Here is a 72,089-nt window from a genome sequence, read left to right on the forward strand (position 1 = left end):
AGGGCTCTATTAAACAATACCTCTCTAGGGATAGAGAACGGGATGACAGTAGAGGCGGGCGTGGATGTGTAGCTCGCCCGGTTGTCAGCTGTATTGTCTGACTCTGTGGCAAGGCAGACGACCCGCATGCTGCTTAATTTGCACAACATTTATGATATACTTACTCTGAATTTCAAATTAGGCGAGATGGGTGGCGTCCTTTCTCGACATTGGTTGCTTGATCAAAGTTGGATGATGGCATTGCTCAATGTCAGGATGTTCTTTGAAGCTTGAGTCATGTACGGAGGATGAGAGCATTGGCTGAGGAATATATATTATATATATATATTATAAGGTATGAACATTTAGTATGAGGAGCACATAGTTATGTTAGGATAAAGAGAGAGAGAGAAATGGCAATTCATATTGTATGTGTTAAACAGTATGCAAGAATGGTGAATCAGGAATCATACATCAAAAATGTACTTAAAATTACTTTAATTGAAAACTTAAAAATTGAAACATATATATGAAGAGTTTGGTTCCAAAACGCAATAAACGCCATTTTTGAAAAAAAAGAGTTACTGCCAAAATCAGCATTATATCAGGTCAGTAGTTAAAAGTAAATTCTTTATTTTAGGCAATATCCAATATGCGCCGTGATATTCTGTCATCTTTTCTCCCTTTTTTCCCAAAATGCGACAAACGCCACTCCCCCTTTTTTACAGAACGCATTAAATCCCACAGCGCACCATTCACGCAATGTAAACAAACATGGCGGCGCGCTGAGTACATGGAGTCCTAGTTTTCCTCATCTACTTTGTACTTTGTGATCAACAAATAAAACAAAATAATACTTTAATTGCATTGATAAACCTGTGATGGTTTTCTGTGATGGGAAAGAAACGTAAGCCATCAACATCTAATAATTTCCCTGAAAGGCACTCGGGAGACGGGTGCTTGTTCTCCCGACAGCATCAAGCTTCTCATGCTAACACATTGACCCCAGAGGATCTTATGAAAAACTTTCCCTAATTTTACTCAAAGTCAACGAAAATCGAGCAGGACCAAAAACATTACAGCTGATCGCTGTGAAAGACGTGAAGCGAAGACGTCAAGTAACCGCACTGCCAGGGTTCTTAATATGACAAAGTAAGTGTTTTGATTAATAACATTAATGTTTATATTTTTAATTAGTGTGTACAACTAGTCAACTAAATGAATATAACATGGCAAAGATGAATGCACATTTATATAGGCTATTGATTCAATAGATTTATAGCATTTTGAATAAAAACTTGTCATGGATTTATTGCATTTTGTGGAAAAAATAATCCGTTTTTATAATAAATCTTTGAAAATCAACTTATGGATTTGAATTTTTTATGTTTTTATAACCTAAAGATGCTGTGTGAAAGTTTGTAACAGAAAATAGTTGTTTTCATCTTGTCACTTTCTTGGTATAGAAAACACGTTTTTACCAAAATTTGTCAAAATAGATTTATTGCGTTTTGGAACCAAACTCTTCATATATATATATATATATATATATATATATATATTATGCTTATCTATTGTATTTGTCCCTGTCTGTGAACTCCAGGCTAAAGTCTTATAATCTAATACCGAGATTAGGAGCATCAAAGTTTGATTTCAATTTTAAACATGACCTTATTCAATATTAAAGATATCACTAAATATCTTTAGCTGAGTTTTTACACACCGGGTCACATATACTGTATATGGCATTTTTAAGTAATGCAATTATAAAATTGTGCATAAAATGATAAAAAACATACCTTTGCATAATAGACTGTCAGAAATAACAGTCCTACTGTTTAATTTTAAAGGTCAGAAAGAGGAATATAGGGTGAAAAATAGGTATAAAAACAAAATTATGTTTTGGTGCACAAAGACGTAATATTACTGGAGTCGACCGTACGGAAAAAATTTTAATAAAAAAGTCTTGCCCTGCAAAATCAAAATTAAACTTTTATTTTCATACTGTTCTTGCACATAAAAACAGACATTTTTTAACACATGCGGGCCATGTTCCATGAACATAATTTGCTTATTAAGTCCATGTTCTGCTTAATATCTCATTCTGAGAAAAGTTTTTCGGACAGCAGAAATTATAATAAATAAATTGCTTAAAATTGCTGCTTTTGAACCACGAGGCATGACAACCTGACATTTACGGGGGAAAAAAACTCTGCTTAAAATCTTCCTTTGATCTGTGCCAGTGTGGTGTTATTTTGTTCAAAATAAATGTTTTTACCCAAGCGCTGTCATTTTTTTGTGACAGTTCTTTATCGACTTTCCAGTTGTACAAAAATAGCAAGGAATATGAAGCTGCCATGCACAGCAATTTTAAATGTATTCCCTTAAAAACAAATAACACCGACGCTTACATGTAAACACAAGCAGAGTCATTTTAATGTGTGGTATAATGAATGGGCATGCAGCCAGAGGGAACGAGTTTATTATATCATAAAATGAAATATATGAGTTATATCTTACTGTGAGGAGCTCTCAAAATAAACTTTTGATTGTTAGCTTCCACAGGAGAAAATGCCCATTGCGTTCACGTTCAGATATATATCTACACTTCCACAATAACAAGACGGAAACCTGGGGGTGCAAATGTATTCATATTGTTGTGGTTCAAGCGAAATTGAAAAATCTGGCTTGAAATATTTTTCAAATATAATCTTGGCTGCAAGCAACAAAAGCGCAGAGGGAAATTGCCAAACACGATATTGTTATTCTAAGTATGACACAGCCATTGCAGACTTGTTTAGTTCGGTTGTCTTTTGTGTTGATAAGCATTACATCTTATTGTGGCTTGCTGTCATTACCATTGCGCTCTCTCTCTCTCTCTCTCTCTCTCTCTCTCTCTCTATTTAGCTGTCACCCTGCGGGTGTTGAGTTTAGTTTGGCAGTGTGCTGGATCTGCATACTGGAAATCTAGTTGGCATACTCTTTCTGTCTCCATGCTGCTCTGTTGTTCTCCCTTCTACCCGTCTTTTTTGCTTAATTCTCTCTCTCTTCTCTCACTCCTACTGCTTCAGCAGTGAGACAGCGAGCAGAAACACACACTCGTTGATGTGCATGCGTATGTGTTAGCAGTGAACCGATCATGGGTTTGATCCCCAGGGAACACAGACATACTGAAAATATTTAATGCACTATAAATCATTTTGAATAAAACTATCAGCCAAATGCATAAATGTAAATGTAGAAATGCTCCTGTCTTACATTTTTTTAAATCCACAAACATCATGCAACATTTTCTTTTATCAAATGAAAAGACTCTTAAAGGTGCAGTGTGTAATTTTTAGAAGGATCTCTTGTCAGAAATGCAAAATAATATACAAAACTGTATTATCAGGGGTGTACAAAGACCTTTCATAATGAACCGTTATGTGTTTATTACCTTAGAACGAGACCTTTTCATCTATATACAAAGAGGGTCCCCTTACATGGAAGTCACTATTTTGTGCCGCCATTTTTCTACAGAAGCCCTTAACGGACAATTTTTTGTTGTCTCCGACAATTACATGTTTGTCCAGTGGCAGCTACCGTAGCTTCTCTATGTGTTTCAAAAGCAAGGGGGTGAGCAGTGGACTACGCCGTTGGTTGCAATTCGCAACCTCACCACTAGATGACGCTAAAATTTGCACACTGCACCTTTAAACTGTTTCTTTATAACAGTACATATGACACACATGAATATGTGAACGCTCTGTTATACACTCTAAAAAATACTGGGTTACTGGGTTGACCGTTGAGTCAAAAAGGGTCGAGCACAGCAGCTGGGTTGAAATTAACCCAGAAATTAACCCAGAATTTTTTTTATTTTTGACCCAACAACCAGGCATTTTGGTTTGAAACAACCCAGCATGGGTTAAATTACAACCCAGTGTTCTGGGCTCGTCCCACCATTTGGAAATAACCCAGCATTTTCGAGAGTGTAGGTTCAAGGTTTGTCTATTTCAGTTATGTGCACTCCGAGCAGGCACATGAAATCAGGCATGCAGCCACGCAGTCTCATTACTTTCATTTCTGTTTCAGAATGACAATGCTTCAGTGTATAAATTGTGGTCGATAAAGAAATGGTTTACTGTAGGCATTTAAATACATTCCTGGAGAGCGAGCATCCAGCAGAGTTTAGCTCCAGCCCCGATCAGACACGCCTGAAGATGCCAATTAAGGTCCCCTGGATAGCTTAAAAATTACAGACAGGTGTTTGAGAGCAGCATGGTGGTCCTCCAGGAAAGATTTAAATAGCCCTTGTTTACTGAGATTGGTTTCGAAAGGCTTGACTGGTCGCCGCCAAGTCCACACTTCAACACATTGGTTACTTCAAGCTACTACAGCACTAACAGAACGGAATTGTGCATACCACGATATGCATATAGCAATGGTTTTGCAATACATGAGCGATTTATTTAAAGCTCACATAACACACACTGTTTCTGCATTTCTGATGTTAATCTGGAGTACCTATAGAGTAGTATTACATCCTTTATATCTCCGAAGAGTCTTTAATTAGATTTATAAACGAAAGATTAGCTTTACCGAATCTTTCCGATAACATACAAAAAAATTAAGAAGGAGGAGTTACTACCGCGGGAGGAGCGAGTACGAGTCATGCAACACTATACAACACTGTTTAACTTATGATTCACTAAATGTTCGTCTCATTTATATAATATGCACGTGCATATTTCAAACATAAGACAGAAGTCTTACTTACCGCATGCAACTCATGACCCGGTTGGGATTTTCAATGAAATCCAGTGCATCAAACACACACGCAAAACTCTGTTGCTACCCCGGATAATAAACTATATCTATTGTTTCCATAAGGCTAGCTTTCTTCTCCTTACATCCAAAAACACACTTCTTCATTCATGCCATTGTTGAGTTTTGAAATTAAACAAAGCTGTGTCGCGCGATATGATGTTTGTAAGTTCTAGCGTCTCCCGCTGATTGACGGGTGGGCAGGGTTTTCCGGGGGAAGTGCCCATAAAAAGAAGTGATACGTATAACCCCTGAAACGTCAGCTGGACCTGTAATCGAAAAAACTTCAGAAACTTGTACGAGCCCTGGTGATGTGCATTCAGCACAGAAATACTCTGTAACACGCCCAACTGCTTTTTTGACACTTTGCATACGTTTAGGATGAGGAAACAACTCTATAACTGTGTTAATAAGTCAGAATGCATGAAATAACATTGAACCACCCTTTTAAATACTTTAAAAGTATAGGCCTATATGCGGATAATATAGTATCTGGAGTAGATTTTCTCAATTCAAATTATCATAAATTTTATGTTGCATTTACATGTGTGAAATGTATTTTTGCACATGTGAAACTCTGTAAGGGTGATATATGAACATGATAATCATCTAATCCCAGAATGTATATTTAAGTATGTGCTACTGTGTGATATCCTCACTTCATTATCATACAACCACAGTGCGAGGAGGTATCTGCAGTACGTCCACTTTAATAAAATGCAGGGTTATTTTGAGGCATATGGTCAAAAAGGGATCAGCTGCTGGGTTAACTTACCCATAAATGTTCATATTCGACCCAACAATGGGTTAAAACAAACCAGCATTTTGGATTGAAATAACACATTACAGGTTAAATTGTAACCCAACGGGCCGAGTTTGTGCTTTTTAACCCAACGCTGGATTGGAAAAAACTTAACCATCACTGTCATCAAAATAGCAAATCATTACTGTAAATGGCAAAGATTATTACTATGTTATTTAAATAAGGTCTCACAATAATTGATTTATTTTACAGCAGGCATTTGACACTATACATTTATGTAAGGGTCATACAATTATACAGTATGTGTGTTGGAGGATGTGTGTTGGGGGGGGGGTCAAATGCAATAGTTTCTGTTTAAATAATAACACTCTACCATAGACACCTCTTCCCAATTAAACAGCACCACGGACGTAGACTGGGGCCTCACTGCTCTGCACTTCTGCGTATGGATACTTCAGTAAATTAGCAATTAATGCTGTTATGCCAGGACTGCTATCACATAGCACACACTGGGGGCTTGTCAAAAGTAAATGGCTTTATGTCCATCGTGGTCGCTGATTAATGAGCTAGGGAGAAAGCCAGAGGCTCTTCTGTTGAGTTTTCATGTAAATGGCAGTTTGGAGAGCCTGAAGATACCGGCGCTCATTCTGCACAGGTAACAGAGCAAGCAGGTGTTTATTAAAGCCAGAGTCATTCACAGTCAATTACCTTTTCACTCAGAACAGTGGGGGCTCTTCTCTCAGACTACTGACACAAAACACCTCTAAAAACCATTCACATATACACACAGATAGAAAAAACACAATAAACCCTACCACATACAGTACCATTGATTGGTGTGCATTTTTATTTAGAGACTGTAAATAAAACTGGTTAAAAGATTTTTTTTTTTTTCAAATGAATGTTAAAACTTTTTAGAATACATTCACAGTGTCAAAATACATAAATGTCCATACATTTGCATGTATGCACTGTTATACATCAAATGCTTTTGTTTAATGTAATTTACAGTGCATTTAGTGTTTATATTTGTATCATTTTTAATCAATCTATTTGATCTCCAGCGATGAAATACACAATCTCGGTGTTGTATACTTTATATGTGTGTGTGCATGTGTGTGATTACCACACTCTCAGAAATAAAGATACAAAAGCTATCATTTGGGCTGTAGTACCCTTTCAAAAAGTACACCTTTATACCTCTTAAAGGAATATTCCATTTTCTTAAAAGAAAAATCCTGATAACTTACTCACCACCATGTCATCCAAAATGTTGATGTCTTTCTTTGTTCAGTCGAGAAGAAATTATGTTTTTTTGAGGAAAACATTGCAGGATTTTTCTCATTTTAATGGACTTTAATAGAGCCCAACATTTAATACTTAATTCAACACTTAACAGTTTTTTTCAACGGAGTTTCAAAGGACTATAAACGAGCCCAAACGAGGCATAAGGGTCTTATCTAGCGAAACGATTGTCATTTTTGACAAGAAAAAGAAAATCCTCTTTTGGAGCACAGCTTCTCGTCTAGATCCGGTCCAGCGCGGCCTAACGTAAATGCGTAGTGACGTAGGGAGGTCACGTGTTACATATATAAAACGCACATTTGCGGACCAATAAACTGACACAAAGACATTAATTAGTATCAGTTGACATACAACAACGTAGGAACGGTCCTCTTTCAACACACTTGTAAACACTGGGGCGGAGTTTCGCGTTCATCCTCTGTGACCTCTTGACGTCATGGCGTATTGTGTGGGGTCGCGCTGGCGCATCACGACCGGATCTAGACGAGAAGTTGTGGTTTAAAAGTGGATATTTCTTGTCAAAAATGACAATCGTTTTGCTAGATAAGACCCTTATACCTCGTTTGGGATTGTTTATAGTCCTTTGAAACTCCGTTGAAAAAAACTGTTAAGTGTTAAGGATGAAATGTTGGGCTCTATTAAAGTCCATTAAAATGAGAAAAATCCTGCAATGTTTTCCTCAAAAAACATAATTTCTTCTCGACTGAACAAAGAAAGACATCAACATTTTGGATGACATGGTGGTGAGTAAATTATCTGGATTTTTCTTTTAAGAAAATGGAATATTCCTTTAAGGGCTCTATCATACACTTGGCGCAATGAGTTTTTGCTAGTTTCTATCTGGCGCAATTATCATTTTCACATTTAGACTCATGTTGTTTAAATATCAAATGCATTTGCATCCAACTTTGCGCCCATGGGCGTTCTGGTCTGAAAATGAGGTGTGTGCAGGCGCCTTGTTGGCGCGTTGCTATTTTCAGGCAACTAAAATAGACTAAGCCATTGACCAACAAAGAACAATATTGTTTTTGTTATTTACAGCGCGTGTTAGTAATATGCGCCTATAAACGGGGCGACAACGCTCGTTTGCTTATCACACACGTGGATGCGCAGCAGCACATAAACATTTTGAAATTTGAAAAGGATTAAAATGTAAAATATTATTATTGAGTCTCTTGGACATGTAGTCCGGTAAGTATTTAAATGTTTTGCTTTTTTTAATGCTACCCCACGGATTTATTGTATATGATGACTTTGTGCCTGTGGATATGATGAGATGAGAACTGTTTTATATAATGCTTTTTAAAGCACTCATGGTGCTGTCCGAGTGCTGAAATATTTCGTCTCTCCACACATTTGTGAATTCTTTATCTCCTCTTTATCACCTTTTCTTGCATATTTGTAAATGATTTTTTGAGATAACACCGATGATAGGCTGTCCATACATTTACAGCTATTAAAAGCCTGCTAATTTTACTTCCATGACTGAAAGAAAACAACTTTTAAAGGTTTTAATACAAATGAAAACAACACATTTTTTTACATTAATTTTAAACTGGTGGTCTTCTTCCTCCACTTAGTTTTTCATTTTACAGATTCCGCCATCTAAATAAGAAATCGGCATGGCGCCAGCGCAACTGGCTTTTAAAGGGAATGAGAGCTGAGACTCTCATTGGATTATTGCACGTTACGTCCAAAACACACCCATTACTCATTACGAGAATAGGAACAACCATTGTAGACCATGCGCTTGGTGCACAATCCATTTTCCCGTCGTTAAATTAGCAAAAGTGGAATCAGTTTAGACCATGCGCCGTGCGTTTTAGACAATGCCCTTAGATCATTAAAATAGGGCCCAAAGAGTGCATATTTGTACCTCAAAGGTACATATTGGTACCAAACATATACATTTTTTGTACATATTAGGCCCTTTCGAAAGTAAAGTCCCAGTGACAGCTTTTGTACCATTTGAGTGCAGGTAATACACATGGTGTATATATAGGTACTTTCCCACATTTTCTTTTAAAAATCTGCATGTAAATGGCAAAGTTTAAGCGATTGCTTTAACTTTAAGTGAATGATTGACAGTCAACTGTTGTCCAGAACACATCGATGGCAGATTAGAGTTTTCGCTAAAAACATGAAACATGGGGGGGGGGGTTCAGTATCTAAATGTGGTTGTATAATATCTGATCACATGTTTTGCACTCTTTTTGCACTTGTATGTAGCGCCTTTTTTACTCATTATCATTTCACCCTAAACATATGTTAGTATAAAGCCAAACTGTTTTTGACATACATTCTCTGTGTGTACAACAGCTATAATATGTGCGTAGTATAGCTACACACACACACACACACACACACACACACACACACACACACACACACACACACACACACATTCAATTGTATGTGTGGAAAGACTGCAAGTTCACAAAGGAATATATATATGATAATGCATTTCATTGTAAGGTGCCTATTTTCAGGTTTTGGTCTGTCAGCAACCTTCGAGTTTCTGAGATTTATAGAACAAGTGTTAAGATGAAATCCGATTTGATCCTCACACAAACATTAAACGAAATAGACAAAGAGCCCGGATCTGCTTGCTGAATGCACTGTGATTTTATCACCCTGCCCACTGTGAGTTTCTTTTTAAATAAAACTTTATGATGCAGTCATTGTAAATTTATGCAGCTGTACATTAACCTATTGCAGAGATTGTTAAATGCATTCTACAGTGTAATAACACATCTGTTTGTCCCACATTCATTCTCCACAGTCCAACATACTGCGTTTTAACAGCCTGCTGCATTTTTTGGCCAGCAAATAATATAACGTGTTGTTGGTCCTTCTTAAAGGGCCAGTCCTCCCTAAACTAAAAATTAATGTAGCTTCTGTGAAACAAACCAGCCTGATTTTACGGGAATCTGTAAGTATTTGATAAGTGGCTAGTAAAGTGCAGCGGAGATGGCGTATTTTTGTAGAATAGCTGAGAAGTTAGTAAACTAGTAAAATTCTAGTAAACGCATTTACACAATTTGTATTTATCTGACTTGTTGGTCAAAACGTGTAAGTGTCATAAACACAGAGCTTATTTTTTGCGGTAATCCTAAAGTCTATGGGAAAATTAATGGGCTTTTTTGCAAGGGAACAAGTGTACCGCTAACTTTCGTACAAAAATACGTCATCCCTGCAGAACTATATTCATATGAATTTGTACAAAGTGCAGTAAATTACAGGAAAAAAAAAATTTGTATTACGGAAAATTTATTTGCACGTTATTTTTCCGGCACTCCAGCTGCCGGAATTGTTCGGTTTTTTATGGATTTTTTTACAGTGTTAATGTTAAATTACAGGAAAAAAACTGTATTTTTGTATTATGGAAATTTTCTGTAATTTAATGTGCCGGTTATTTTACAGTATTTTTCCGCCACCCCAGCTGCCGGAACTGTACTTTTTTTTACGGATTTTTGTTCACAGTGTACCAAAACTTACGATTATTAAAAAAAATAAAATTAAACCCCACCTCTAATTTCACAGGGGTGAAAGCAAATTGTACAAAAACATACAAATGTGGTTGTACGAATTAATACGAATTAGCCAACTCCTAAAAGTCTACGAATTGACATGATATTGTGTTGAACAAACCACATTTTCCAATTTGCATACTATAGACCGTTTCAGCAGTAACAACATAAACAAGCGGCTGCACGTAGCTTCCGGTAAACTCCGCTAAGAATAAATAACAACAAAGTTCTTTAAACGTAGTTTATTTATATAACAAGCAAAAAAACAACACATAGATTACCTAGGAAACCAGAACATTTGTTATTTTCGACGAGGCATTTGTTCAAGAGATCAGTTTAGCAACTAGTCAGAGCATAAAAAAAAACGAAACCGAAAGTAAGGCTCGGATCCAGACGTGTATCACGTGCTTCCAATGAAACCATCTATCCGAAATTAGTACACCTAAAAATGAAAATTCCGTCATCATTTACTCACTTTCTTGTTGTTACAAACCTGTATAAATTTCTTTGTTCTGATGAACACAGAGGTAACCAAACCGTTCGTAAGCCCCATTCATTTTCATAGTATTTTTTTTTACTACTATGGAAGGAAATGGGGCTCATGATCGGTTTGGTTAAAAGCATTCCTCAAAATATCCTTTACAATGTGTGTCTAGGCAACAGCTGTCACTTTTGTTACATGTTAGTTAATCTCACTTCTTGCATCCTTATTTGCTATATGCACTGAAATGCATTACCATATCATAAACAGTACATACTTTATGGAATAGTATAGAAGGTTTAAGCAGTAACAACATAAACAAGCGTCTTTCGTTCCGGTAAACTCCACTAAAAATAAATAACAACAAAGTCCTTTTAAAGTAGTTTACTTATATAACAAGCAAAATATACAAACATGTTGATTATCTAGGAAACCTAAACATTTGTTATTTTCGACGAGGTATTTGTTCAAGAGTTGTAGTTAAGCAACTAGTCAGAGCATTAACCAAACACAACCGAAAGTAAAGTTCCAACCAGACCCGTAATCGCGTCACTGCTTGTTCGTCTGATGAAACCGTCTATAGATATGTGATTGGAAGAATGCTGTTCTTTTCCATATACTACAAATGGCTACTTTATGGGAAATGAGGAAATTAATGCCGTTAGAGCAAACCACAGAATTTTCTTTTTTGGATTAAGTGTTTCTTTACAGAGCTAATTTTCTAATGCATGTAAAAGCGGCATGTTTTTATCCCACACAATCTGTGGAAATTCTCTGCCCCATCAGACACAGCGTCCGCTTAATAAAATCTTATCAGGAGAACAACGGAGATAGTATGTAACTTATATTGTTTATGACTCACTACCGTGCAAGGCCAACCGTGATTCAGCTCTCTCTCTCTCTCTCTCTCTCTCTCTCTCTCTTTACCATTCATACGCATAAACACCTGCTCTATGCTATGGAGGCACTTGTCTGCTCTCTACTGGTGACATATCATAAATGCAGGCAAATTTATTATTTTTTGCCTCACCTTTGGTTCATCAAGGTCATTTGGAAAAAACCTTGAAAAATGCAGAAGAAAACCTTTTATTCCAAAAACTGGAAATAGCAGCTGTTCCCAAAAAGTCCAAGTGAGAATAGAAAGAGAAACCAAATGGATCTAATAGTCTCAGGTTTTCGATCTGGTATCCAATGTAATCATATGTTTTCAAGATGTGCCATTTAACTTTGCCTCCATTATGCCCCATATGACCTCATGTTGTTTGAAATCTGTACACTCTAAATTTGTGCTAAATAACACGGTTGTATAAGGGAACCATTTTAAGTGCTATATAGCACATATAAAGCACCTATGAAGAACCATCCGGGGGTGATATAGCACCACTATAGCACCAGATATGGTTCTATATAGCACCATATGGTGCTAAATAGGTGCTATATGGCACTTAAAATGGTTCCCCCATGATTACAAGCCAGTGAACCACTTTTAGTAGCCTGACGTTGCCATACTCGAATTTGAGTCTGATACCGCTCCATTGAGCTATAATTATGAGGCGTGTCTCAACCGAAAAATGCCTCTGCACTCAATTGGATAGACCTACGACCAATCAGAGCAACCGAGTGTGTAACGTATGTTGAAATTACGTCTTTGCAGCCTGACCGAACTGCTAGTTATTTCGCTATGACACTAACATTGTGATTATACTGAGTTAGCGAATGTACATCAACACCTATTATGTTTACAACATTTCGTTTATATCACAACATGAAGTATTTACTAAGTCATAGAGTAAGACTATCTCTTACCATTTGTACGTTAGGTGAACTTCATCCACGACGATACCCATTACGTTTGCTTGAAAATATTGGAGCCTAGCATGTCCCTCCACTTATTCAGCAACCACGATTCCGGGCTTCCGAAAAGAAGCTGGCAACGGCCGCTCAGTATATCCATCTCGTCGTGCATGCTGAGTTGCATCGCCGTGATAACGTTAGCCTTTTCAGTTGCGACCAACTTTTGCCGAATAGGACATCAACAAATGCCCTGCTCGCGTTTCTCTGTTCCTCTTTTAAAATCAATGCTCTGTCGATATATTTTAGAACAGACTCAATGTCAGAATCCACACATCTGAACTCTACAGCGGCAGCCATTCAACACACGCGCTCTTTGGTGACGTGGTTCATTACGTTACTGTTGATTATCTGTTCTTCATCGTATAAAGCCCGCCCTGACAATTTGATTGGTTCGACCAGCATTTGTCCTAAAATAGTAGCTCCTCAACGGAGAAACCCCAGACCCATCTTCCCGTTTACAAAATCTTGTGGGCGGGGCTAAGATGGGCTGGCACCCAGGCTACACTTTTAGTGCTATTTCCCTGCTGAAAAAAACAGCATACCAGCAAGACCAGCATATGTTGTGTTTTGGTGCTGGTTTGCTAGTGAACACCGGCTAAACCAGCATCAAACCAGCATTAGTACCAGCTAAACCAGCATTAGCACCAGCATCCCATGCTGGTCATGGGTCATACCAGCACATGTTGTGTTTTGGTGCTGGTATGCTGTGACCACCAGCTAAACCAGCATAGACCAGCATAATTCCCATGCTGGTTTGAAGCTGTTTTTTCAGCAGGGTTAGCACAGATTGTTTTATGACTTTGGCCAGCATACTCCATAAAGTGCGTCTTTCGTGTTACAAATGTGTCTTATCATCAACTACAGCATATGCATTTATTTTATAATGCTTAGTTTATATCTTTTGCTGTATAAGAGCAGCACCTTAAAACATTTTGTAACTTTTAAATGACGATTTTTATTCCTGTAAACCACAGCATTTCTAAACCGTAATTCTTTTAAGCGTATCGTTGACTTCTTTACTGGGATCTGTCATATATGTAGATGTGTTCTTGATGGAGCACACACTGTCACATTATAAGTTGTCCTGCCGCATAGAGACAGAACAGAGGACACGCTGCTATCCACTCAGATGTACATTGTTCCCCGTGAAGAAGAACAAAAGTAATCGCATCGAGCGTCTGCTTCACATTACATCTGCACTCTCTCACTCCCTCTGTTTCTTTGAGTTTTTCAGTCGTGCCCAGGAATGATGTTTCTCCTTTCACGAGAGGCTGACCACAGTGATGAGCTCTGATAGGAGAGATCCCTGTGATCCCAACCCAGAACCATCAAACTGTGCCCGGCGCCCTGCAGGGAGACCATAGATCAATGCCTCGAGGAAATTATCACAGTCCAATTATTGGCTTCGGTGACAAGAGTGATATTCGTCAAAATGTATTGTTTGGACGCGTAATATGCAATGGAGACGCATCGATCAAGACAGTGTTGAGACGGCAGTGCAGTTTTATAAGGTTGAGTGATGTTATAGCATTGGATTAGTGCTGCTTCCAAGCCGATCATTACTAATAGTATTGCTAATACTCAGTATTTGGACGCATGAGCGTCTGCCCTGTTAAATGCAGCTTGTTGAGAAGACATAAAAAATAGTTCAAGTAGTTGGACTGCTTTCATTTGGTAAGCAATAAAACAGATGAAATCTCAAGGTCATACACAAGCTGTATTTACATTCTTACAAATAATGATTCTTTGCAGCGATACCTTTTAAGTACACTTTAAAAAAAACAGCTGGTTTGTAATTTGACCTATGCTGTATTATTTTAACCCAAAATGTTGGGTTGTTTCAACATTTACTAGGTTAATTTAACCAAATAGCTGTTTTTTACACTCTTAAAAATAAACGTGCTTATTAAAGGGATAGTTCACCCAAAAATGAAAACTCTGTCATCATACTCACTCTCATGTTGTTACAAACCTGTATACATTTCTTTGCTTTGATGAACACAAAGGAAGATATTTTGAGAAATGTTTGTTACCAAACCGTTTGTGGACCCCATTCAATTCCATAGTATTCTTTTTTCCTACTATGGAAGTCAATGGTGTCCACAAACGTTTGGTTACAAACATTTCTACAGGTTTGTAACAATATGAGGGTGAGAAATGATGACAGAATTTAAATTTTTGCGTAAACGGTCTCTTTAAAAGGTATATGACAGCGATTCCATATATGAACCATTTATAATTCTTCAAAGAGCCATTTCTTTCATACCTTAAAGGATTAGTCCATTTTATTTAAAAAAAATCTGGATAATTTACTCACCACCATGTCATCCAAAATGTTGATGTCTTTCTTTGTTCAATTATGTTTTTTGAGGAAAACATTACAGGATTTTTCTCATTTTAATGGACTTTAATGGACCCCAACACGTAACAGTTTTAATGCAGTTTAAAATTGCATTAAAAAATGAGTAAATTGAATAAATAATTTTTTTTCAGTGCAAGTTGGGTAAATGTTGGACATAACACACTGCTGGGTTAAAATTGACTCAATGCTTGGTTGTTTTAACCCAACTGCTGTGTTATTATAACCTATGGTTGCATAACAACAACCCAACATTGGATATTTTTTAACCCAGCATGTGTTCTGTCCAATATTTACCCAGCATGGGTCAAAAATAACCCAGCCATTTATATAAAGAGTGTATAATTGTCCGTCATTGCTCTGCTTAGTAGAGTCATGCGATCGCGGGTGGTGAAGTATGACCCGCCTTGACATGAGAATATCCAATTTATCCTTACATTGCGGACGCGAATGCATGCATCCGATTCATATTCGATTTGTTTCCACATAATGAATGAGACTGATCGGAGAATATCGGAATCTATACGCTCGTGGATGTACTTGAATCATATCCGATCTGTGCCACACGAGAGAAATAAATTGAAATTGAGTCACTTCAAACGTGCGGAGTAAATGTGGTCTAAAGCACTTGAAGTCAAAGACACTCAATCTGTCAGACTATCAATAAAGAGCTTCCACCGAGAAGTTTCTTTCCCATCACAGCCAGATCCAGAAGCTACTCTCTGCCTTCACAAAGAAAGCGATTCATTGAAAAGCATTTTCTAATTGAACGGCATTATTTCCGGTAAAAACCTCACAGTTGTTGGTCTACAGGTGTGACCCTGACCTGAGGATATTTCTCAGCGTGGCGTCTTTTGACGGAAGAAATATCCCGTTGTTGAAAGAGGTTTAGAGTGCCATAGGATTACTGAGGCTGTTTGAGCCTCGAAGCTTTGTGTAGCCCGTATGCGTGTTCTGTCTGCAGGTTTTCTTCAAGACGCAGAGCTTTGAAGCTTTCGCGCTGCTCCTGCAGCGAGGTTCAAAGCACGGTTCTCTCTCTCTTTTCTCTCTCTATTGCTCTCTCGCCCACTCATTCTATCATTAATAACTGGGTATGACTCCTGTGATGCAGAAAGGGCCTTTGAATAATAAATATGCTTCCCTCAACAGGAAATTCCATCCGAAGTATTTGAAAAAAATGTACAGATGTAGAGATAAGACGACAATGAGTAAATTTGAAATCTATTCAGGTTACGGTTGCCAAATGCATACATTTTAAGAGACATCCGACATTAAAGGGATAGTTTGGCCAAAAATGATATTAAACCAATGATTTACTCACCCCGAAGCCGTCCGAGATGCATATGTCCATCATTTTTCAGGCGAACACATTTTCAGTTATTTTAGAAAATGTCTTATATCTTCCAGCTGCTAAACAGGAAAGTCAGTAAAGTCCAAAAAATGTGCATATATCCTTCCCCAAAGAAATCCAAATGGCTCCAGGATGATACACAAAGGTCTTCTGAGGGTAATCCGCGTGGTGTTATTGTAGAAATATCCATATTTAAAACTTTATAAACGAAAATAACTAGCTTCCGGTAGCGCCGCCATCTTAGGGGCCAGTCACACCAAAAGCGTTTATGGCAGTTGCAGGCGCCTTTTTTGAATGATATTCTATGGGCAGGGTGCGGTTGCGCGCTGTTTATGCGCGCCGAGCGCCTTGCGGTTTTTTGCTGCCTGCCGTGCACACGTTTTTGAAGGAGTGCAGAGAGCGGAGAAGCGCCCGACTTCATTCGCGTCTTTGCATTGTCCAATCGAATGAGGGGAGAGGCGGACTTACGTTGTGGTGAGGGAAGTTTACAGCTGCTTTAAAGAACCGGACTCCACTCGCTCACTCTCACCCTCAAACAAGGTTAGAGCAAGCGCCCTCTTTTTAAAATATCTGCTAATATGACAGTTAACAGCAAAAGAGCGCTCACGCTTCAATATTTGATTGACAAGACAGCTGACTCTGTGGTTGCTTAGCAATATGAAAAGCTGCGTCGCACTGCTCTTTTTTTTTAAAAAGGCAGTGCGTCGCGCCTTGCGTTTGCAAGTGTTTAAAGCACTTTTGGTGTGACTGGCCCCTTAGACTCCTTTGTATTCAGTAGAGAGTATCAGCATAGTGTACGCACTTTTCTTAGTGACGTATGACAAATGCGGAGGGCAAGGGGGCGCAGAGCAGCAGCAGAGAAACATCCATAAACTGCGTACGCTCTCGTCTTAAATGCGGACACGACTAAGATGGCGGCGTTATCGGAAGCTGGTTATTTTCATTTGTAGAGTTTTAAATGTGGATATTTCTACAACAGAATGGTGCAGATTACCCTCAGAAGGCCTTTTTTTATCATCGTGGAGCCGTTTGGATTTATTTTGTGAAGGATGGATTACTTTACATTTGATTAACTAAAGATTTAAAACATTTTCTAAAATAACTGAAAATGTGTTTGCCTGAAAAATGATGGACATATGCATCGGACGGCTTCGGGGTGAGTAAATCATGGGTTTAATATCATTTTTGGCCAAACTATCCCTTTAAAGGGACACTTCACCCATTTGCATTAAGCTTTGTATTAGTTAGAACCCCAGTCATGTTTTTGAATGGCCGTGCATCATTTCCTCAGTTGCCGCTGAGACAGGAGAAATCATCATTTTGCATCATTGAAAGCAGGAAGTCCAATATCTTTGTTGAGGGGGTGAGACTACAAACACCCCTTTTTTGCGGTCAAATAGGCACCAAATTCGAAATGTGTGTTACATTTCGACTACAAATATGACGCACTTTCAATACAGATTAATGTTTTTACGGGTGAAATGCTCCTTTAAGCAAGAACCGACTGGAAGAGCTACAGTGTACTTGCAATGTTATAATGGGATTTTCTTGTAACCCAATATTAACACCAAATAAATTCTGTCATTTTCGCCACAATATAGTCAATATCGGACCCGCACACACAAAAAGTGATGTTATGCTACAGTATGAAATCCTAGCTTAGCTGGGAAAGCATCGCAATAGCAATGTAAAGGTCATAGGTTTGATACTCAGGGAACACATACTATTAAAAAATTTTAAGTTTGAATGCAATGTAAGTCACTTTGGATAAAAATGCGTAAATGTAAATAATGATCAAAACATTGCTTTTTGATAGTTCACAAAATCCAGATAGTTTTTCCTTTTGTACATACAATACTGTGCAAAAGTCTTAGGCCACCACCATCATTTGTTGTTTTAGCAAAGTTTTAATGTCCATCCATATTTATTTTTCACTCTTTTTTAAGATACAAACAGAAAATACAGGAAATATGTACACAAAATTAAAACAAAACAATTTTCAGAACTAAATGTCTTCTTCAGGCATTAGTCAGTATTTAGTGTGACCTCTCTTGGCACGAAACACATCTTGATCTTTTTTGAGTTGACTGAAGTCCTGAAGTCATTCGATTAGAATAAGAAATTAGGATTTAATTTTATTTAGGTTTGAGAGATCCTGCACTTTCCTGCTATTGCTCAAGTGGAAGGGAAGTTTACCCTAAATACTTGACACTTCAGCTTATACTTTTATTCTGTTTTTAATACTACATACACATTTCCTGTATTTTCTGGTTGTATTCTAATAAAGAGACTATATTATCACTATATACAATTGCATATAAACAACAAATATAACGGTAGCATGGTGGCCTAAGACTTTTGCACTACTGTACATGAGATGTTAGTTTTCCATCAGCTGCTCATTTCCATGCCAGGCTCCACAAAAGTATAACTCATGCACTATATTTCAAGTCAAATATCACTCGAAGAATAGACTGAAATTTTAAAACCTTGCCTAAAAATGTCACTTGACATCCCAATGGCATCATTTGCTTTTGTTGTATGACAGAGAGTAGCTTGGATATTCGGCTATAAATAACCCCTTTTGTGTTCCACTGAAAAAAGTAAGTCAAGGAGGGGAAAACGGCCGCACCAGTTGCCGACTTGATATATGGGCCATTAAAATGTTCAAAGCAATTCTTGCAAAACATTGTCAGTGAGTCAAAGAGGAACGAGAGGCACAAAACGCTGATGGCCTACTTCAACATCTGATGTACAGTATGAATCATCATGTGTGTCCTACTTCTACATCGACACACACAGTGAATGTTCTCCTTTTTCCGCTAGGCGTCTTTGACTTTACAATGTTTCTGTCCCAAAACAATGACCCCATTCTGATGTTACACTAACAAGTAGGTGCACGACGCTTCAGTTGTGTTATTGTTTTGTGTAAATTCAGTGTTATTTATACGTTCGTCTTAGTTATATAGGGCGGATGGTGGGAGTTTATTTTGAGCTAAGATCAAATTGTCCTACTGTGTATCTGTGAGAACAGTCTCGGCTATCAGATACGCCACAGCATGTGACCCTGTATGTTCTTTAAACGCAGAAAACAATGAAATTGTTTTTTTTTCAGCTGTGTCTGACAATGTAAAGGTCAGGCATAAGTGAATAAGACAGGTCATTGGAAAGTAATATTAGACTGGGATCAGATTGCATTTCATATTTTCATAGAAATAATGAGAAAGCCCCTTATCCTGATTTCATTTATATGACCCACTTTAGATGGGATATTATTTCTAGCATGCAGGATCAAAATATTGCGGGTGGACTTACTGTAAAGATAATAGATGAAATGCATGATATGGGAATTATAAAAGTCAATTCGAATGCATTGGGATGTCACATGAAGATTGTTTGGAAAGCGGGAAAAGTTGTGACACAGTTTAAATGTAAGCAGGACTTGTGCTTTTAAGGAAAACACCACCGTTTTTCAATATTTTATTACGTTCTTACCTCAACTTAGACAAATTAATACATACCCATCTTTTATCAATGCGTGCACTTTTAATCTTTGTACAGCGCTTCTTGAATGTGTTAGCATTTAGCCTAGCCCCATTCATTCCTTAGGATCCAAACAGCTGAAACCCAGCAAACACTTCCATGTTTTCCCTATTTAAAGACCGTTACATGAGTAGTTACACGAGTAAGTATGGTGACACAAAATAAAACTTTTGTTTGGATCCTGGGGAATGAGTGGGGCTGGGCTGAATGCTAACACATTCAAGAAGCGCTATACAAAGATTAAAAGTGCACCCTTTTAAAAAAGATAGGTGTGTATTAATTCATCTAAGTTAAGGGAAGGACATAGTAAAATATTGAAAAACTGTGGTGTTTTCCTTTAATAGCATTTTCTCATATTGATCTGCTACAAATTAAAAGTAATATTCACTGCTTTTTAACTGATTCAAGATCATGCACTGTTGTTGTAACCTAACACATATAGTATAGTCTAAAAAAAAAGAATGGTGCTAAATAGATTTAATATATTCGCTATAGAGGGTGCTATAGAAGTGATTCCCCTATGATCACAAGCCAGTAAACGCCTTTTAGTGCTATTTAGCACCATTCGTTTTAGAGTACCAGGGGAGTTTTGTACATGATTTTATTGTAGCCAAATTTATAAGTTCAAATAATTTGCCATCCCACCATGCCACCCACACTTAATACTGGAAACTAATATAGTGCAAATACAGTCAAACATGAAGAGATTTTGTGATGTATAATATTAAATTTAGAGAGCTTGCTGATTTGTCCTGTAAATCCTAAATAAATTTTATATTTCAATTCATTTGGATGACTTTAATAACGGATGTGTGCTTTTTGGCTTTGCCATTTTGGTCCACATATAATAAGATAAAAACCATACAGTATAGCAATGCTATCAACTCAAATGTATTTTACCACGTGACTAATTCGTATTAATTTGTAAGTCCACATTCATCATTTTTGTTTAAAGATTTTCCTTTGCCCTGTGATGTTGGGGTTAGGGGAAGGGTTTTGTTATTGCTTTTTTTAGGATAATCGTCAGTGGTGGCCGGTGACTTCTTTTTTCGAGGGCGCATGATGCGAAGTTCATCACAACATGTATGTAGCCCGTCTGTGTGTGGTTCGTAATTTCAAAATATGTGTTCGGCGCGCGGAGTGAACCCGTGTGCATCACGTGTTTTGTCAAAATAAGTGACTACTGCAGACGCGTCTAAAGCATGGGTCTTCAACCGGGGGTCCGTAACGGAACTGCAGGGGGTCCGCCAAATGATGTTTAACAACAAGCTATGTTTTGCTTAAAACGTAAAATATATGTACAAAACGTTACGTCCCCTTTAAGTTGTGCACGTGCGTGGCCGCATAGGTTTGAAGGCGCCTGTTCAGTTTAGCCAGCGGACCAAAATAAAATATCTAAAGATTATAAATGTCCACTCAGGAAGCAGCAGTAGCGACAGAAAAGTCATCATAAAACAGGTAAATCTTTTGTGTGTCTTTCTTTCAGAATGTCATTTTAGAATCAGCGCGACATGTTATCTCATCTATATTTCTGAACTTGGACGGCTGTTTCACGCGGTTCAGATTTAAAGCGCTAATTCAACAGGCAAATGACACCACAACGCGTATGCATTTTAAACAGTGACAAAACTATCGCTCGCATTAAAAAATTTATGAAACGCGCGCCGTGATGGTGCTTTGTGCAAGATTCCTAGTCAGGTTGAAATCCACCTCTCAAAAAGTTTCCCCAAAGAGATGCGCTCGGACTCGTTGCATGTTGTTCTCCTGAGTCTAATTTGAAGCTAAACAGAAAATAAACCTGCGTTACTTAAACCAGTGACAATGATGATACACGAGCAAGGCAACAGACCTCAAAATTATAAAGTAGCACAACCTCTATCTCCACCAGAATAGAGAGTCTTTGTGCCATTGCCATTCACCATGATCAGTCATCTTTATAAACTGAAAGCCCTTGTCCAATTCACAGTAAAATGAAAATATATTACACTGCAAATACCTTAAAATAATATAATATTATTATTATTATTATTATTATATTAATATAAAAACTAAATCTACTTTAACAAAAAATTATGCATGTTAATATAGTACGGCTGTGTGACAATATGGTTTCTATAGACCCCTTCAAGGTTTGTAAACATTGAATGACTATCGGGTGCGCGCGCAGCATGGGGTCAAACTGTTCATACAATTGAGGCTTTATACTTTAATCTAACAGGGCTGAAAAATGATGATTTACCTGAAATGAAGTGAGCACTATAAACACAAGCCTCTTTGATATTTTTGTTGTCCCAGTCTGCACGTTAATTGCTTGCAGCCGCAGTTGTGTTTTTTTGTTTTTGAGATTCTGCATGGATCGCGAAAACTTAGCGGAAGACCTGGTGCGATTTTCACAGCCCACGACGTAAGTAGGCATTTTTTACAATACCGAATAATACGCAACTCAATCTGCTGTAATGACTTTTCTGACCCTGACATGCGCAGTGGGAACCGCCTGTGACGTGAACCGTGAAGGGGTCTATTTATAAAACAGTTCCAGTCCTTGATTCTGATAGGTCATCAGTTGTACCTTACTCCACTTTGCGTTGTGCCTAATATGAAAAGGCAGCCTCTTATACCTTACTGCTTACTTAAATATCTCTGTTTTACACATTTAGTATTAGGATAATATTAGTATTAGTATACGCATAATCTCATGCGTAATCAGAGTTTAAGGGAGTGTCTTGCTTGTATTTTGTGAACGTGAGTGTAGCTTTTATCATAAACGGTTTTGACGCGTGTGCAACAGGCACTTATTTTGACAAAACACGTGATGCACATGGTTCACATGACGCAACAAAAACATATTTTGAAAACGCAAGCAACACACATGACACTCCGAATTTTAAATTTGTGCCCCTTGGAAGAGCAGTCACGGGCCGCTCAAAGAGCTCAAATTCATAGCATTTTCCAGTTCTCGTTTGATCATGAGGATAAATCGTCATTACTATCGGCTGTTTGTTTTTAAGTTGTTATGTTCTCAACCCCGCACTTTATATCATTGTAATTCCACTGCCAGGTTGACCTGCTAAAAGTAGATGTATATTTGTGATTTATCCATTAATGCATGCTTTATTATGAATAAACATTGCAGGTACAAGAACGAATAGCATCGTTTTTGAGAAAATAATGGATAAAAGTACAATATTTCAAGGCTATCAAGGGAACAGGGCTCCGAATAATGAAAATTATCTTGTAATTTACACAACCTCATTCATCGCAGATGTATATGACTTTCTTTCTTCAGTTAAGTTTAGAGGTGGTGATATCAATATTTTATGAATGTTAAGCAAAAAGATCAATATTTAATAAATAATAACATTAGAACTATAGTTAATTTTCCACAAAATAACTTTTTTGTTCCTTATTCTGTTACAAACAGCTGCACAACTTTTCAGTTGTAAAGCACTTTCATTTGCAAAAAACAGAATAACAGAGAATACTTTCCCCGTCTTTAAATTAGATATAATGCTTTTTTGTTGTTCTTTTATTCTTTCAATTCTTACTGCAAGCTTTACAAATAAAACAAGTTGTTTACAAGCCACATTATATACCTCACAATCTTATTGCTATAATTTGTCACCAAAAGCACTACAAAAAAGATATAGATGACAACAGTTTTATTCTGAGCCCCGCTTAGCCCTCCAGGGTGAGAGATGGGCCAGATGAATGGTGGGACCCTGGTTGTCCTCTCTCAGAGTAGGAGCATGGGCCAAATCTTGGCACGCCGGGCATTTCAGGCCATTTTTGAGGGGCCAGAGTGACAGTATCTCTTGTAGAAAATGGTTCCCATTCCCACCATCATTATGCAGGCTAATGCCAAGATGCCCACAGCGATGCCAACACCCACAGAACCATCAGAAGGTTTGTTTGTGCTGATAGACACAACTAAATTGTAGAAATATGCCATGAGACTATTGGTAATTGACAACGATATCCAAAATCCACTTCTGTATTAGGGAATCTGCTTGGAGCTTATTAAACTAAACCTAATTAAGGTGGTAAGGAATACCGTAGTTCACCAAAACAAGAAAATTCTCCCATAATTTATTTACCGTCATGCCATCCCACACTCTCAGAAAAAGGTGCAAGAGGGTAAAAGTTGTCACTGGGGCAGTACTTTTTTTAAAAGTACATAAAAAGGTGCACATTGGCACCTTAGAGGTGCATACTGGTACGTCAAAGGTACATATCTGTACCAAAATGGTACCATCCAAATGACAACATTTGTACATTTTTTCTGAGATGACTTCCTTTATTAGCTGACCAGAAATGTATAATTTAATAATAAAACACCATCATGTCGGAGCCAACTTGACTTTGTTGTCGTATGTGTGTTTCATGAAGACAACCAATAAAATTCGACGAATGATATTATCGACTTATATTTGAACTAGATATGCAAGGAATTTTCTTATTTGGGTAAGCTGTTCTTTTAAAGGGACACTCCACTTTTTTTGAAAATATGCTAATTTTCCAGCTCCCCTAAAGTGAAACATTTAATTCTTATCGTTTTGGAATCCATTTAGCCGGTCTCGTGGTCTGGCGCTAGCACTTTTATCATAGCTTAGCACAATACATTGAATGTGATTAGACCATTAGCATCGCAATAATATAACCAAAGAGTTTTGATATTTTTTCTATTTAAAACTTGACTCTTCTGTAGTTACATCGTGTACTAAGACCAACAGAAAATTAAAATTTGCGATTTTCTAGGGAGATATGGTTAAGTCTATACTCTCATTCTGGCATAGTAGTCAGGGACTTTGGTGCTGTAACATGGCTGCAACAGGCGTAGTGATATTACGCACTGCCCGAAAATAGTCCCCTGCCATGAAAAAGTAACCAAGGGGACCAGTTTGATAGCCATATCTTCATAGAAAATCACAGCTTTTAATTTTCCGTCAGTCTTAGTAACTACAGAAGAGTCAAGTTTTAAATAGGAAAAATATCTAAACTCTTTGGTTATTTTTTAGCATGATGCTAATGGTCTAATCAGATTCAATGGATTATGCTAAGCTATGCTAAAAGTGCTTGCGCCAGACCCAGAGATCGGCTGAATGGATTTCAAAACAGTAAGAATCAAATGTTTAACTCTAGGGGAGCTGGAAAATGAGCATAATTTCAAAAAAAGTGGAATATCCCTTTAAAGAGACATGTAAAAATGTAACAATAGCTCACCTTCCTCTTTTGATGTAACAACTGAAATAGAATAAACATCATAAAGTCAGTATCTCAGATCTACAACACAGCTAAAGTAGAGTAAAGGTTCAGATTAATGCTTACGTTTGTAACCAATACCTGGCAGTCAAATTTGATATTAATGCAATATATAAAATTGATAAGGGACTTACCGTTGTCTGAACGTATGACGATGGCTGGTGATGTGACGGTGGTGCTGTCTGAAACTCCATTTGGAGGAGGTGTGGCAGCATCTCTCTTCTTCCTGCCACATTGCTGTGAAAAGATTTGTTTGAGAAAAGTGCAAATCATATTTCTTTCACAAAATGATTGCTAAAAAATAAAAGCTCTATTGAAGTGAAGATGTTTTTAAAACCAAAAGGGTGTATTTTAGGGTTTAAGTCTAACTATAATCTGTGACCATGTTTGTGAAATCCAAGTCTCATGATCTAATTAGGAGAGATAATTTTACATTGATTTTAATTTCTTTCTCGGTCAATATTAAAGATATCAAAGTTATATTTTCACAGAATGTTCTTTACATTACGTAGGATGGTTTAATGTAGAAAACACAAATCACAAACAAAATGGTTATATTAGAAGATACGCATGCAGGTGTGTTTACCGTAAATGTCATGCAGGAAGTCATTTCACACAGTCTTGTTATACAGTGCAGGTAGTATCTTGACACCGTCTGATTCTGCTGTTCTGTGAAACGGAAGGCAGGAAACAAGAAGCGAGCATGTTGTTCCTCTCCGTTCACAAGCATTTTAGTGAAAAAATCTCTGGTACAACTGTAGAGAATCGAAACCAAAACAGGTTAAAATTCATCTCTGCTTCAAACTGATTTTACAAATGTTGGCACATAGTACCATGGTAATACCATGATTTCTGGAAATGTATATATAGACAGTTTCATGTATTATATTTAATGTGTATCAACTATTACACTGAGCTAATATTACTGTGTTAAATGAATGTATACAATGTTAGCTAAAGCTCCTTGAATTCTTGCCTAGCTACCAAACCTCTCTGCACAGATGTGATCCATGCTTGTCGACTTCCAAAACATTTTATTTTCGACAAGGTATTTGTTTCAGAGATCAGTTTAAGCAGTTTTAAGCCAGGGCTGTGTTTCTTAAGAGCGCTTTCTATGAGCTACTTAATGAACGTTTGTTATTTTATTCACATGCTATTTAAGAGTCGATATCCGTTTATCAAGTGCTGAAATGTCACCTACAGTATAAAAAGACTTGTAATTGACGCTTGCAGACGAGCATCAAGAGGTTCTATTTAGCTCTCGATTCATTTCACACATTGTCAGTTACCTGAAACAAGTTTTACTCACCTGTTTCATTGGACGAGCCACTAAACACAGTGGCATGTGCCAATGGCTTCTGTGCGTAAGATGCCATGCCACTTTGTGTTTAAACTGCTACTGGTTTTTCTTTAAAGGGTACATTTAAGATGTAAAATAATTATTTTGTGTCCCCAGAGTACGTATGTGAAGTTTTAGCTCAAAATATCATGTAGATAATTTATTATAGCATGTTAAAACTGTCACTTTGTAGGTGTGTGCAAAAATGTGTCATTTTGGCGGTGTCCTTTTACATGCAAATGAGTTTATCTCTGCACTAAATGGCAGTGTTATGGTTGGATAGTGCAGATTAAGGGGCGGTATTACCCCTTCTGACATCACAAGGGTAGACAAATTTCAATTAGCTATTTTTTCACATGCTTGTGGGGAATGGTTAACCAGAACTAAGTTACTTCGTTGTTCTTTTTCTAGGTTGACAAAAGCACTGGGGACCAGTGCTTTAAGTGGCCCAAAAGAGGTGCCGGTACTCTAATTTTTTTTTTGCTGACTCGACTCCTATATTAAAGGGGTTTTATATTCAGCAGTCAACAGACAACCTTGTAAAAAACAATAAATCTTTTTATAAGTTTGTGGATTTGCTTGAGCTAGAAATGGCTACTGAACATAAATAAAATGTGCAAAATGATTTTGAAAAAATACCATTAGAAAGAGCTGCTGTAGAAAGAGCTATTGCACATAAATAAAATGTGCAAAAGGTAGATGCGAGTAAAATTTTCAGCATGGTAACATGCTAAAACTAGTTGATCAGATAGAAAGAGCTTGAAAAAACTTTTAAAAACTTTAAAACTTTAAAATGACACCAAGACCATGTCTATGGGTTCAAGAATAACAAAATACTGGCCTTTTGAAACTCGAAAGTCATTTATTTTGTCCCATTGTTTTCCACTTTGCTCATTGAAATTTCGTTCACTTGCAGTTTAGCAATTAAACTAAATTTATATTACAATTTCAAGAATGTTTTCTGCACATCGCCTGAGAAAATCCAAAGTTGCGTCGAGGGAAACCAAACTGAGAGCCGCGGCAGCTGAGATTGTCATGTACCTACAAAAGGGTATTGGATAAAGCTTGCGTCTGACCTGTAGCTATCATTCTGGCTTGGTGGGATGTCAGCCAGCGAGTCCTCTGATACTGACGTTGTTCTTTTACTACTCAGAGTCTAAAGCCAGGAGGGAATATTAAGTGTTCATTGTATTTTCATTTTAACTGAGCAGCTATGGTTGCGCACTTTACACACAAACACACACCTCTCCAGAGCACGTTGACACTGACAGACAGCAGCAAAAGCGTCGAATGCGCTTTTAACTTGTAAACGCAAGGGCGTATGGGTAATGTAGTCTCTGCTCTCGGTGGGACGAATTAGGAAGCGTACATTGTGAACGGTGCTCTGAAAAGCGGCAGCGCAGCCAAAGGATTAAATTAAACCTCTGATTTGTAAACAGATGTGCAAATGAGCGATCCGGTAGGCTAAAAGCAAGAGCTATATTTGGAAGCCCACTTAAAGCACTGCTGGGGACCCAATTATAGCACTTAAACATGGAAAAAGTCAACTCCTTTAACTCCTGAGCACTCATAGATCTACAGCGATTTTCAAGTGTTACTTAAGTTACAATAATTTTGAGAGACGACCCATAAGTCTAAGATGATTTGTATGCTTGTTTATACAATCTACTTGCCTTACGATGCTTTTGGGAAATGCAGCCCAGACAGATAAATATATACAGTTTGAGAGTTCCCTTAGGTGCAGGCGCATAACTGCAACAACACGCGTGTGTCTGATGAAATATCCGTCTATACTGCTGAAATGCAGTAATATATAAATTTTTTTACAAAATGCATCCCTGTCATGAGGTTAAAATGTTTGACTTTTTATGGTACTGTATTTTAGGAGGTTGCTATGGTGTTCTGGATGGTTGCTTACTGGTCCAAGTCAATGTATTTGAATGTACTGGATAAAAGCTTCAGTTAAATGCTGTTTTGATTTAACTCACGGCATAAAGAGGTTGAAGTAGTTGTCGGTGGTGGGTGTGCTGGAAATGGAGGCGTAGCATCTGTCCAGCAGCACAAAGTATCTGTGGAATACGCAACAAGCGTCAGCCTCGAATACAGCACTGTTAAATATGCAGGTAATGCTCAATGAAAGCTGTCTTACTGAGAGGTCAGGTTGGTGGCCTGCACCTGCACAAACACACTTGACCTCAGCTCAATACCAAATGGTGGCATGACGAGAGGTTGCGTGAAGTTATCATCCTGAAAAACAAAAAGGGTTGATCTAGTGCTGATCTATAGCTCCACTGGTAGAGCATTGTGTTAGCAACACATAGGTCATGGGTTTGGTCAAAAGGAAACACACATACTGATCATTAATTAATTGGTTGAACTGTAAGTCAAGTGCATAAATGTAAATGTCAACTAGTGGAGCACAGCAGTAGCAATGCAGCAAGTGTAAAGGATTACCATATAACACGCATTCTGATAAATGTTTATCATTAACGTAATGTAAGTCACTTTGTATATGTCTGACAAAAAATCATGTAAATGTAATTGTAAATGTAATTAATGGATGAATGAATGTGAGTCTGTCTTACACTAAACAGCTGCAGGTTTAGAGTGCTGATGAAACTGCCATTGTTGTCTTTCATCGCAATAGTGGAACCCGACCTTTGAAAGGATAGAAAAAAGTTACTCGAAACTGAGATTTACCACTACACTGTAAAAAAGATTTGTTGGTTCAATTTACAAAGTAAGTTACCTGGTTAATTCAACTTAAAAATATTAGTTAACTAAACAAAGTTTTACTAAAAGTTGTAAAAGTTCACTGTAAAAAAATTTACAGTTTTGTCAAATCAACATATTTTTATGTTACTTTAACTTAAAAAAAATTAAGTTTAACATTTTCAACTTGAATTTATAAGTTATGTGAAAATCTTCATTAAGCCAAAACTTAAAATAGTAGGTTGAATTGACTTGCTAAACCAAGTTGTTTTAACTTCGTGATGCATTTATTACAGTGTTATAACTAATATTTTTAAGCTGAATTAACTCAAAGTTTTAAGACATACAGGTAACTTACTTTTTTTAAGTTGAACAAATTTTAGTGTACAGTTCTAGAATCATGCTTAACAATCATTAACTTTGGTAAAATGCCAATAAATAAATATTATACTATTTTATTTGCTAGATGGACATTATGAAGCTTATTACACTGTTACTTTTCAAATATATGGACTTAAAAATATGCTTATTAAATATATGAACACAAACCAATGATTTGAAATATTTTATTAGCTCATTTGTAAGAAATGCAAAAAATCCATAAGGCTTTAAGATACAAAGTTCAAGACAAACATGACATTTATTTTAATCATTTGAAATATAATTTCATATGGTATTAATATGGTATCTTAATAATGAATTAAATAGAAAGTATATTTATGACTCATAAACCAGGTGAAGGCTTTTTGATAGTTTAAAGAAAAACACCACCGCCTTTCAATATTTCACCATGTTCCCACCTCAGCCCAGACAAACTTAGACCTTTTTTTTTTCAATGCGTACACAAAGAATTGCCACATTTTAATCTGTGCCATCATACTTACTAACTACTCATGTAACAGTCCTTAAATACGGAAAACATGGAAGTGTTTGGTGGCTTCTAAATTCCTCCATGTTTGGATCCTATTGAATGAATGGGGCTAGGCTAAATGCTAACACATTCACACACGCTGTACAAAGATTTAGTGCATGCATTGAAAAAAGATGCGCATGTCATAATTCGTCCAGGTTGAGGTAAGAACATAGTAAAACACAAAAAAAACGGTGGTGTTTTCCCTCAAACAGTTGTTATCTAGACATAGCAAACCCTGAAATGTTACAACTGACCAATCAGAATCAAGTATGTCAGAGTGCCGTAATAATACAATTATGATTCTATTGTAATTTGTATAGTATTACTTTTGCCATGATATATTATGCTGTCTTGCTACTGCTAAGTTACAATTTTTTAACTGTTAATCACAAGAGGACTGCAAAAAAAAAAACTAAAAAATGAAAGAGCACAAAGACTACACATATGTCCCTGTATCATCTCTATTATGAACAAACCATTGCTACAGTATTGTCTCTTTCCCTTGGGGGGCAACACTAATGTGCCAATTATTCAACTTGTTGCAAACCTAGACGCTCAGTCCCTTGCGAGTTTTCCAAGGAACTGGATTGTACACCTGGCTTGTCGTAGCGTGAGAGATAATCGCGCAAACCGAGATGCTTACACATCGACCTCAGTGTTGTTGATCAGGTATTCCAGAGGATAAGAGCAGGAGTAGTAATACTTCAAATCTGTGCTGTATGTCACCGTGCCTGTTGTGATCTCATTTGAAGTTACCACTCCGCTAATGTTGACCGTCTGAATGTTTGAGAAGTCTGAAAATATGCCTGTTCCCACACTTTGGACTGTCTGTGGAGAAGATTAAAACATAGTAAAAATTAGTTTGACATAATAAAAATTGTCTTTATCTAGCAACAGTGGTGATATATATATATTTATATTATATATATATATATATATATATATATATTCAGTTGCTTGTTTTGATAAATGAAAAGCTATCAAAACTGATGAAGCTAACATCTTTTTGGTTGGATACAGCATTTCAGTGACTCACGACAAAGTTGCTTCCGCAGGTTGTGTTAAGAGGAACCCTAAATCGAACCACAGGGGGTGAGGCTGTAGCATCGAGCGTGCCCTGGCAGGCTTGGTTATTCATGATGTTGTTGAGGTTAAGCTGTGACTCATTGAAGCCACTGTACAAGACAGGGCAGAATTTGATGGCCAAATCGATGTACTGCGTTCCACATTCAACATCTATGTCAGTGTATTCTATAGTGAAGAGAACCATCATTTAGTTGCTATAAAAACTATACTTTACACTGTGTAAAGTTTACACAAACAAACTTTACACTGAAAAAAATGATTCATTCAATTTACTCAATTTTTTAAGGTAAGTGGTCGCAATCAATTTATTTAAGCTACATTTAAACAAAAGATTTTTGTTTTGTTTTGTATTTGAATTTTTTTTGTTTAAATGTAGCTTAAATAAATAAATTGCGACCACTTACCTTAAAAAATTGAATACTTTTTTTTTCACGCAAAGTCGTGTTATTGTCACAAAAAAATTATTAATTTATTAATTCGCTTTTTTGTGCCTTAATCACGAATGTTGTCTTCCTGTCAGTCGCACGAACTTCTATAAATAGTTTTTCGTGTCCGTGGCACGACTTTCTTTTTCGTGTCATTTTATAGTTTTCTCATTGTTTTTTCTTATTTTCTTACCATTGTCGCTTGGGGTTAGAATCACTTTTTGTTTCATTTTTAGACATCCTAACCCAAACCCCAACTTCAGGCGAGAATAATTTTAAAAGCGGAAGAAAACTTGTAGAAACCATTACATAAAAGTACATCCTAACCCAAACCCCAAATCTAACCCCAACGGACAATGATTTTAAAAAAGTGGTTAAAAATGAGAAAACTAAACATAAAATGACAAGAAAAATAAATCGTGCTACAGACAGTGAAAACTATTTATAGAAATTCATGCGACTGACACAAAAAAACATTTGTGCACAAGGCACAAAAAAAGCTGAATTTCATGCCATGGACACGAATAAATTAATCAAATTTTTCGTGACTATAATATGACTTTCCGTGATATCATGTTGAAATCATATAGAGAGATACTTTTCTGAATGATGTGTTGATTAAATTGTTACAAAAAAAAGCATCTTAGTTAAAATTAATTTAAAACAACTTAATTATATGTGTTCTTGAGCAAAACTATACCTGGGTGTCTGTATTCTAATCCACAATCAGTTAACGTTAACTGAGCGCTGTTTTCGGAACACGTCGCGAGGAGGAAGACGAAAATATTGAGGAGAATCATTTTCTTGTTGCTTGCTGCATTTGTACCTGTTCGTAAAAAATAACACCAAATCAGTTAGGTACATCCGAGATTGACCGTATCCCCAAGTTAGTCCTATAGGCGAAACACAGACGCACCTTGCATAAGAAACTCCATTGCTGCGGTTGGCTTGAATATCCTCAGCCTGTGAAATCTTCTTGCATACTACGGATGGCTTTTATAGAGCTGAGTCTTTTGTGGGATAGAAATAAGGTCACTGTAGTTTGGTGTGTCCAATGTTTGGGAACAGCCCTTTGGTGGTTAAAATCCCGTAAGTCTAGCCCCGGAGGGCATCTTCGGAAATTCAACACACCGTAGGCCTTCAAAGACGTGCATTTGACAATAGCTTGGTTTCTTTGTTTATTTACCTAAACATAAGATCCCTTGGCATGTTAATATATGACCTCACGGGGTAAGTGTCAAGCCCTGGGGAGGAAAAAACAATAGTGTCATCATAGCTCTTTACAGTTCTAGTTTAACACTCTACTTAATGTCAAGGATCCTTATGGTGGTCTTAAGGAAATATTAGAGATATTATGGACAAGGGTATTAATGCAACCACACATGATGGGATGGCACCAAATGGAGTGAAGCATTCGAACAATGATGCAAAACAGACAGTGAGGCAGATGAGTTATTGATTTTATATTTTTGTTTTCATTTATTGTCGTCTTGTTTCCATGGTAAAGTTGTTTTTTTAAATGTGCTTTTCCTTGAAGCCATAATTAACTGTACTCATACAATTTTAGCTGATATACACTTAATGCACTGTTAGTTTATGATAAAATTGTCTGCTAAATGCATAAATGTAATGTAAACATACACAATATTATACACTGTAAAAAATAACCAGCATGAAGTAAAAAAAATTTGTACTATTTTGACTAAGTTTTGACTTGTGATACATTGAGATAACTTATAAATACAAGTTAAACTTGATTTGTTAAGTTAAAGTAACATAAAAATACATGTTGATATGACATCATTTTTACAGTGTACTTTCACTGTAGTATTTCCTACCCAGTCTCACGGGGTTTCGTGATATAGTCACGTATTTTTGTATTCTTTTTCGTGGTATTGTCGGGAATTTGCGCGTTTTTTCGTGATTGTAAAGCGAATTCCGTGTGATTATCACGTATTGGTTACTCAACTGCTTTTTCCTATTTTTAAACCATTGTCGCTTCGGTTTAGGGTTAGATTTGGTGCTTGCATTAGAATGTCACATTATGTATTGGTTTATACTATTTTTTCAGATTAATTTTTTTATATGTCGCCTGCCGTTAGGGTTAGAGTTGGGTTTGGGTAGGGATGTCATTTTACGTAAATCTAACCCTAAATCGAAGCGACAATAGTAAGAAAATAGGACAAAAGAGTTGAGTAACCAATACGTGACAATCACACGAAAACAGGAACTCGTTCACGAAAAAAACGCGGAAATTCGTGACAATACCACGAAAAAAGAATAAAAAAAAATACTTGACTATATAACAAAATTTCGTGAGACTGGGCTGAGTGTTATAGTCACGCAAAATTTGGTTAATTTATTTGTGTCCATGGCACGAAATTCAGCTTTTTTCGTGCCTTGAGCGCAAATGTCATTTTCATGACACTCGCACGGATTTCTAGTTTTTCATGTCCGTGGCATGACTTTCTTTATTGTGTCATTTTTTAAAATTATTTTTAAATCATTGTCGCTTGGGATTGGGGTTAGATTTGGAGTTTGGGTTAGGATGTACGTTTATGTATTAGTTATGTTTTTCTCCCGCTTGTAAAACTATTCTCGCCTGGAGTTGGGGTTAGAGTTGGGGTTTGGGTTAGGATGTCTAAAAATATAGCAGAAAGTGATTCTAACCCCAACCCCAAGCGACAATGGTAAAAAAAATAGAAAAAACAACGAGAAAACAATACATAAATGACACGAAAAAGTAATGCTATGGACACGAGAAACTATTTATAGAAATTTGTGCGAGTGTCACGAAAAAGACATTTGTGCTCGAGGCACGAAAAAAAGCTGAATTTCATGCCATGAACACGAATACATTTTGCGTTACTATAACACGATTTTCCGTGAGATCAGTCTGAAATCTGTGCTTGTTTGCTATACTTGTCTTTACGGGATAGTTCACCCAAAAATGAAATTTCTGTCATCATTTACTTACCCTCATGAGTTGTATTCAACAGAACATATTTTGATAAATAATTTTAACTACACAGTTGACGGCACCCATAGACTCTTACTTCTATAGTAGAAATAAAAATATAATAGAAGTCAATAGGTACCGTTACCATCATTTATTAAAATATCTTTTTTGTTTTAATCATACAGTCGCATTATTCATTTTAAGATTATTGTATTTTATGTCATGGCTTTAATTCCTAGGAATCATATAAAACCCGAAAACTATGTACTTTATATATACTTTATTATTCACAGTAATATCTACTTTAAATTGAGTTTTAAATCACATTTTTCTTATAAAATACCAGATGTCTCATAATATTTTTTACATCTCAAGTAGTTAACTAACGCTATATATAATATATGCTATAATGTTAACACATGAAAGTATCCAATAGCAGGGTCCTTTTCATGATTGGATACAAGCCATTAAGTGTAAATGGCGCTAAGTGGTGTGAAAAGGTCACTGGATTATCCTGTAATGATGCAGCTCTGCTTTAAGCCATAAACTAATCACTCTGTTTCTGTGTTCTCTCTCTCGTCTCTTCACTACGCTCAGCCACAGATCCAGATAAATCTCAAGTGAATCTGTGGAGAATCACTGATGGGTTTGATAAAGCTCAGATGTTACCTTTGACCCTTTGAGATGCCATCTGTGTCTGTGATGTCTTTCTCCATCCTGGTCCAAAACTGATCCCTTTAGACCTCTATCATTTAGACCTTTGGACCTCTATCATATAACTTCATTCAGTCATGGTCAGTGTTTTATACAATTAAATCAAGGATAAAAATATCATCTGCACTCTACTCAAATACTTTATCTAATGTTGGTAATAATGTTGTCAGTACTGATAGTAGAATCTGGACCCCTGGGTTTACTTTATTATGTAATATATTAATTGGCTTGTTAATATAATGTTTGTTAATACATTATAGTGCTATCTATCTATCTATCTATCTATCTATCTATCTATCTATCTATCTATCTATCTATCTATCTATCTATCTATCTATCTATCTATCTATCTATCTATCTATCTATCTATCTATCTATCTATCTATCTATCTATCTGTCTGTCTGTTATTTGGATTCAAAAAGTGTCAAAGTTGAGGCTGGTATGAGTTTGAGGGTCACTGACAAGTCAATGGGACTAATCCGTAAATCTTATACTGACATTTAACCCTTCTGTGAAGACTTATATCAGGAAATTGTGTCAAGACAAAGTTGGATCTCTTGGTGAGGAGGACACATTTACATTATTTACAATACTGTAACAATACTCTTTTAAATCAAATGTGAATACCATTGTAATTTGGATATAATATAGCCTATTTGACCATATTCTGGTACTCGTGGTATTTAAATACTTCAGACTACATGCCCCAAAAACTGCAGTGTTGCCACGGTGTATGTCCAAAAAAAACAAACATGGGTACCATTTGGTACTGTTACTTTGGTGTGAATATTATATGTGCCTTTATGGAGTTTCAAAACAATGAATCTTTTCTTTTATCCTTTGATTCTGTCTGATCAGTTATTTCATATATTACATCTCCACCGGCTCAGGAGAACAGGGATTATCCGCAGATGGATTGTTTGTTTTTCAAATCCAGTGAGGAGAGTACAATCTGTTCTATCAATGCACCTTTTTACCCAGAAATCTTCAGAATAAATTGGTCCACTCCAAGATCCCATTAATTTTTGTCACTAATGTCACAGACAATAACAGCGAATGACTTCAAAGGTCTCTGCTATGGATACAGACTCTTTGTTTGCCTGGCGTCATGAGGGCTACAAATATTGTGAAGAGCTTGGATTTTTTTAACATTGCCCAGAGGAAAAAATGTTTTTCAGATGTTGCCCTGTCATACCTCAGTAGACCTAATAGAGATTTCACTCACATTTTATTTAGGTACCAACTTTTCCCCGGATTAATTTTCTAAAAATGGACACAATAATTAGACATTAATTTTGTTCATGGTCAGGCAGGGTCACAAATGTTAATATCACACCCTGTCAGACCAAAATTGTCACAAAATGATCCCAAGCCTCACTGGGGCAGTATCCCATTAAAAAAGTCTTATTATAAAACGGGCAGTTCTGGTTCTTCATTCTGATTGGTTGAAACGCGTTCTAAGCCGTGATAAAATACACCGGTAACCCCACGGTTCAGACCATATTACATAAGTATTACTGCGCCACTGTTGCTGCGTAGTGATTTATGAAAATAAACACCACAGTCTTTAATCATATTTTTAATTTGTCTACAATTGCACAATTAATGGCGATATCCAGATAAATGTCAATAAATATTGTTGAGTCATCTCGACGATAAAGAGAAAACGTTGTCTGAGGAGTTTATAACTCAAGTTCATACGTCTGCTATTATCCACTGGGTGGCGATCTTACCCAACTTAAACACTGACGCATTCACTGAAAACACCGTGTAGTACAGTTCATGGTTCTGAATCTGATCTCTTACAAAAGTTCTTCACATAGATGAATTATCTTCGCTTTTAGCTAAAAAATCGGAGAGGTGATAAGAGAACAAATGAAGGTAGGATGAAAGGGTTTTTGTTTTTGTTTGAAAGCGGATGGTCTGTTTTTTCATTTGATATTTTATGTTTATTTAAAGAAGATAATTTTTCTGCAAAGCATTAAACTAAAACTAGATGGCAACTTAAAAAAAAACGCTGACAGGGAAAGAGTTAAGCATGCTTCCAAGCATATTTGATCATCACTTCAACAGTTGCATGATATAAATGTTAATGTATAAATTAGACGAATGGTGATTTATAAAATAAACACCACAGTCTTTAATCATATTTTCATTGTGTCTTTGCTGCGTCTGTGTTGGTTGGGAACTGCGCTCTGTTTCCGTCAAACTTGATTCAGAGGAACTACTTTGTTTTGCGGAAGAGTAATATTTGTACTAATATAATTACAACTTATTTGGGTTTTATTTTATAAAATCCTGCTAACGTTATGCATATGAAGTAATTGTTTTATAAACGCAATAAACCCCTCGAAGCAGTGGCTAACGCGTCGTCCCTAACAACGCCCCTTAGCTGTTATAAAATGCACTGGTAACCCACTGCTTCTTGGGGTTTATTGCTTTAATTTGTAAGTAAAGTTGCGTAATTCGTATTAATTCATATGAAGTTAATTGTGCAAAATCGTACGATTCTCATGAAAAAACAACAACGAAACTGAACCCCTAACCCTGCACTTAACCCCAAAGTCTCAGGGGTCAAGAGGCAAATTGTACCAAAACTTACGAATGTGGTTGTATGAATTAATAAGAATTAGCCAACTCGTAAAATATGTAAGATTTCTCATGAGATTAGGCTGAAATAATTCAAATACGTGAGATAGCGTTGACTATTTAGGTACAGATATGTATACATTTGATATTAATATATACCTTTGAGGTAATTGGGTGCAAAAATCTTCATTTGTTTTTCTATTTAATCTCATTAGGGATGTGGTTCTCACGAAATCCAGATTTAGAAGGTGTCCAGCATCAGAATTTTTAAAAAGCCCTTGAAGACAATTGTTTCTTGCACATATAAGATTAAGGTCTGAATTTACTATAACCATTATTTTTAGAGGATTTAAAAAATATTTTCTATAAAATTACATTTTACATTTTTTAGATTATCGTTATCAAATATTATCATTACCGCAACATGATATTACATTAAATATGTGCATTTACAAACTCATGTTTCGGTAATGAGAACTAAAAAGTTGTCTAGGTACTACGAAAAACAACATTTCAACTTTTATCTGGAGAGAAAAAATAAGAACTGCTTACCTGGTAGCCATCTTGAGTGTCACAGTCAATAATGTCTCTTCCAACTAATTTTTTTGTTGTTGAAAATATTAGTTCCTTGAGGGCTTAAACAATTATTGAAAAGTGTTGCGGAGGATGAGAAAATTGGTTTTGGACACATTTATATTCCTTATTATTGTCTCTACATTTACCAATGATCACCAAATACCACATGTTTCTTTAATATAAATGTTTATAGTATAACATGTACTGAAGCTTTTTGATTTTTTGATTTTTTAATGATAAATATTTCCATGTCAAAGAACCCAAATCCAGTCATGGACACTCATTGCGGTAATGAAAATGTTTCCCTTAAATGTAGAAAAACAACAAAATTGGTTTGTATGATGTCATTTGAAATCATGTGAAAAGTAGTACATGAAGAGATTTTTGTATGCTTATTATTTTGATACTCTTACTTTGCATTTACTTTTTATCAAAATGTTTCATGACACCTCATACGTCTAATTTCGCGAGAATCACCCATTGGTGTCTGGGAGAAATAACTGAGATAATAAATCTTATTTTTAAATCATGTATTGTAAATTGTGTTTTATGTTCAGTTTATTATTAGTATATCTAAAAACAAAATATTCACAGTTCAGACACACATCTGATTTTTATTTATTGTTAAAAATGAGAAAATCTCTACCCAAAAATACAAATGGAACAAAAATGGGGAATAATACATAAGCTGGTGTGTTGTTTTCAGACATAATTTCAATTGAAATATTTGATACAAAAGAATATCTAAACGTGAATATAAGAGTATGTAAAACTAACTGCTAATACTCATTAACATTGAACTGGTATCACTGAGACATGTGAATACTAATGAGTAAAAACAAATGGAATTAATTAAAACTAAAAAATATCTTAAATAGTGTTCACATCCACCACAATCAAATAGCATACTGCAAACTAGGTTGCTTTTTGATTTAATTAAATTTGTTCCCTATGGTCTCTCGCTCTCCCCCTCTCTTTCTGCTTGTAACTCAAACTAATTATTGCAAAGAGTAATACAGGGTCCCATGATCCTTTGTGCCGATGATGAATAGACCCCTCACATTCAATCCTGTTGACTTTAATATTCTCACTCGACTAGAAATATGTGTCAGGCTTGTGTATTAGATACCTCTGCTTGTGTTCATGGTGTAACTGATCTTAAACCCTGCAAAAATACGGCGAAGAGTTGAGGTATAACTGTAACTGTATCTTCAGCAACAAAGTAAATATATGTATAAAACATTTCACTGGTCTGTCCATTGTTTAATGTACAAGTGCAATAATTAAATAATTATTCAGCTTTATTCTATATTGAAGTACTGCACAATCACTCCTGATTTCAACTTGATGGGTCAGATGTTTTTCTATAAGCCTATAGAAATGAAACGTGGTGCGTTTGTGTGGTTACAGTGATAAAAATAGCCGTATTGATGTTGGGTAACAGCGGCAATTTTATGTGTAGTGTAATAAAATGATATTATTTTCCATGTATTTCATGATTATGTTTACTGTAATTGCAGAGCTCTCCAAAAGTAACAGGTATTGTTGCATTGTTCAGCCGAATAACAATTTTTCTGTGTGTGCGTTTAGCTGAAAGCCGGGTTGTGGGCTCCTGTCAGGGCTGTTCGTGGCGTCTGGTTCCCCTTTAGCAACGTAAGAGACAAGATGAAGAAACACATGCTCATAACGGCGAGGATTGCGATGGCGGAAATCAAAGCGCTCGTAACCGAATTCATTTTGAACGGTGGCCCGTTTAACTGCGCTGCAACACACAAAGAGAAACACACAGTGTGTTAGACAGACTTCAAATGTATAACCCACTCACTCACAATCTTGCGCTTGCTTCGCTAAAACCGCAGCCTGCATCTCCCCTCTATTAACTTCTCACTGTTTGAAACCCTTCAACTCATCATTATTTTAGTCACAGGTTTCAGCCTCGGAGGAAATAAAGTCCTCCATATTTTCCGGGAGGGAGTTAAGCGCAGTTTTATCCTGCTTTATAAATTGTACACCACTGAGATTTAGGATTTAGCTCCCTTTCAGAAGAGCTAAATGGGTGGAAGAAAGGGCTTACCTATCTGGGAATTATTGGTGGTAGTTTCATCTGTTGACAAATGTAAATTGATTAGTGGGATGACAAATCTCAAGCCTATGTATCACATACATATAAAACAATTTACCATGCAGTGTTTTTAAATCCACAACATACAGTTTCTATCACTATCAGGGTTCCCACACCTTAGTTAACTTCAAATTCAAGGACCTTTCAAGGACTTTCCAGGTCCAAACCCTCAATTTCAAGGACTAAATGTGGGGACACATTTCAAGTAAGAGCAAGGTTACATCGTGTTACCTTTTAAGATACATTGTATGTATGTACATTGTTGAATTTTCCCCAATGATTCACAAACTTTCAAGGATTTTAAGGATTCGTGGGAACCCTGCACTATGCTTTACCAGTTGAGCTACAAATGAAGTAAATACAGGAGCTACAATTGGGTTATCATACCACTTCTAGTGATAATGGGTCCTGCTGTTATGACTGCTTTGTCAGAGGCCGTTCCGGTTCTTTCCGACACATCCCTTTTCTTCCTTTTCCCACAGATCTGTCATATACGACAAGTAAAAAATAAGCACAGCAGCAGCTATTATATCATAGGAACAGTGTGAAAATGCATTGATGAGAAGGTAAACATCAAGCCAATGCAATAAACTTTCGCATTTTATCGACAGCTGCATTTGGCAACTTGTTTATTTAACTTATCGCATTTTTGAAGGAAAAATTTCAAAATATGTACCCTAGCCATCACTGGGGCTAAAGTATAGATTTGAACCTAAAGAGTCCATATTTGTAACTTAAGGCAGTGGTTCTCAAACTTTTCCGCGTGCAGCCCCCCTTGTGTACGGTGCATTCCTTTGCGCCCCCCCAAAGAAAATTTATGACAAAAACTGTTATAAAATTTAACTTTTTAAGTAAACAAAACATATTAAGTTATACAAAGTAGATGCTTTTGGTTAGTAGCCTTATTTTTTTTAGGTTTAATTACACAGAATTCATGATAAATGAATGTATTTTATAAAATGTCATAAAACTGGGGCCCCCCTGGCACCATCTCGCGGCCCCCCTGGGGGCCCCGGACCCCAGTTTGAGAACCACTGACTTAAGGTACTTATTGGTGAGCAATTTGGCTCTCCTGATTTTGCCAAGTGGTTGATGTCCTCAGGGCAACATTATGTTGACCCTGGGACAACATTTCAATCAACCAATCAGATTTCAGAAATAAGTTTACAGTTTGTTTTAAGTTTAAGCTTACAACAAGGATTAGCTGTTTCTAGACCATTGTTTTCCCTCTGATTTTAGGGTTTGGTTATGGTTAGGGTTGGGGTTTGGGGAGGGTTTAGGTTTTATTTAGAAAAATTTTGTCCTTGGGTCAACATAATATGTTGCCCTGAGGACATCAACCACTTGGCAAAATCAGTTCGAGCTACCAAATATATACATTTCTGTACGTAAATCTAACATATTATAACCTTTATAAGGATACTGCCCCAGTGACAGCTTGGGTACATGTTTTGACTATTTTTTACCAACAGAGTATATATTATGACCCATGCGTTGCAAGTGTCATGCTCTCCTAGTTAAATTACATCATTTTCATTAAGTATTACTTACTTACTTATGCCCATTTTTATTCTGCTATAATTTTGTTTTAATTAGTTTTTATTACTAAATACAGTAATTGGTCGTTACTCTACATTCACTAAATGTCTGTTACAGCCAATACGTTTCTTGTCAATGCAGCCGCAGCTTTGTTGTTTAGCAAATGATCCATTACCACTTAAAAAATTGAATTTGTTGCAGTTATATTCTCACGCGTAACGCTTGAAGTAGAGAAGATAAGCTTCTGAAGAAGATAACAGGCGCAATTGTTTTGTATAAACTCACAAAGACCTAAACACGCACAAACCCCAACATCGATAAATTCATTAAGTGGAAAGATGAGCTCTTAGCGTCACCACACAACAAATAACTACCAGACAGCGATAACAAAAACATCAAACGCATAAATAAATAAAGTCAGCACAAAGCAAAACCAATTGCCTTATAACAGTAAGCGCATCATTTATTCAGTGCATGCTGGGACTTCGCAAACCCTTCAGCAACGTTGTTCAGTAAAAAATTGCTTGTTCTGACAACTCTTTTAGGCTGCCCTGTGACTGTTGATGTGTATTTATGTAAATTTCTTTCTTAGGGAAATTCACACGACTTAAAATATGTGACATTGAAAGCCCGATGTGATGAATGGAATGCAATTGCTTTTTGATGTTGAAGTGGCAGCCATCCTTACTGGCATCAGCAAAGGGCAGTCGTCCGCCCGGCACAGCTTGGTCACACAGTGCAGAAAGACGGTGGACATTTTCTGGTTCTTGTGCTTGACAAAGCGAAACACCTCAAAGGAGAACCGGCCCATCTGGCTCTTCCCATTCTCAAAGACCGTTGTCTGCGGGTCCTTATCACATCTGCTGTAACAGAGATGCTTTAGCATTACTCATAAACATGCAAGCACTTTCACAACATAAAAAACACACAAGCTAGGGGGTGATGATAGGTAAGAATCCGATTTAGGAGCAACATATTGTCAAAAGCCACAAATTGATTGCAGTCTTGCTTTGTCCCATCATCATCATCCTTGAAAAATCCGGAAAAAGTTAAATTACCCAAAGAAAAGGTCATATCTGAGATCATCATTAGGATTCCCGGAGGGCGTCGTGTAACAGTAGTCCATCAGAACATTCCACCTGTGAGGAGTGACATGGATCATTCACAAACACCAAAACATGGATGTCTGAATAAGAAATGTGTCCTATGTCTCAAAACTTGACCCTTAACAATCCACTTCATTCACTTTAGTGGCGCCCCTTGCCTGAGGATTATCTTTTATTGAGGAAAGGAGTCTTGCATGTATCAGATATAAGGGAGGACGTAACAATACAGTGACTCGGTCTAGCTGTCTTAGCTTACATTTTTACCTCATGGTTAATTGGACCAGCATTCAGCGTGTATGTCAGTATGTTTGCATTTAGGGCTCCCTGCAAGATACACGTGTGAGATATGTTACTGTAGTTCACCTCCGGTCTAGGTTGGTGGCTTTTACAGCGGCGTACACTCGTGTCTTCAAAGTAAGTCCAGCCATAGGCATGGCGAGATGCTGGACGTATGAGGAGTCCTTAAAAACACATCATCATAGGATAGAGTCATGCAAAGTTATCATAACCCTGTCTGTGAAATGCAAGCTAAAGTCTCACAATCGGATTATGAGATTTGGAGCATCAAAGTTTGATTTCAATCATTGATTTCGATTTTTGACATGATCTTGCTCAGTCAATATTAAAAATATCAAGGTTATATTTTCACATAAATTGAAAACAGTAAATCACAAAACAATTAAATTTAGTTGGGTTCATACACTGGGACACAAATATACAACATGTATATTTGCAAGCAAACAATATGCAAAAGTCTTTTAAAATTTAATGCAAGCCAGTGCAAAATTTTCAAAAGTGAACATAAAGGGACACTCCACTTTTTTGAAAATATGCTCATTTTCCAGCTCCCCTAAACATTTGGTTTTTACTGTTTTGTGATCCATTCAGCTGATCTCCGGGTCTGGTGATACCATTTTAGCATAGCTTAGCATAATTCATTGAATCTGATTAGACCGTTAGCATCGATCTAAAAAATAACCAAAGAGTTTGATATTTTTCCTATTTAAAACTTGACTCTTCTGTAGTTACATTGTGTACTAAGAAATACAGAGAAAATGTAAAGTTGCGATTTTCTAGGCAGATTTGGCTAGGAACTATACTCTCATTCTGGCGTAATAATCAAGGACTTTGCTGCCGTAACATGGCTGCAGCAGGCGTAATGATATTACGCAGCTTCTGCTACTGAAAGTAACCAAGGGGAATATTTTCAGGCATTGCGTAATATCACTACGCCTGCTGTAGCCATGTTACAGCATTAGAGAAGGCCTTGATTATTACGCCAGAATAACGCCATATTGGCCTAGAAAATCACAACTTTGAATTTTTCGTTGGTCTTAGTACATGATGTAACTACAGAAAAGTCAAGTTTTAAATAGGAAAAATATTGAAACTCTTTGGTTATTTTTTAGCGCGATGCTAATGGTCTAATCAGATTCAATGGATTGTGCTAAGCTATACTAAAAGTGGTAGTGCCAGACCTGGAGATCAGCTGAATGGATTCCAAAATGGTAAAAATTAAATGTTTAACTCTAGGGGAGCTAGAAAATGTGCATATATTTAAAAAAGTAGAGTGTCCCTTTAACTGGTATCCATTTTAAATCCATAAAGTAAATTCTGCAGTATGCATCACTTTAATTCTTCCAAGATAGTAAATCATTTCACTCAAATCAATATTGTATGTCCATTTCGTTATATTTGGCATGCGGCCATGTAATAAATGGGATAATGTATAGTCATTATGGCACCCTGAAGATTATGTAATATGTTGTGGTCTTCATTCTGTAGTAATGACCGTACATTATCCTTTACTGTAACCATTATTGTTTTCAACATTGAGAAATGAAAAAGTAATATTTTAAACATAACTGTCTCAAGATGTTCCAAGTGTACTCACGTTGTACAGGAGTAAATTCAAGGTGCTTATGAAAGTACCATTGCTGTCCTTTATTGATATCGCTGCGGCCGACCTTCAAACAAAAGAAGCCATTAAGTACATTATAAATATACTTTGCAGACCAATTAAAGTTTAAGAGGGAAAGCATGTGTGATAGTTTTCCCTGATTTACTGCTTGATGTCCTTGTAATCAACTGTGCATTAAGTTTTACATCATATTCGTTGTGCATGCTAATTTCATTACGCCTCTGGTAAACCTCTAACAAAAAGTGCTAAACATTTTACAGCTTGCAGTCTGCGACCGTTTCATCTTCCAGGCAAACATTGTGAATAATTTAGTAAGGACAAAAACAAAAGCTTTATTGAATTCGATAATGTCATCCTTAAGGGATTACACTGACTTACGAAGCGAGTTGCGTGTTATTGACCAGGTATTCCAAAGGGTAACTACAGCTGAACTTGTAAAGTAGTCCCGGCAGGTAACTGATGATCGTTGGGGGATCCGGAGTGTCGATGTATCCCGATATGCTTCCAATCTGGACCATCGAGACATTTCCATAGGCGTTGGGTCCCTGAGCCGTAGAGACCTACAAACAGTGCCACCGACGGGTGAATGCTCTGATACACAATCATATCACCTGTGCTATGAAATGAATGTACTTTCACCGCTCTATAATCCTCAGCAAAATCCTTTTATCAATCCTGAGTGTCTGCTGTCACACAACCAAACCAGATAAATCCACCTTACCGGAGATGTTCTTCGACATTGTTTTTATTTTAGTACTTGTATTGTTCTCACTAAATCAGAATACGTGTAGCTCGATTGGTAGAGCAGTAGCATTGCAAAGGCTGTAGGTTTGATCCCAAGGAGCAGACTGATAAATGTGAACTTTGAATGCACTGATTAAAGCATCTGCCAAATGCATGAATGCAATTTTTCCTTTTAACACCATGCCAGCTTTAAACCAAAGGTCATGGGAACACAGTGTGCCGTGCATTTAAATAATTTGTATATTTAAATGCAAAAAAAATAAACTGTAGCTTATGCATTTAGCAGATGCTTTTATCCAAACTAATGCACAGTGCATAAAAGCTTTACCAGAAGTGCATGCCCTGAGATTTGAACCCATGACCCTTGCATTAGATTTAAAGGAATACCTGAATTATAATAAATTAAATGGTTCTCTGTTTGTTCTGTTATGATTCAGATGCTTTTATTCAATCTGGCAACAAAACAGCAACTTACTGTAAAGTGTCTTACCATTAGTAAGTTCCCACAGGCCTCAAGCGTGCTAAGACTGATGCTAAACAGCACAACTGTAGGAAAAGTGTTGTTGTTTATGAACCCTCGGCAGTGAGCATCACCGTGACGACCATTGAGTGCCAGATCGGTGTCTATGTAGCCGGAGAAGAGTACGGGGCAGAAATTAATCTTCAGTGTTATGGTTTGGACTCCACAGTATACACTGATGTCGCGCTCAGCTGTAATAAGAATAAGGCGATGTTGCATAATCAATAAATGATAAATTAATAAACTCAGAATGTTTTATGTGTGTTCGGTTCTCTTACTGGGAAACCTGCTGTGAAAGTTGCCGTCACAGTTGAACCCATTGAATTGCGTGTTGACTATTACAGTTTTACTTATAAGCAGAAGAATTATACATAAACGTTCCATTTCAACGCCCGGGGAAGACAATCTGTTTGCAATTTCTTTGGATTCATCTGAAATAAGAAAAGAGATGCATAATTGGTGCTTCACGTCGCAGTTTCAAAAGGTAATTTGATTGTCTTGTTCTGTAATTATGCTATTCGGTTTGCATGATGAATAAAACGAAAATGAGAAATGTGATATCTGTTTGTGCTTCTACCAGAATCTGTCAAAAATAATGAGCCGAAGTGTCCTTTCGCTATCCGAAATGCATAAATTCTAGTAGACGAGTCATCAAAGCTTTCTGGTTAATGAAGTTTGGTGATACATTCAAAAATATATATATATATTACTCTACTTTTCCAAAACATAGCTTAATTAAAATGTCACTTCCATACGATACTTTAACAATTAATTTTCGATGCATAACACTCACCCCCTTCCACTTCTGACATCTCCCAATTTTAGCATCCCTCAATCTCGGTTTTTCAGACTCATCTGCTTCCCTGGCAGCTGTAGGATCAGCGATACTCCATCTGTTCACGGCCGCTGCGTCGGACCGACTGGATTACCCAGCATCCCTGCAAAACCACTAGAAACACGGCCTTGCTCGGAGGGAAAAAAATTAAACATAAGAGATTCATTATTTGAACACGTCAACAGAAAAAGAGCTGTCTGGCAGAACATGGGAAAGTCCATCAAAAGTGAATGTGTTATACAAATCCTTTCACGGGCCCAGAAACATGAGCAGGTTTTGAAGTTTCCCACTCATATCCTTTCTGCTTGATCTTGCTCTGTCAGCGCTCACAAACGGCCCCACGCCGCATGTGGTCTGCGAGGGGGGGAATTATCTTTTCATCAGCTCCGCGACTGGGCTCATCGCTGACTGAGCTGGCCTTTCTGTGTGCCAGGACGGTCTGGGTCGAGACCAGGGTTGTCTGGACCCCTTAGTGGCTTTGTTTGGCTCGGCTCCGTCAGCACTTAGCCAGCCGTCTCCCATGATGGCCGGCGGGGTTGGTGTCCCACCTGTCTGGCTATGATCTTTTGGGTTGGCCCGTCCGAATGCAGCTCCTGGCCTTACATTACCTGTATATTGTACCGTGTATGAGACATTCTCAAAGGGGTAAAATCTGGGGTAAAAATGGTCCCAAGCTGTCATTGGGGTTGTATCCTTTATAATATGTACCATTTAGGTACAGATATGTATACATTTGGTACCAATATGTACATTTGGGGTACTAATATGAACTTTTTAGGTGTAAATGTGTACTTTTCACTCCACTGACAGCTAGGGACCATTTTTTGACCATTATTTTACACAGTTTAAGTAAATGATTGTGCTTGTTTTAGGTTTACAGAAGAGACACACATACCATTTATGCATCATCATGTTGTGTGATTTACTCTCCGTGAAATGTCTTTATAAACTATCCTTGTTTCAGTAATGAATAACTGCTCTTACCTGATCAATCAAAGCCGACAGAAATACAGAAATCCACATGCACTGCCATCCCAAAACCATATTTATCCAAAAATCCAGCTATGTTAAATAAAGACGTCAGATTGAGCGCTAAGCACCTGTGCCAGGGCACGGCTGCTCTGACGAAGTTCGTCTTGTGTCTTGGACTTTCTTCAGATGCCAGTGAAGGGAATTGTTGGCCTAGTGGAGCAATTCAGATAACTATCTCTATTTATGCAGTTCCAGCAAATGTCAATCCTTCATTTTTCACACTTGAATTCTGTATACGGAGGCCATAATGTTGTTTATTATCACTGACATGGATGTCACCTTGGCAAAATACCAAGGCAGGCAGAACTATAACTAAATTGATTTTACATGTAATAATGCATGCCCAAAGAGAAATGTTATGGCTTAGAAGTTTCTCTATTATAGATTGGGAGACTCAATAGAGGAGTGACTCTTTAAAGTGTCAGCTTAAAATGTAACTAAAAAAAAATAATTAAACAAATGGGACGATTGTTGACATATTGTAGGAAGACTTAAAAGGGGCCATGGCATGAAAATGAGACTTTTTCCATGTTTAAGTGCTATAATTGGGTCCCTGTGCTTCTATCAACTTAGAAAATGTGAAAAAGATCAACCCAGTTACTTAGTTTTGGTAAACCATTCTCTACAAGCACATACAAAAATAGGTTGTTGAAATTTGGCCCTCGTTATGATGTCATAAGGAAATCTTGTATAATACCGCCCCCTTAATCTGCACTATCCAATCACAGCACTGCCATGTAGTGCAGAGAAAAATAGAGAGAAAAAAAGTATTCACAGCACAATTGAGTTTCAATTGCAACAAACCATCATCATTGTGTTCAGTGTTTGCACTTCATCAGCTCATTTGCATTTTAAAGGACACACCCAAAACGGCACATTTTTGCACACACAAACAAAGTGTCAATTTTAACATGTTATAAAAAATTATCTATATGGTATTTTGAGCTAAAACTTCACATATGTGCTCTGGGGACACCAAAGATTTATTTGACATCTTAAAGGACAAGTTCGGTATTTTACACTTAAAGCCCTGTTTTCAGATTGTTTATGATGAAATAGAACGGTTTTGACAGAAATTTCGACATTTGCGGCTGCCCCGAGAATTTTTGGGTGTTTGTGTTTCAGCTCCTACCTTTACAATGAGTTTAATGGTGCACTGGAACAATCCTTTCTAAAATGCATTAAACTTTCGTTTACAAAGACGTGAAACTTATCGAGTGGTCAGGGGTGTTCACTGATATGCTCACACAAAAATCGCGTTAAAGGATGCTTTCCAACAGCTGTTTTAGCATTCGTTGTTAACTTGTGGACCTATTTTTCCAAACGCCCCACACCCGTACATTCTTCCGCTTAGAGCTTGAATAATAGACACTCCAGCCCAGTTGATGGCGCTAATCGGCCATTGCCAATTGCAAGAATAGAAACAAAGTTCCCGGCGCGGAGTAATACCGTACCTCACAGCACAACTAATACAAGTCAATGGAGTTGGCAAAAACTATGATAAAACCTGTTGGAATGCGTATTTTGCAGCGATTTCTGTGTGAGCATACCAGTGAACACCCCTGACCACTCGGCGAGCCCCACGTCCCTGCAAACGAAAGTTCAATGCATTCTAGGAAGGACTGTTCCAGTGCACCACTAAACCCATTGTAAAGGCAGGAGCTGAAACACAAACACCCAAAAATTCTCAGGGCAGCCGCACACGTCGAAACTTCAGTCAAAACCCCTCTATTTCATCATAAACAATCTGAAAACAGGGCTTTAAGTCTAAAATACCGAACTTGTCCTTTAAAAAAGTCTTGTGTCATGGCCCCTTTAATTTATTTTAGCTCACATAATTGGATTGGGAATAGTTTGGTGATGAGTTTATACTCAAATTTGACTTAAACTTCAGTTTCTTGGCAAATCAGAGCACAGTTTATAATAAATAGGAGACACATGAGATTACTGTTGTCTGGTTTATGCAGGCGACTTAAATGTATCTGTTCTTCATCTCAGTGCTGTCAATAAATTTATTTTCGACGGCAATGAGATTAAATGGAGAACAAATAGATACTATGATGATGGAGACATTAAAGAAATCTCTTGGTTTTTCTGAAAAGCTTTTAGAGTTTTGTTTTGGAGAAAAATAGCATTTGAGAAAATAGAAAAGGGTTTGACATTCTTTGACCTCCTTCCATTCTCAAAGGATTATTTCATTGATCTGCAACTTTTTTTTAAATAAAAAATAGACCTGCGACATACAAAAGGTTTTGTTAGAGAAGCTGTGTCCTTGGACAATTTTAAAATCTTTTTAAAACATTTAAAATCATGAACATAAATTAAATGAGCTGAATATTTTTAAATTGATGATTTGGGGAGTTTTATTAATCACTTTTTATAGATGCAGTTATTTGGTTTGGGTTTATTTTAAAAATTGAATGGCATGGTGAAATGGTATCTAACCTTAAAACAGGGTTTCCACGAGTCCTTAAAAATCCTTTGTGAATCTGGGGGACAAAATTCAAGGCCCTGGGAAGTTTTTGAAAATATAAAAATACATAGATACAGGTCCTTGAAAGTGCTTGAATCTATTTTATGCAAAAAGTTTTCTGGAAAAAAATCCATTATTCCCTGTGTAGTGTAGGATAATATCATAAAAATTCTAGACTTTTTAAGTGCACGTGCTAAACTGTTCGCTTTAAATGCTTATATCTTCTGTATGCGAATGTTGATTCATACCAAAATGCTTTTTTGCATAGTTGTGTTTGACAAATGAAAATGTCGCGGGTTATGTATGTAACTGTTGTTCGCTGAGAATGGAACGAGTCGCTGCGTCTCCCTTGCCATACTTCTTGCGTCCCTATAACGCCATCTTTGGCAATATTTCAGATAGCGATATACTTCCTGGCTCCCACGTCACCCCTTCTCTGTTGTCAAGCCTCACCATTGGTTGAATTTGATATACACATACAGACACACCCACCCCTGGAAGCGTCCCCAAAGTGTCACCGCAGTGGCGCAGCACGAGTTCCCCCACAAGGGAACTGGAACAATGTATCCTAAAAGGTATACAATGTAACCTTGCTCTCACCCGAAATGTGTCCCCACATCCAGTCCCCGAACCTGAGGGCATTGGACCTGGAAAGTCCTTGAAAGGTCCTTGAATTTGAAGTTAACTAAGGTGTGGGAACCCTGTTAAAATCAACAGTACTGACAATTGTGCACTGTCAAAAATAAACGTACAAAGCTGTCACTGGGGCAGTACCCTTTAAAAAAGTTCATAATATGTACCATTTAGGTACAAATATGTATATTTGAACTACCTTTGAAGTACTAATATGCACTCTTTGGGTACCAAGGTGTACCTTTTTGTATTTCTGAGAGTGTGTTTATGAATACATAAATAACTCATCGCAACACAAAACCTTCACTTTCTTAATTTAGATACTGTCTTGCTTCATTTTATATCTTGAATTAGGTCATTAGGGGGATATGGTCAAAAGCTTAGTAATACAATATAAAACTGACAATAGACACTGATAGGGGTTAGATGATGACAATGACATATCTAATCTCTCTCATATCTTTAGTCTATATTTCTGTCTATAGCAGCAATATTTGATCATCCCCTATTAGTTGGATGATATCTAGATATCTTGTATCGCAAGCCAAACGTTTCACAAATACGTGGCTCTTTTTTAATAGGTTACGAGTAATTACTGTTTTTCTCCCGGCTGTGTGAAATGCCATCATTTGCTTGGCAAGCAGGTGTCGGAGCCACTGCATCAATCACTGCAACCCGTAAGGAATTCCTAACTGTGAACAATCTGTCTCTGTATGGTTGTCATGGCATTTTCGGCACGTCTGTCTCATAAAGAATAAAAAGGCAAAAGAGATACTGAAGGGAAATTGCAAAGCAAATGAATGAGGGAATAAACCTTTGATGGCCTTTTAAAAGCACATCTTTAAGGCATTTCTAGTTGCCAATTTCGCGAATAGCCTTTGACTCTGCTGAAAATCGGCTCCTTTTGTTGTTTAATTGTGCAATGTTTTTCATCAGCTTTTAACTGGAGGGATAACTGGAGGCATAGCCATCCATCACATTATGATTTGAAATCTCACTGAAATGATTTAGGGGCAAAGACTGGGTTGTAATTCAATAGAGATAGGAAATAAGGTTGTCAGTGCAAAGTCAAGTTACAAAATATTATGTGAACACCAAAAGATAATTTTAAATAAATAGGAGGCTGAAATAAAGGAACAGATAACAGCCAAACAACTGTTTGAGAAATATTTGTGTGCGTAAGAGAGAGACTGAGAGATAGAGAGAGAGAGAGAGAGAGAGAGCATGAAAGTTGTTTGTCAGTGCGTCTCATCAGTGATGGGTTTCTGGCCTCTGTGTCAGGTAGTGCAGATGAAAATGTCTTTTCTCTTCACAGTAGATTGTTTTGTCTGTCACTGCAGTCATCTTACCTATTTTCCTTTCAGAAATGTGAACATTCAAAATGTCACCTGTCATCATTCCAATTGCATTTTTTGTTTTAAATACAAAATTAATGCTTTAGAGTCATGGACGTGCAGGAGAAAAAGTGTATCCATATTGACAGAGCATCTTACATCTATATCATTTTTCTCCCCACACCCATGAAATGACCCATTTTGGAACCCATTTTAAGTTAAATGTTACACAATGCAGACTTTTAGATGAGTATCTTAAGATATATACATTGAATGTATCGGTGGCATCTATCAGAGATATTGAGCAGACGTTTCAGATTATTGGTTAAACAATATTTTGATATTTACAGTTCCTATAGCTCAGTGGTATAGCATTATATCATAAGCTTATAATAAAATGTATAAATTAAATGTATATGTTATGCAATGTAATGTCGCTTTGGATAAATACATCTGTCATGTAAAAGTGAATATTATTCAGGTTCAACCCTGAGTATGTGGTTATTTCTATGAATCGAAATGGAAATAAAAAATTTACAAGCACATCTTATCTCAGTGTCCATTTAAATAAATAGCCATTATGTGATAAATGCACTAATTGTATGAGTTTTCTGTATTTAATGGCATTTAATCTAATCTAAGAAAGGTTTATGAACACTGTAAAAATGTGTTTGAGGAAACTGTGAGGGTCCTCTGTGGTGCTGCACAGACATAAAAGCTGCGTCTCTGGTCCCAGGTGGCAGAAATCACAGGATGCCTTATTGTTTATGTGTGAAACACAACCCGTGAGGCATTCAGACCTGAGGGACGCACCCTCTTATTATAAGCCATATCTATAACCAGCTCTTTCTACGTACACACAAACGAGAACTCGCATCCAAATAAAACAGAAACAAAATTTAGTGTGAGGAATGCAGGACTTAGTATTTCAAAACTGTAGTTTTGTCTTTAGTAATAATATCTAATAATAACTTATTATTATTATATCATCAGTAGATATGTATGTATGTATATAAATGATACTAAAATCTCTTATCAATTTTTATAGATTATCAAAGGTACTTGCTTAACCATAAATTGTGAAATACACCTGCAGTCCTCCAATAGATGTCTATATAAGATGCTCTTAAATGAAAAGACATGAGGGCCAGTAAGTGCATATCGCCCCCTATTGGAAAGATACTGTGATATAATGAACACTGATGCCACTTGTGAGATCATGTTGATCCAAGTGAATCTGCTCAGAGTATTTAATACAGATGAGGGTTCTTCCTGAAATTGATCACTGCTTGGCATTGTACTTTAGTGGGTCATCTTTTTGGCCTTTAAACTCTGATACCCTTTATGGTTTTCTCTTTGAAATCTTTACGGCTGTGTTTTCTGGAAATTCCTCAGCATTAATTCCATCTAATTGCACCACTAAACTTTGAAATTTAGGGATGATTTAGACCTTAAACATATCAAATATGCTATTAAAGAATAACTGAATATCAATATACACTTCTTGTTGACAAACAGTTAAAAAGATAACTAGCAAAATGAAGAAAAAAAACAGCAACTGTTGAACAAGGATGGACAGTTATGTAAATGTTTTATATAAAATATAAGTTTGTAAAAAATGTTTTTGTCATTTTTAGACCAAAATTGATTATAGCTGTTTTCTTGTGCACAGGTTCATGGTCTGACTACATGTGGTTTATTAATTACATGTTACACGTTTAACAGTGGATCAAATCAATAATCTAATTGTTTTAAACTAGTTATTTAATAATACACCTTAAGCTCTGCTTCATTAAGTTCACAGTTCAAAATTCAGAAGCTCTTTATCAGGTAATGCTTTCTGTGATTGCATATTTTTATCACTAGGTGTCTCCCTTTCCAGCCATTTAAGGACATTTAGGAATAGTTCATCAGAAAATGTAAACTCTTCTAAAATATTAAACAAGTTTCATGTTTGGGTAAACTGTTTCTTTAAACAGCAATTGTACCTAATTTTTTAGGTTATTTAAGTTAACTTTCTCACATATGTGGCAGGCCCTCCGTGTGTATTGCACGTATTAATTTGAGCTGCAATTACGTGTGCACAGAATATAGAAGACATTAGTTTTATTTTACTTGCCATTAGCGTTTAATTTTTTAAGTATATTATATTTCTAACAAGTCAATATATTTGTATATTATGAAAGAGATATGATCTTAAAAGTGAAAGTGTCAATTTGTATAACTGCAAGACATTTAATCGTTTTACAATAAATCTTAATAACTTGATCAAAGTATTTTAAACACCAGTCGACAATATGATTATTGTTCAGATTAACTTCAATTTTTATAAGTATTTAAGTTAATTGGTTTCAAATGTGGAACCATGGAAAGTCTCCAAAGTAGGAAAAAAACATAAAATTTAATTTAAGAAAGGAATTCGTTTGAATTCCACAAGTATTATATTACTTTATAGGTAAACTATTTTCTATTATAGTTGTGATACCACACGAGTGTGAAACCGAATATCGTCACATGATTTGTCACCTGTTACAGCGGCGGAACTCAGTAGATATACAGCAACTGTCAAGCTTGAGCCGCCATTTTGGATCAACCGCCGAATCTTCGCGTTTCCTTTCGGTGCAAAGCAAACGCGCATGTTGAGGGATAGAGCCAACATGGGGTCCTTTTGCACCCACCATAAAGCATCCATATAAACCTTGGGAGGATCCTCTAAAAAGAGGAAACAGACCCGCCATTTTCCTGCAAACCTCCAGTCCTTTTAAACCCAGCAGGGGGAGGCGAGATCCGAGAAAAGGAAAGGGGGAGTTAGACAGAAAGAGAGCGAGAAAGAAAGACGGTGGGAGAGGGAGAGTGCGTGACAGAGGGGTTAAGACAGGCTGGACGTTTTTAATAGAAGAGGAAACGTTTGGTATGTATATACTGACTTCATACACAGCTAACTTAATTTGGTCAATTTACTATTATATCACCCATCTAATTTCTTCTCTTTCTTTCCTTTTTACTCTCAGTCAGGTGGCGGAATAGTGCACATCCCGGGGACTGCCAGCATTGCTATTGGATTTAATATCCCGATCAGATTTCCCCCCTCTTTTTTTGTTTTCCCCTTTTCTGTTAATTTAAAACCGCCAGGATGTCTGGACAGAGCATAACGGACAGGATTACCGCGGCGCAACACATCGTTACCGGTTCCGCCGTGTCCAAAACGGTGTGCAAGGCGACCACGCACGAAATCATGGGGCCAAAGAAGAAGCATTTGGATTGTAAGTGTCACGAGATCCGCTACGATGTCGCGATCGGACGCGCGTTTGTAAGTTACGTCAGTCAGCCACCCGTCGCCCTGGGAACGAGAGGTTCGGGGCTCGAGGCCTGCAAAAACATTTACGTTCAGTTGTGTTCGTGTTATTTAAGCTTCCTTCAGCCTTTACGTTTATTCTATTACTTTGTTATTGTTGTCGTTACATGTTTTAAATTTGGAAAGCAATAGTCTGGATTACAGTGCTGTCCATTTAATTTAACCACCTAGCTAATAATTAACCGCATTATTAAACGAGTCCATCTGCTGTTAAATCAGAACAGTTGTGGTTAGAGGGTGCTGGTTATGGCTATTCATTCAAAAATCTGGCTAGAGTAGAGATGAGGAAGTTATCATGACTTTTTAAAGGGGTTCATAGAGTTGTCAGCATTTCACCTACTAGTAACGCTAGACCTTGAATAATCATGTGAATAATACTTGCAATCTTTCCATTTGTGTTTTAAAAACAGTACCACGGTGTTCCCCAAACAGTGTTTTACCATATTTGGTAAGGTTATGGTTAATTGTAAAAGATTTACTTTGCCATAAGATAAAATATCAGGGAATTGTAATATTGCTATTTACAGCTTTAAATTGTCGTCATAAATTTTTATTACCTCAGTCAGTTTACTTCCAGTCACGAATATTGTTGATGTTCATGAAAGTTTTTCAGGTATGTCTCACTGAGGTAGTAGTAATTCACTATTATAAAGTTGTCTGCAAAAAAAAAACTATTAGTAAAAAACATTATCCAGTAGGTTGGGAGATTGTGGTGGCTGTTTATTGGTCGAAAGGTGTGGGAATGCTGACTGTAAAACTCAATTGAGGAAGTCATTATAAGAATTAAGTACTTTTTTATTTAATGGCAAGTGTTTCTCGACAACAGTGTTGTTACAGCCATTAAACTTCTGAAACCTTTCTGTCCACATTGTAAATCTGTATTGCTTGTTATTATGAGTATGATGAAATCAGGTGGTCAGCTCTCAGGTTGTCTCCTGTGATTGAAGGTCTTCGTTTCTGACGGTTCTCGGGGCGTTTCGCTCATTTCTTACAATTCTCTGTGAGAACGCTTGCTTCATTTAGAGCCGTCTTGTCTGTAGCAGATCACAGAGAATATCAAGTGTAAATGTTTTAATGGGTTGAGACGTGGAGCATTTGATCATCTTGTGTGAATTACGAACTGCATGTGGCAGTAGTTTGCTTTCTGTTTCAAACACATTTTTGTAGTCAGGCATTTGAGTTTTAATCTGATTGTTTAGTGCGGATGTGTTTAATAACTCGGATTTGTTTGTGTGGGCTTTTAATTTGGTTCGGGTGTCTGTGTGTTGGTGAACGTGGCGCCATCATTTAAGTGAAATCAAAACCGGAGGCTCCACCACATCAAGGGCCTTTGACCCCATGGTGCTTGTTTGCGTATAGCATTTTGTATTCACTACCACCCTGCAATACTAATTTCCTTTGGGAGGAACTATATTTAGCTTGGTCTTGACAATGCAGATTGGCATGTGTGGGGACAGACTGTTTAAGGACAGGACGGAGTTAAACGCAGGGCAGGTTGACCAAAGGCTTATAGTCAGTACATCTACAGTAATGTTCTCACAAGTTCTCCAGAACTTCTTGATGTTTGGTACACATGATTCCTGCGGACTGGTATGGTGGCGTGGAGAGAGTGTGAAAAGGTTTTATACATATTTCAGGACGGCGGTGCGTTCTATGAGTTTCCTTTAGGACAGAAATAGCAACAGGTCTCATTTCTCCTTCTGTTTGATTTGAACCTTAGATACGGTTCAGTCTGCGGCCCCAGCCCCTTTGATTTGGGCTGGGTTTCCGGGGTAGGGCGAACATTCCTCTTGAACTACCCTTATCCCCGAAATGACCAGCTGGCGGCAAAAGTCCTCCAATTGTTTCCATTGTGCTTCATGTTTTAGTTCGGGAAAACATTTTGGTTGAAAAACAAATAGAAAGTTTGTAATGCTGTTCCATTTAATCGGAAAATCTGTGGTGCTTAAACTCGATGACAAAGCCAAGGAAAAAGTCAAGATTTGATATTTATGGATTCAATAGTTAATACGGGTGAATTCCCCGACAGGGCTAATCCTGGTCGTAGACTAAAATGGATGTTTAACCTTCTAAGACCCGAGCTTTGTTTTTTTTTTTCAGATTTCTTCCTATTTTCGGGTTAGGAAGAACCAATAAATATAATAAACAAATATTTTTCTTTGATCATGAAGCTGTGTAATTGTCCCTGTTTGTGTACAACAGGTTCCAGTTACACAGAATTGAGTATTATGGTGCAAACAACAAAAAAGGGATGTCCACATATGTGGACATCCAGGTCTTAGGAGGTAAAGCTGTCTTAATTTCAAAACACTTTGTACTGACATATCTGGGTGATTCTCACGAAATCCAGACTTAGAAAGTGTCCAGCATCAGATTTTTTTTTAAAACATTGAAGCCGATTTTTATTTTTTTGCACATATAAGATTAAGGTCTGAACTTACTATAACCATTATTTTTAGAGGATTTAAAAAAATATTTCATATAGAATTATTTACTTTTTTGTAGATTATCATTATAAAAAATTATCATTACCGCAACATGATATTACATTAAATATATGCATTTACATGACGACACAAAATTTCAACTTTTATTTTGGAGAGAAAAAATAAGAACCACTTACCTGGTAGCCATCTTGAGTGTCACAGTCAATTATGTCCCTTTTTTTTTTTAATGTTAGTTCATTGAGGGTTGAAACAATGATTGAAAATTGTTGCGGAGGATGAGAGAATTTTTCATGGACACATTTATATTCCTTATTATTGTCTTTACATTTACCAATGATCACCAAATACCACATGTTTCTTTACTGTAAATGTTTATAGTATAACATGCACTGAAGCTTCTTATTTTTTAGATTTTTTAATTACAAATTTTCCATGTCAAAGAACCCAAATCCAGTCATGCACATGTTGCGGTAATGAACATTTCCCCCTTAAATGTGGAAAAAACAACAAAATTGGTTTGGATGATGCCATTTGATATCATGTGGAAAATAGTACATGAAGAGTTGTTTGTAACTGTATGCTTCTTAATTTGATACTCTTACTTTGCATTAACTTTTTTATCAAAATGTTTCATGACACCTCATAAGTCTAATTTTGCGAAAATCACCCATGTTAACATAACATCACTGCCATTGTTTTGTCTTAAGATGCACACCAGTATTGTTTTGTGTAAGGTTTGTTTGCAAAAAACTTCTTAAATGTCCTAATATAATTAGGCCTAGTCCTGGATGAATCAAAACCCTGTCCGGGAAACTGCCCCAATAATGTTTTGTCCTAAATTCAGTGTGATCTGACAAATTGTTACTATTAGTACGCTTCTAAGTCTGTTTTTGAAGCTTTTTTGTCGTAACATGTTTTTCAGCCCCTGCTGTTGTGTCTAATAATACAAAAGTCTCTCATAATAGCCTGATAATATAAACACAGAGTCTACTCAACATGTCATTTGAGAATTGCTTGCCAGGTTCCCATAACTGGTTGTCTTGTTATTGGCAACACCTTGAACTTCATATTAATAGTTGTCTGGTTTAATAAGTGGCCAGCTACCAAGCCTTCCATTGTTTTTTTCCATGACTTAAAGTCATTTTGGTCGCCCTTGAGTGCTGAGTAAGCGTGTTTTGTGTAATCTTATTCTGGGCACGCATTAATATGAGTCAGTTCGGCAATTTGATGGACACTTCCTAGAGTCTGCCCACCAGACCAAATAGCATGCACATACTTCTCTTCAGGCTTCTGAGATGCATGAATCCTTAGCTACTAGCAAACTACCTGAATTTAAGTGGAAGTCATTATGCTTTTCATTGGGTAGCTTATTTCCTATACCTCCGGGGCTCCTCCGGCAATGTTTGGTAAAAAGTTATTCCAGCATTTGTTCTGCGTAGTGTGCTAGATGTTGCTTCGGTGTATAGTTTTTGAATAGTTTAAAACTCATGAACAATAGTAAATGCATGGAATATTTATCAATCTATTCAACTATATATGGCATCTAGACACTACAAGGTTTATAAGCACCTAGTTTGAAAAATACTGTCGTGAAATTGGACTTATGAGGTGTCATTAAACATTTTGATGAAGTAAATGCTATCAAAATAAGAAGCATACAGTTACAAACATCTCTTCGTGTACTATTTTGCACATGATTTTATATGACATCATTACAAACCAATTTTGTTGTTTTTTCCACATTTAAGGGGAACATTTTCATTACCGCAATGTCCATGACTGGATTTGGGTTCTTTGATATGGAAATATTTATAATTAAAAAATCTAAAAAATAAAAAGCTTCAGTGCATGTTATATTATAAACATTTACAGTAAAGAAAAATGTGGTATTTGATGATCATTGATACATGTAGAGACAATAATAAGGAATATAAATGTGTCCAAGAACAATTTTCTCATCCTTCGCAACAACTTTCAATTATTGTTTAAGCCCTCAAGGAACTAACGTTTTCAAAAAAAATTGTTGGGACATAATTGACTGTGACACTCAAGATGGCTACCAGGTAAGCAGTTCTTATTTTCTTCTCCAGATAAAAGTTGAAATTTTGTTTGTCATAGTACCTAGCAGCCAACTTTCTAGTTTTCATTACCGAAACATGAGTTTGTAAATGCCTATTTTTAATGTAATATCATGTTGCGGTAATGATCATTTTTGGTAATGATAATCTAAAAAATTTAAATAATTCTATAGGAAATATATTTTACATCCTTTAAAAATAATGGTTCTAGTATGTTCAGACCTTAATCTTATATGTGCAAAAAAATTGGCTTCAAGGGCTTTTTTAAAAATTCTGATGCTGGACACCTTCTACATCTGGATTTCGTGAGAATCACCCATTTACATCTGAGCTGATGTGTCTTTCTGATTATTGCGAAATGTTTTAGGACATGAAATTGCACCGGTGGAAATCGGATCAGTTGTTTGTTGTAATGGTAGATTAAAGTGCTCTCTCCTTGATTGCTTTTCATGTTGTATGATATGAATATCTGCTCAATTTTAGGCCTGGTTTCTGGGCTGCATGCACAGAAACCGGATCATTCTGAACCTACTCTGTTGTGTCTGTGTGCATCTACTAAAAGAGATGAGATGTTGGTAGAGGTTCGTGGAGAGCATTGAGTGTATCTTGTACCCTCAAGCACTCACGAATCAGCTCATCCACTCCCACCGTGTGGTTACAGTGGCCGCAAAGTGTGACCCTCTTTCAACAAATTCGCCCCTCTGCATTGATGTGTGGTGTCAGATGACTTCGGCATGGATCCACTATAAGTCATGTGAGCGGTTTATTTCAGCGCGCACGTGTGTGTACCTGTGTTGAACTGCGGGACAAATGTAGCATGTGGGGTATCACATGACAGTCACTTTAAGAGAGAGCTGAATCGCTGCCATGCTGTTTGTGAATGATGACCAGTGCGGATTTTATTGGTCATCTGGTTCCCCCTCTGTATTTAATTTCCTAAATTCGTGAAATAAAGTCATCAAATATTATGCAACCCGCAGCCCAAATACTGTTGCGAGGGAGAGGTTACGATGCCCTACATACAGCTTTCTGAGTCATGACAGGTTTTTAGGGCATAAAACGGTCGGGGGGCATTCGGCTGTGTTCAGCAAGCTCCTCGAAGCTTATCCAGGATCAGTTTTGCAACTTTTTGCACTAGGAGAACAGGGAGTTGTCCGGTTCTAGATCGGCATTCCCGATCCCAGAAGACTTACTGTACATCTGAGACCGCGAATCGTCTTGTCCTTGATGAACCCTGCCGACCAGCCGAAACTTCCTGCATTCTTGTAGGTCGCCAGCTATTCGAAATGTAAACAGCTAACAGGAAGTTACTCTGTAAATCAGAAAATGTCGGGAGCTGATTAAGCACGAGATTTTTACTGATAGGGGCTCTTCCATTATGAGCATTGTGGATCAGGGGAAATTTAGGAGTCCAAACACCATGACTTTCATCACCGCCAGAGTTTTGTTCGCAACAAACACGCTGCTTCGTTTTGAATGTCATTGTGTCTTAATATGGTCAAATTTGATTTAGAAAAAAAGTGATTCAGAATTTCTGTTTTTTGTTTTTGTTTTTAGGTGTTTTTTATAGTGTATAGAAAATGCTTAATAATCGTAATGTAGGGTTAGGGTAGTTAAATTGTTGCCTACAATCCATGTGTTTGTTGTAGTCCAAGAAAAGAGATTTACGTTGAAGGCGATAACTTGCGTTATCATTTACTTTGGGGTTTGTACCTTTTGCATATCGTTAAAATGTACTAATACACACCAATGAAAATGTAAAAACGTGAATTGAACAATAGGTGCTCTTTAAATAAATACCTATAAACATATTTATATTGCTGTTCTTCCAAACTTTTCAGGTATTTTCATAGGGATGCACCGATATGGACATTTTTGCTGATACCGATAGCCGATAACTCTTTAAATTTGGGGGCCGATAACCGATATCTATAGGCCAATAAATATTCATATTATTTTCACAATGAAAAACTTGCAGACCGCGGACATCTTGTCTTTGCGCTAGACTAGCATACTCTTCTTAAGCCCGCAACACATGTCATCTTCGTGCTATGTCACAGAAAGCACCAATCAAAACTCCACACGGCCAACAATGAGCAAGTGAAGTGGTTTAACAAACCAAAATAATCCATCATTTATCGGCTTTCATTTATCGGCCTAATTTTGCTATCAGACCGATAATATTAAAAATAAGCAGTTATCGGCCGATAACGATATGTCGGCCGATATATCGTGCATCCCTATATTTTCATGATAATTAAGAATATGTAATGATTATGTTCGACAAGTGCTGCTTTTTCAAATGCATGTTAGAAATGACTCAAACTCACAGTGATTTTAGATTAATAACTACTTTCTGATCAAAGAGCCTCAGTACATTTAAGAGCTGTGCATAATATCCCCTTTGCGATTCAGAATCGATCAGACAGTCATTATTACTAGCGTGTAACACGATTTATCAATACAACCATAGATGGATCGGTAGATGCTCTGCCAGTTGGGATACAGAAACATCTATTCATATGGCTTTTTTCAAAGTTTATGACAGGGAAATTTTGCCTAAGGATATTTGCGGGATCTCCCTGCTAATCCAAGCTAGATGTTTTTGTTTGCACCTGTAAGAACTAAACTATTGATAAACTGCCTCAGGTAAGAGTACTTCAAACTTTGTGTGGGCTTGTAGTTTTATAAGATCATGCTTAATAATGTGATTTCATCAGTGTCTCATAAGCTGCATTGTATACATGCAAAGGCCTTTTATCAGAGCAGGGCTCACGACTGCCACCAAATGGGGGCATTTTGCCACCAAAATTTGAGAGTGTGCCACTGAATTTGCACATGTGCGACCAGTAAATTTAACCTTTTTTTGTGATGTGACACTGAATTGGAAAACAGCACATTAGTAGAAATGTGAATATTTGTATAGCATGTTGTTTTACAGCGTGTGCCCCTGAATTTTCTGGTTGCGCCCTTAAAATTTTCAATTGGGGGCCACTGTGCTCCTAGTGAAAAAAGTTAGTCTGGAGCCCTGCAGAGGACTTTCTGCAATACTTTTTTCGTATACTCTTTCTTTTTGGCATGTCATAGTTTATGTGGCATGTTTGGCTGATTTCTATGCAGCTGTCTCCCATTTTTCTCTCTGTCTTTCTTTTTTTTCTTTCTCTTTCTCGTGCTCTGTCTCTGTCTTTCTGTCTCTCTCCCTTCCTAAGCAGGCTCAGCATTGTAGTGTGTTTTAAAGCAAGCATGCATTCCAGTTTAGATATGTTCTCCTTCCTTTGGCTGTTAAGCTCTGTAAAATAAAAGCACTCTGTGGATTTTGCATATTCTTGGGCCGTGGTCTACATTTCTGCTACTTTGGATGCATGTTAGCTGAATATTTCCACATGGAAAGCTTGCAGGAAGTTATTTTATTTTTTGGCCTTTTAAAAATATGATTTGCAAACTGATTCTTGCTAAGGCATTTGAACAAACACTTAATTCTAATATGGAGTGAAAACAGTATCAAAACCTCCCACAATGCACACAAAAGACCTACAATTCACAAATGCACATGAGACATTCGCACAAGAATTCACCAATACATGCAGGAAATTTACACACTGAAATCCAACAATGCACACACCAATGCTGTTTATGCACTGTAGGCAGAAATGACATGTAAAATCTTAGTTGGTCTTGTTGCTCAAGTCTTTGGTTTGATCCATGTAAGTAATGTTTTGCAGTTTATTCAGGTTAGGCTTCATCTATAGCAGGGATGGGCAACTTCGGTCCTGGAGGGCCGGTGTCCTGCAGAGTTTAGCTCCAACTTGCCTCAGCACACCTGCTTAAAAGTTTCTAGTATGCATAGTAATTGGCTGCTTTGTGTGTTTAATTATGGTTGGAGCTAAACTCTGCAGGACAACGGCCCTCCAGGACCGAAGTTTTCCATCCCTGATCTACAGTGAACCCTATTGACGACTTCTTGCCATCTTTTGTCTGTCAGCAAGTTACAGCTCTGAATCAAGAAGAAACCGTTCGCTTAATGGTTTCCCATACTCTACTCTGTTTTTTTCAGCTTTGATTGAGATATATAACCATGCTGGACCGAATCGATGTTTGTGTCCACCAAGCTTTCCATATTTTTTTTCAATGCCTTTTGCCCTCTCTCCATTCTGGGGTTCGGAGAGTCTAAACATCTCTGTTTTGTTGAGTGTTTTGAGAGATTTATGTCGATTCAGTTTCCTGTCATGAACTGTAGGAAATTTGCAGCATCCTGTTGCTGAATCAACGGTGTTCTGTGCTTTTCCCAACTAAGTGATTTCTGAAGGTGATACGTTATTCCTCATCGATGCCATTAAGCTTGTTGCTGCTACACTAGCCAAATTCATGCAAGTTATGCCATATTTTTTACCTTTGTCAACCCGAAAACACTACTGGTATAAGCACTTTTGCCAGAAATATTTTATGCATTATAAGTAGCACTCATTACGCAGTCGGAATAATTGTTACATTCATACCAACACATCAGTTGCTGCTGTTGCTTATTAAAATGAATGTAAATAATAAACAAAGTTACATTTACATATTTGGCAGACTGAAGCGGCTTTCATTTTATTAGTGTAGGTTTGGAATTCACAATGTTCAACAACCAAAATTATTTGTCCGCGAATAGCAAAAACTGGAGCATGAGAGATTTTTCATTTCGTCATAGAACGACGAAGAGCATCAGCAGTATGTAATAAAAACACGCTTATATTAAACGAGAAATAAAAAGTTTTCCTCTGTCAATCTTGCTGCCTTCTCTTTCTCCCTTTGCTCGTACAAGGTGCTTCTCAACATAGAGTGCTATATAAGCATTGTTGCAAGTTTCTTAAGGCATAGTAATGAATAGGTTATTAGCATTTTGTGCAGGAATAGAAGATCGGATTAATATTCGTTTAGCCGAAACTCATTTATGTGGTCGACTGTAATGGAACAACAACTGTAATTTTAACAAGTCCGATATCTATCTGATAAGAGTGACCAGGTGTAAAAGGCCCTATAATGACTGCTGGAATGTTGAAACATTTGATTGTTAAATAATGTGCAATAATTATAGTAAAAAGGACATTCTGGAAATGTAACTTGTGCAATGGTGAGAAAATAAATAGGAAAATTAAAAATGTTCGGTATTCCGAATAAGAATTTTCCTTTCGGTGCATCTAGCTCTGTCACGATTATGAAATTTGGCTGACGGTTAATTGCCTAATAAATTATAATTAATTTTAGGGATTTGACAATTCTGAAATCTTTTGAAAGGTTTACCTGGCAGTAAATATTAATACACATATTATTTATTGAATATCTTTCAAAAACTGAAAATTCGAAAAATTTCCCATATATAGAAAAGGATGCATATGTATCCATCACGCTCTTCGCGCACTCAAATCACCCACAATCCTATGCGCGAAGCACCGAAAGCACAACTTTTTACTGTTGTAATAACGCAAGGACGTGCACTTGCTAGCCTGTTCCATTTACGTGTTCTCTGAATGCTAGCCTCTGAACGAAGTGACTTGGAAAGGCCAGTCCTGCCAAGGAAGTATCCTTGACATTGAGAAATGGCCAAAGTCTCATTTATACAGGCGCTGCAGCTCCCCCTTGTGTTTTTTAGAGAGATATGCAATCATTGCGGTGATCTGAAATCATCGCAATGAGGTTAAACGATCGCGTTGGGATGATTATTTAATCATTGTGACAGTCCTAGGTGCATCGCTAGTATAGGTTTTCCAGGGGATTGACTCACAACCTTTTGTGCTGCTAACTCAAGGCTCTACCAGCTGCTGAGCTACAGAAACACTGTACACCAAAACTGTACACAAGGAACGAGCTGATGTCATTGCTAGGATTGAGATCAATGTCCCTTGACAATCAGGTTTTCTTGGTTAATTATTGATGCTAGTCATGCTCTCCTGGCAGTGACACTTCATATGGTTTGCAAATACTGTACATTACACCGCCCAAGGAAACAAAAACGTAGTGGATCGTTTTGCATGTTTCAACCGCAAAGTCAATAGATAAATGAGTGTGTTTTAGTCCGTCATCAGCAAACTTTTTTTAGCCCCATTCAGGATTTTTATCGCAGATGTGATCTGTTATTCTTATGTTTAGGAGAACACCTCGCAGTATAATATATATAAAACTTTGACATGTGTGACGAGTTTGAATATTGCATTATTTACCCTGAAGTCATTTTAGATGATACCCATCAGTGTCAGCATAACATGGATATTTTATTACATAAGTAGGTTATGATTCAAATTTTTATTTTACCTTTTGGGCATTGCCTAATTTTATGCTGTCAAATCAGGAAAGGGGATTTGTACAGCTATCGTGATGTTTGGGCAGGTCTAGATTCTTTATCAGTTAAGTTTGTAGTGGAGATGAATGGATGAAGGAAATGAACTTCTTGTACAGGTTTCCTATCAGGCTAGCACAATTTAAACAAACTTTAAGTTGCTGTCACTTCAAAATTTAAAACGCAGTTATGTAAGTGTGTTAAAAGGTGAAATGAAAACCGAAAATAGCTGTGTTGTGTGTAGAGCCCGACCGATATGCGTTTTTTCGGGCCGATGCCGATACAGATATTAGGGAGTAAAAAAAGACCGATAACGATATATCGGCCGATATTCTTTATGTGTACATTATAGTTCAGTATATACTACAGTATATTATACTAAAGTACTGTACATAGAATACACTATATACTTTAACATAATATACTATGAATAAATACAATGCAATGCAATGATCACTCAAAAATCTGGTGATCACTCACAAATGTGGTGATCCAACACTTATATTGATATGACAAAGATATGTACTATAGGCAAGAAGTTAACAATAAACTTTATTATCCAAAATTAGTTGGATATCAGTGCACTAAACAGTAAACTTGACTTATTAATAATAACTTTAAAACACAAAGAGAACAAAATACATAAAACTTGCATCATTTGCAGTTTTGACGAGAATAACGTTATAAAGAGAAACTTATGAAGTCATTGATTAATATTAGCTTTACAGTAAGTTGTGTACTTCACAAATTAGTTAGCCACTCACAGTTACGAAGACAATGCTTGACGGAGCACATACTAATGTACGCTATGTTTAATGTTGTGCTTGTGCACAACGTTTTTATAACACAAACCCAGGGTTCCGTGCAAACTTTAGACTTTTATAAAAATAAAGCGTCTTCGCTCCGCCTCTTTTATTTAGCAAGGGTGTAGAGTTGCGCGAGCTTATTGAATCAATTGCTCTGAAATGAGCATGTTAACTAGCAACACAAGCAGCAGTAATCTCATATAGTGTTATATAAGTGCACGGCTGCGCGTAGTTTAAACGTGTCATTTCTCCGTCTCGCGTCATTTCTCCCGCTTGCGTTAACTCGCAAGTCGACAAAGAGACGGATTAAAAACACCAAATGTAAGCGGGAATGCGTCTCTCTTGTCCATTTATAATCCAATCGACCAAAGCGCGTCTTAATACCAGGTGTAAAAATGTTGTGAAGAAGACACTGCGTGACTGCAGCCACCTGAACTGAGAGACTGACTGACTGAAGTGAAGGGGGTGGGGGATTGGCTGGTGTCACTACAGTGAGTGATCTGGGTCGCCATTAGCAACCAGTATGGCGCACTCTGCTGGACAAACAAGTACTTACATCTTTCAAATGCATTTAATGTGTTCTGTAACAAACGTTCATATCGGCGCATATCTGCGGCTTATACGCCGATACAGATATATCTGCGACATGCTCATATCGGCCGATAAAATCGGCAAAACGATAAATCGGTCGGGCTCTAGTTGTGTGTGTACTCGGCATTAGGCATGGGCCGATAACCGGTTTCAAGGTATACCGAGGTTTTAAACAGTCAAGGTTTCAAAACCACTAAAATGTTCTGTGATACCGTCTCCAAGGTATGAGCTGTGTTTATACAAAATTCATTAAATCATTAAGTCATGTGATTGATTTGATGTTTACATTTAATATACATTACGAAAATACTATATATTTTTTGAAAGCATATTATAATTTAAAGGCTTTATTTTTACCCAGCATTTGAAAGTAACACATTTTAGTGTTGCAATGGCAATACCGCAACACCGTGAAACCATGGTATTTTTGCTAAAGGTTATCATACCGCCAGAATCTTATACCGGCCCATGCCTACTCGGCATTACATTATAAATCGAAATTAAGCATTTGACTCTTTTTGCAATATCTCTATGTGCTCATTCGCAGTCAAAATTAATCATATTTTTAAAATACTATACCTTATTTAGCATAAAACTTCGATTGATGTTCATAATCAAATGTGGAGAGAAAAGCATGTCTATTCCTTATGAGCTTACCCATCTCCCTTCTTGATGAATGGGTCACATGACTGTATTATGTCTGTGGTCACATGACCTTCACACAACTGAATGCATTACAAGCAGCCTACCGGGGCTTTCCAACCAGTAATGCACAATCATGTCTGTCTACACTTTATCTCCAACAGAATACTGGGTGGGTCTTGATTGAGAAAGAGATCCTACAGATTTCTACTCCCTCCGTTTGTCTTGTCAGATGTGCTTGGGTGCTACATCAGGTCTGCGTGTAGCGTATATAAAAATCTGATAGTGTCCAGTTATCCTGCTTTAAGCAATAACACCACCAGACATTGATATCACGCTGTCTCCTGTCAACCTGCTTTGATGTCGCGTTAGAGCCCCGTGGACATTTGCGTTTGTGGAGCCGTCATGCTCTGTGCAGGCGTTTTGTGTTGGCTGTGAAAAGTCTTTTGTTGTCACATGTCCAAGCCTTTGTGTAGGTTTAAATGGTGGATGTTTTTGGTAAAATAGAGGGCATTCTGTAGACCACCCATGCTCACGAACGCAGCATGTTTTCACTTCAAAAGACTGTATACACTAATATTGGGTGGTAATTTGTTAAGGAGTGTTTCTTTTTCAATAAATTTACACGTCTACTCCTGACGTTCCGAATACGTATAGTTTCCCACATCCTTTTTGAAGCTTAAGTGCTCCAGGAACACATTCATGATATTTGCATGGGTTCCATGCATTGACTAACAACTACATTCTTCAAAATGTATCTTATTTTCTAAAGATAAGAAAGTAAGGGTTTGGATTGGAATGTGCAATAGAATTATGATGTAAATAAATTTAAATGTTTATTTTTTTTAAAGTGCACCTATTTCATTTCTAAAAATCGTTATTTTGTGTATTTGGTATAATACAATGTGTTTGCGAGGTTTATGGTTTAAAAAAACACATTATTTCCCACATTTTTGTAGTGCCAGATATCCTGCCTTCCAAATACATTGATTTTGTCGATTTGAAAAGCTCTGTGTCCCTGAATGGCCAGCTAATCTGTACGTTGTGTTTTGCCTGAATACCTCTGATGTCAGCTGGAAATGTGACGCTCCTTACCATGTTTGAAAGATTCGCTCACAATGCAATGCTAACAGGAGTTAACTTGCAATCTGAGTCCAAAGCATGAGGAATTATGATAATATCGGTCTTGTCTATGTCACCAATCCCAGGAAGTAAACTGTTGCCTACAATCCAAAAAAACAATGTGTTTGTTGTAGTCCAAGAAAAAAGATTTGCGTTGGAGAAGATAACTCGCACCATCGTTGACTTTGGGGTTTGTACCTTTTGCATATCCTTAACATGTACTAATACACACTCACATACCAAAGGACCATAGTTGGGTGATTCTCACGAAAACTTGATTTTAAAAATGTCAAGCATGAAAGTGTAAAAAATGCTTAAATTTACTTTTTTTCCCACCAGACATTGAAAAACAAAGTCTGGAGTAAATGGGAACATTAATTTAAAAACTTTTACTTATCATTTAATTTTGTAACATAATTTAAAAAATTAGTCTTAAAAAATCTCATTACCGCAACAGTCAGAAAACATCAACACTGACATATTTTCAAAATGACATGACAAACCTAAAAGAACATAATTTGGAGATTCTGCACATGGCATGCATTTAAAATCAAAGTATTATGCTTCTATTAATAAAATTAACATTTAATAAGCATCTGTTGCGGTAATGATAATCAAAATGTCGTGTAAGCATTCTGACAAGACAATATTTCAAATTAACTGTAAAAAATTATCTTACTTGGTAGCCATCTTGAAGTAACTGGTCCATGTGCTTGGTCACTCAAAATCAAACTTTATTAAAATTCTGTATGTGTGCTTAAACTGTTCTCAAAAAGTGTTGCGGAGGATGAGAACATCAGGCATGGACCCATAATTTTCCTTATTTTTCTTCATTATTATTATACATTAATATTCAGTAAATATGTTTTCTGTCATCTGAAGTAGTCTAGCAAAACATCCATTAATTTTTTTTCTTAATATTTTTGTGTTAATTTGATTAAATTACAACATAAAGCATGTTCAAACACAGCCGGACACATTGCGGTAATGAGAATTACAGCAGAAAATGAGATAAAATTTCCAATTATAAATTCTTATGTTGAAATCACACATTGTGCAAGGTAGAACACAGTATTGTGTTAATTCTAATGCTTTTTAATGTTACTATATTACACATTTTAAAGCTAAAATCATTAGTGCCGTGGTGTTTCAATGGTTTCGTGAGAATCACCCAGTTACTCTTTAACTCTCTTCTAGTATTTTCTCCGTAATTCAACTTTAAAACTTGATGCTGGGCTGACTTTCAAAATAATGCCATCCGATTTTTTTTATCAAGCAGACAGTGTTGTATTTTCTGGGCAGTGAGCTTGTGTCTGTGGGTAGCTTCATGAATGGCATAATAAGCTGTAACCCTGAATGAGTCTCATAGTGTCTGTGGTGTAGAGAGAATCTTGAGGGATCTCTCTTTCTATGTCTGAGCGCAGCTGCTTGTGGACTTCAGCCAAGACCCAATAAAGCACAGGATATCAATGCATGTCTCTCACTCAAACCATGTCACCGCTGTCTGAATGCTAAGTTATCGAACGATACCTTCGCTGCAGAAACCAATTCCCACTTCTCTGAAAGTGCCGTTGCTTCTCTTCTCTGAATAGTCTAGGCAGCCTTAAAGGGGTAGTTCACCCAAAAATGAAAATGTACTCACCCTCATGTTAATTGAACCTCCAATATCTTGTTTTGTTCAAATGCAGATTTTTACAATAAAGCGTTGCCTTTATATAACAACAGCGATATCCACAACATGAAAGTAGAGGAGTACATGTCTTCTAGGGGTGGCACGGTTCACAAAACCCTCGGTTCGGTTCGTATCACGGTTTTATGGTCACGGTTCTCGGTTCAGTACGGTTCTTGTTGTTATTTTTTCTTTTAATTTTAACACTCCAAAAATGTATTATCTTATGTATTAATTATCCATAATTTAGGATACAGTAT

General features: G+C 36.9%; 3 protein-coding genes across 18 annotated transcripts in view; 1 reads left to right on the forward strand and 2 right to left on the reverse strand.

Moving 5' to 3' along the window:
- Positions 1-23,169: 23,169 nt before the first annotated feature.
- Positions 23,170-33,012, reverse strand: LOC129446895 (zona pellucida-like domain-containing protein 1). The gene is made up of 11 exons (XM_055208386.2): positions 32,622-33,012; positions 32,406-32,531; positions 31,231-31,445; positions 30,838-31,022; positions 29,155-29,227; positions 28,719-28,816; positions 28,558-28,638; positions 25,817-25,985; positions 25,365-25,467; positions 25,192-25,212; positions 23,170-23,898 (listed from the first exon to the last, which is right to left on the reverse strand). The coding sequence occupies exons 1-11, from the start codon at positions 32,638-32,640 to the stop codon at positions 23,747-23,749; spliced, it is 1,242 nt and encodes a 413-aa protein (XP_055064361.2). The 5' UTR covers positions 32,641-33,012; the 3' UTR covers positions 23,170-23,746.
- Positions 33,013-39,190: 6,178 nt separating this feature from the next.
- zpld1a (zona pellucida-like domain containing 1a) lies at positions 39,191-46,924 on the reverse strand. Of its 2 annotated transcripts, none has more exons than XM_073874750.1 (10): positions 46,775-46,924; positions 46,467-46,687; positions 45,611-45,792; positions 45,206-45,278; positions 43,675-43,772; positions 43,264-43,344; positions 42,894-43,065; positions 41,054-41,150; positions 40,619-40,648; positions 39,191-40,306 (listed from the first exon to the last, which is right to left on the reverse strand). In XM_073874750.1, exons 1-10 carry the CDS (start codon positions 46,878-46,880, stop codon positions 40,131-40,133), a joined length of 1,236 nt encoding a protein of 411 aa, XP_073730851.1. In that variant the 5' UTR covers positions 46,881-46,924; the 3' UTR covers positions 39,191-40,130. The 2 variants fall into 2 exon arrangements, with proteins under 2 accessions (XP_073730851.1, XP_073730850.1); XM_073874749.1 differs by having other exon boundaries at positions 42,894-43,068.
- An 8,481-nt stretch (positions 46,925-55,405) lies between these two features.
- Positions 55,406-72,089, forward strand: part of picalma (phosphatidylinositol binding clathrin assembly protein a) — a 55,140-nt gene continuing 38,456 nt past the window's right edge. For 3 of the 15 annotated variants that reach the window (XM_055208366.2, XM_055208363.2, XM_055208365.2), the window contains exons 1-2: positions 55,411-55,714; positions 55,815-56,066. In XM_055208366.2, the coding sequence (XP_055064341.2) occupies positions 55,937-56,066 (130 nt within the window). In that variant the 5' untranslated portion in view covers positions 55,411-55,714; positions 55,815-55,936. Of the gene's footprint in view, positions 55,715-55,814; positions 56,067-72,089 lie in introns of all 15 variants that reach the window. The other 12 variants (XM_055208360.2, XM_055208362.2, XM_055208371.2 and 9 more) reach the window with 9 other exon arrangements.

The sequence above is a fragment of the Misgurnus anguillicaudatus genome, chromosome 12 (genome assembly GCF_027580225.2).
Source record: "Misgurnus anguillicaudatus chromosome 12, ASM2758022v2, whole genome shotgun sequence".
Classification (NCBI taxonomy): domain Eukaryota; kingdom Metazoa; phylum Chordata; class Actinopteri; order Cypriniformes; family Cobitidae; genus Misgurnus; species Misgurnus anguillicaudatus.

Coding starts and splice junctions, on each gene's coding strand:
- LOC129446895 (XM_055208386.2), bottom strand. Junction 29,228..30,837: donor AACAACACTGAGGTCGATGT/GTAAGCATCTCG, acceptor ATCCTTTCAAAG/GTCGGGTTCCACTATTGCGA. Junction 25,986..28,557: donor TACTTCAACCTCTTTATGCC/GTGAGTTAAATC, acceptor GATTCTCTACAG/TTGTACCAGAGATTTTTTCA.
- zpld1a (XM_073874749.1), bottom strand. CDS start 46,880: ATGGAACGTTTATGTATAATTCTTCTGCTTATAAGTAAAACTGTAATA. Junction 45,793..46,466: donor CCTGTGGGAACTTACTAATG/GTAAGACACTTT, acceptor CACTGTTTGTAG/GTCTCTACGGCTCAGGGACC. Junction 41,151..42,893: donor ACTGCCCTTTGCTGATGCCA/GTAAGGATGGCT, acceptor CGTATATGACAG/ATCTGTGGGAAAAGGAAGAA.